Source organism: Pan paniscus, chromosome 5 (genome assembly GCF_029289425.2).
Source record: "Pan paniscus chromosome 5, NHGRI_mPanPan1-v2.0_pri, whole genome shotgun sequence".
Taxonomy (NCBI): Eukaryota; Metazoa; Chordata; class Mammalia; order Primates; family Hominidae; genus Pan; species Pan paniscus.
In genome coordinates this window covers 51471332-51542004 of record NC_073254.2, presented here as the reverse complement: position 1 = coordinate 51542004, position 70673 = coordinate 51471332, and the positions used below count along the sequence as shown (strand labels likewise).

The following is a 70673-nucleotide window of genomic DNA, read 5'->3' as shown; positions in this document are numbered from 1 at the left end:
AAAAAAAAAAAATGGCACACAAAATTTGAATTATGTTAATTTTTTGCTATAATACATTATAATTTTACATGTGCCTATGTAGTAGATAAGGCCCTATGGGCTGCCCCTGGCAGTCTGATAGAACATGAGAGCCTTTTTCATGTGTGTTTTTGGTGAGGGCCGTGTGTATGTGAGGTGCATCCACTCTTCCTCCCAGGCTCGGCAATTCAAGTAGGGCCGGGGGATGGGGTAACTCTAGGATGCCCTCTTCCTGTTTGTTTGCAAGCCTGACAAATCTGTTGCTCTCTGTCTTTGATTAGGTCATACTCCTGTTCAGACCCTAGCCTTGGTGACTTCCTACTGTTCGTGTGGCAGGTTCCCTCCTGTCTCAAAGGCCTCTCTCTGATGGCCTGCCTGCCTTCCTGCCTGCCTGCCTTCCTTCCTTCCTTCCTTCCCTTTTTTTTCAGACTGAGTTTTGCTCTTATTGCCCAGGCTGGAGTACAATGGCGTGATCTTGGTCACTGCAACCTCTGACTCCTGGGTTTAAGCGATTCTCCTGCCTCAGCCCAGTAGCTGGGATTACAGGCATTTGCCACCATGCCTGGCTAATTTTATATTTTTAGTAGAGATGGGGTTTCTCCATGTTGGTCAGGCTGGTCTCGAACTCCCGACCTCAGGTGATCTGCCCGCCTTGGCCTCCCAAAGTGCTGGGATTACAGGCGTGAGCCACCGCGCCTGGCCTGCTGATGGCATGCTTTCTGCCCCCTCCTTCTGCATGTGGACTTGCCCCTGCAGGCAAACCACTCAGCCCTTCCTGCATCCCCTGCCAAGCTTGGTGGGATCTCCTTACCATCCCCATCGAAGGCTGCCCCTCCTCCTTTGTCATTCAGCTTCACACTCCCTAATCTGCAATTCTAAAAACCAAAAGCTCTAAAAAAGCAGACTTCTTTTCCCCCCTACAAGTTTGATATAAACTCATTTGGCCACAAACCTGACCTGACCTGGTGTGAGGTTATTTAAAAATCTTTACGTTGTCTCTCACTGCTCAGGCATTTTCCTGCAGAAATTTGCTGTGTTTAATTAAGGGCACTGCCCAGACCCTGCTGGAGTGTTATGTAGTGTCAGCACATGCATCGGGTGAACTTTCTGAAACCGCAAAGCTCTGGCCCCAGGGCTTTGGGTGAGGGTGTGAGCCTGCCACTGTGACAGCCTGAGGGCCCTTCCTGTGCTGTGCCTTCTGTACTTATCTCCCCTCCTATTCAGAGCTCTGCAAGGTGGGCATGAGCCACTCCATTGCACCAATGAGGACACTGAATCCCAAGGAATCCAGCTGGGAAAGTGGCTGAGCCAATTCCTTCTGAGTGCTCAGCCTCCCGCACTTTCTCTTTTCTTTATATCAAGCTCCTCTCCTTCCCTCAAGGGCCAGCCCTCTGCTCCCACACCCTTCTCTATCCTGTTGATGCTCCTGGGACTTTCATGTATTAGAATGCCCAATTTCATTCATCTAACATTATTTATTGCGGGCTTCTCACACTCCAATGTGCACATAAACATCTTACAGTAATGATCCTAATTCACCTGCTCTGGGTCTGACATTCTGCCTCCCTAATAAGCTTCCAGGTCCTGTTGGACCCCACTTTGGGGAATAAGGGGTAAGGGAACAGGTAAGCATACAGAGTTTTTGTTTTGTTTTTGTTTTTGTTTTTGTTTTTTTGAGACGGAGTCTCTCTCTGTCGCCCAGGCTGTTGTACAGTGGCGCAACCTCCACTCACTGCAACCTCCGCCTCCCGGGTTCAAGCGATTCTCCTGCCCCAGCCTCCCGAGTAGCTGGGATTGCAGGCGAGTGCCTCCACACCCGGCTAATTTTTGCATTTTTAGTAGAGACGGGGTTTCACCATGTTGGTCAAGCTGGTCTTGAACTTCTGACCTCGTGATCCACCCACCTCGGCCTCCCAAAGTGCTGGGATTACAGGCGTGAGTCACCGTGCCCGGCCTTGTTTTTGTTTTGAGTCAGGGTCTCACTCTGTTGCCCAGGCTGGAGGGCAGTGGTGCGGTCATGGCTCAGTGCAGCCTTGACCTCCCAGGCTCAAGTGATCCTCCCACCTCAGCTTCCTGAGAAGCTGGGACTACAGGCACGTGCCATCATGGCTGGCTAATTGTTATATTTTTTTGTAGAGACGGGGTCTCACTATGTTGCCTAGGGTAGTCTCAAACTCCTGGCCTCCAACAGTCCTCCCACCCCAGCCTCCCAAAGTGCTGGGATTACAGATGTGAACCACCACACCCTGATAGCATACAGAATTGAATAATAAACACAACTCAGTGGTGGCAGAGCCAGGCTTTGAACCCAGAAAGCCTGGCTTCAAAATCTGTGCTGTTAACTACTATGCAGCCCACAAGTTGGAGGGTTGGACCCTGTCCGTGGAGTGTGATGAAGCAATCACTGCAAGCACAGCTGGCGATGCCAGAGCACTGAGGGGAAGTCTGGGCTCCTTTTGACAACACGGTTAATTTTCTTTTTTTCTTTTTGACATGGAGCCTTGCTCTGTCACCTGGGCTGGAGTGCAGTGGCGCCATCTCAGCTCACTGCAACCTCCGCTTCCCAGGTTCAAGCGATTCTTGTGCCTCGGCCTCCCAAGTAGCTGGGATTACAGGCACGTGCCACTACACCCAGCTAATTTTTGTGTTTTTAGTAGAGACAAGGTTTCACCATGTTGGCCAGGCTGGTCTTGAACTCCTGAACTCAGGTAATCCACCCACCTCGGCCTCCCAAAGTGCTGGGATTACAGGTGTGAGCCACCGTGCCCGGCCTCAGCTTGCAGTTTCTCATAGCTATTCCTAAGCACACTTCCAGTGAACTGTGGACTAAGAAACCAACTGCCCAAGCTCCTTAGAATTACATATAAAGTAAAGGTTTATAGGTACAGAGAGAGGGAACAGCAGTTTCTTGAAGACTCGGATGCTTCAGCTTTTATGCATGGAATTTATGAGGTTCAGTTTGGTTGCTCGTTTACATATCTTTGCTAATTTCCTGGTTCATGGCTATGTTTTTGAGAGTTGAGGGGGCTGGATAAGCATCCTTTCTCTCTGTGATTTTCAAACTGGAATGTGATCAGACTCCTAGGGGAGCTCTTCGAATCTGCAGAGAATCCTAATCCATACTCGGAGGGTGGGATTTGGACCTCTACATTTTGCGAAACTGCATTTGGAACCGTCAGCACTTATTGAGCACCTACCGTATGCTCACAAGTGCTGGACACTATGGACAGAAAACCTATGCAGCCATCATGCATTATGTTACTACCAAGCTCTCATGCATTACAACATTTGAGTTGCAGTAGACAAGTTGAAACACATGAAGCAACTAAGGCCAGTTCACCTTCAAACAGAGAAGGCTAGCGGCAGTGGTAGCACAGCACAGTGAAGGCCTCTTCTGGGAGGAAAGGGAGACCACTCAGTGTGATGAAAACAGCCTGGACATGAGGTCAGCAAACCTGGTTCTGAGTTTCTCCTCTCTAATCTACCTGCCAACGGACTCGTATCCTCTCTGAACATCAGTTTCTTCATCTATTACATGGGGATAAGGTGTTCTCCCTCCCACGTTTGTTGTGATGAGAGAATGCCTGGGAAAGCACCATGTAAACTGTGAAGTGCTGTTTGCACATGTGCAGTGAGGGTCCTGCAGGCTACAGGGAGCACAGACCCACTCTGGTTGCTCCAGTGATGAGGCTTTATTGTAAAGCTAAGCAGCAGGGTGGGAAGCCAGGGAGGGCCTCAGCAGACAAAGAGCAGCCCTCCTGGAGGAGAAGAACCTCTTTCTGGAGTCCTTGGAGGCTCAGGCCAAGGCCAATTATGGATCCTTTCTGCCTGATGTCTTCTGCTACCTCCTGGCTTCCACCTCCTGGCCCCTGCCCACTACCTTCTCCTATGTAGCCCTTGCCTGTGGCCCACTTTGTGGTCCTCTGGTTTTCAGGCAGTCCCGTGAGAGACAGTCTGATGGGCTTGGTAAGTCACTGTCTAGTGTAGAAGGTCTCCACTGGGCAGTCTTTTTGCTGGGCTACCTCTCCCGCATATCCAGTCCATAAATGTCTGCCCTCGTGTCAGGCCAAACTTTGCCCTGGCAGTTGTGGCCAGGGTGTGGGCTTTTATGTCCCAGCGGTGCACAGGAGCGCCCGTGGGGGCTGTGGGCACAGCTCACTCTCAGAGACAGCAGTGCAGGCTGTCGATCCGTCACAGAATGTGAGCGATTTTTATAGAGGGAAGATGGCACTAACGCAGTTAATCTACCCAGCAAACAGCACCTGCCTGTCACATCTCACGTGCCACTCAGTGAGGGCCAGCTGCAGGCCACATTGTACAATCCCGGAAGGTTGTGGTGCCCTCGGTCTCCACGTTCTTCGGGTTTCCCTGGTGGATGACACTGTCTTCTCACTGCCCCTCTGCCCCCAGGCACTGGCATTCCTGTGTGTGCTCCCCAGTCCCGTGACTAAAACCTGCCCTTAGCATTTCTATAGAGGATGTTCACCGCAGCATTGGACACAGTAGAGAAAGATTAGGACCAGCTTACGTGTCCAGAGTGAGGGGAGTGGTTACCTATATTATGTATATTTCTATGACTGTGCATGTATGAGGGGACTTCATAAAGTTTGTGAAAAAATGGGATTAAAAGATACAAATAAAAAACATAAACTTATTTCTTAACATAAGCTCCATCGAGTTCAAAATACTTCTGTAGGTGATGATACCAGCCATGTAGTCCATCCCTAAAGAACTGAGCGTCCTGGGAATTTAAGTGTGTCAATGCAGTCTTTTTAATATTATTAACTGAAGAAAAATGGCTCCCCTTTAAATATTTTAAAATTTATTTTATTTATTTATTTGAGATAGAGTCTCACTCTGTTGCCCAGGCTGGAGTGCAGTGGAGTGATCTCCGCTCACTGCAACCTCAGCCTCCCAGGTTCAAGCTCGTGCCTCAGCCTCCCGAGTAGCTGGGATTACAGGAAGCTGCCACCATGCCCGGCTAATTTTTGTATTTTTAGTGGAGATGGAGTTTCATCATGTAGGCCAGGCTGGTCTCAAACTCCTAACCTCAAGTGATCTGCCTGCCTCAGCCTCCCAAAGTACTGGTATTACAGGTGTGAGCACTTTGGGAGGCTGAGGCCGGCAGATCACCTGAGGCCAGGAGTTCGAGACCAGGCTGGTCAACATGAAACGCAGTCCCAGTCTCTACTAAAAATACAAAAAATTAGCTGGGTGTAATGGAGGGTGCCTGTAATCCTAGCTACTCGGGAGGCTGAGGCAGGAGAATTGTTTGAACCCAGGAGGCGGAGGTTGCAGTGAGCTGAGATTGTGCCGCTACACTCCAACCTGGGCTACAGAGCGAAACTGTCTCCAAAAAAAAAAAAAAAAAAAGGAAACAGAAGTTATAGGAGCCACACTGAGATGTCTAATGCTTTCCGATTGAAACGCTTGCAAAATTGCCCTTGTATGTTGAGAGGAATGAGCAGGAGCATGGTTGTGGTGGAGAAGGACTCCTTGGTGAAGCTTTCCCAGGTATTTGCCTGCAAAAGCTTTGGTGAACTTTTTCAAAACACTCTCATAATTAGCATATATTATTGTGATTTGGCCCTCCAGAAAGTCAACAGGCAAAATGCCTGCAGCATCTCAGAAAACAGTTGCCATGATCTTTGCTCTTTTTTTTTTTTATTTATTTGTTTTTTGAGACGAAGTCTTGCTCTTGTCACCCAGGCTGAAGTGCACTGGTGCGATCTCGGCTCACTGCAAACTCCACCTCCCAGGTTCAAGAGATTCTCCTGCCTCAGCCTCCCGAGTAGCTGGGATTACAGGCGCCTGCCACCGTGCCTGGCTAATTTTTGTATTTTTAGTAGAGACGGGGGTTTCAATGTGTTGACCAGGCTGGTCTCGAGCTCCTGACCTCAGGTGATCCGCCCGCCTCGGCCTCCCAAAGTGCTGGGATTACAGGCGTGAGCCAACGCACCTGACTGCTCTTTTATTTTTATTTTTTGAGACAATGTCTCACTTTGTCACCCAGGCTGGAGTGCAGTGGTACGAACATGGTTCACTGTAGCCTTGACTTCCCAGGCTCAAGTGATCCTCCCACCTCAGCCTCCCGAGTAGCTGGGACTACAGGCGCATGCCACCATGCCTGGCTAATTTTTGTATTCTTTGTAGAGATGGGATTTCGCCATGTTGCCCAGGCTGGTCTTGAACCCCCGAGCTCAAGCGATCCACCCACCTTGGCCTCCCAGAGTGCTGGGATTACAGGCATGAGCCACTGCCCCCAGCTGATCTTCACTCTTGACTGGTCCACTTTTGCTCTGACTTTCACCTCTTGGTAGCCATTGCTTTAATTGTGCTTTGTCTTCAGGATCGCACTGGTAAAAGCCCTGTTTCATCTCCTGTTCCCGTTACAGTTATTTGAAGAAATGCTTCAGGATCTTTTTTTTTTTGAGATGGAGTCTCGCTGTGTCACCCAGGCTGGAATGCAGTAGCATGAGCTCAGCTCACTGCAACATCCGCCTCCCTTGTTCAAGTGATTCTCTTGCCTCAGCTTCCCAAGTAACTGGGATTACAGGCATGCACCACCAAGCCCAGCTAATTTTTGTACTTTTAGTAGAGACGGGGTTTCACCATGTTGGCCAGGTTGGTCTCAAACTCCTGACCTCAAGTGATCTGCCCGCCTCCGCCTCCCAAAGTGCTGGGATTACAGGCATGAGCCACCATGTCTGAGACGCTTCAGGATCTTGATCCCACTTGTTTGAAATTTCCATTGAAAGCCCTGCTGTTGTCTGCAGCTGATCTGGGCACAATGGCTTCTGGGCACAAACTTCGGAGTAGGAAGTTTGCTCAACTTTGATTTTTTAGTCAGAACTGTGTAAGGTGAACCAGTTGAGATGTCTATGGTGTTGGTTGTTGTTTCTGCTGTAAATCATTGGTTCTTTTCAATTAGGGCGTGCACAAGATTAATTCTTCACAAATTGCTCTAGATGGGCTGCTGCTGCAGGTTCCATCAATCTTGTTTTGTTCCTTATTAAAATGAGTTGGCCAGGCACGGTGGCTCATACCTGTAATCCCGGCACTTTGGGAGGCCGAGGTGGGCGGATCTCGAGGTCAGGAGTTCAAGACCAACCTGGCGAACATGGTGAAACCCCCTCTCTACTAAAAATACAAAAATTAGCCAGATGTCCTGGTGCGTTCCTGTAGCCCCAGCTACTTGGGAGGCTGAGGCAGGAGAATCGCTTGAACCCGGGAAGTGGAGGTTGCAGTGAGCCGAAATCGCACCATTGCACTCCAGCCTGGGCGACAGAGCAAGACTCCGTCTCAAAAAAAAAAAAAGTCCAGGTGTGGTGGCTCACACCTGTAATCCCAGCACTTTGGGAGGCCCAGGCGGGCGGATCACAAGGTCAGGAGATCGAGACCAGCCTGGCTAACACGGTGAAACCCCATCTCATCTAATTCTTTAAAATACAAAAAATTAGCCGGGTGTGGTGACGTGCGCCTGTAGTCCCAGCTACTCGGGAGGCTGAGGCAGGAGAATGGCGTGAACCCGGGAGGCGGAGTTTGCAGTGAGCCGAGATCACGCCACTGCACTCCAGCCTGGGTGACAGAGTGAGACTCCGTCTCAAAAAAAAAAAAAGAAAAAGAAATCCCGTCTCTATTAAAAATACAAAAATTAGATGGGCGTGGTTGTGGGCGCCTGTAATCCCAGCTACTCGGGAGGCTGAGGCAGGAGAATCACTTGAACCTGGGAGGCAGAGGTTGTGGTGAGCCGAGATCATGCCCTTGCACTCCAGCCTGGGTGACAGAGCGAGACTCCATCTCAAAAAAAGAAAAAAAGAAAGAAAAATAAATTATCCACTTGTATAATAAACTGCTGATTTGGGGGGGCATTTTCCCCATATACTTATTGTAAAGCATCAGTGATTTCACCATTCTTCCACCCAAGCTTTACCATAAATGTGACATGTGTTCTTGCTTCAATTTTAGCCGAATTCTTGTTGCTCTGAAAGGAGCTCTTTTCAAACTGAGATCTTATTTTTCTTAGTGCCTAAAACCAGTTTTTTGTTTTTGTTTCTGTTTTTCTGTTTTTGAGACAGGGCCTCACTTTGTCACCCAGGCTGTAGTGCAGTGGCACGATCATGGCTCACTGCAGCCTCGACCTCCTGGACTCAAGTGATCCTCCTACCTCAGCCTTCCAAGTAGCTGGGACCACAGGTGAACACCACCATGCTTGGCTAATTTTTAAATTTTATGAAGAAATGTGGGTCTCCTTATATTGCCCAGACTGGTCTCGAACTCCTGGGCTTAAGTGACCCACCCTCCTTGACCTCCCAAAGTGTTGGGATTATGGGTGTAAGCCACTGTGCCCTGCTGCCTAAAACTAGATCTTCTTTGGCCATGTTATAACTTTAGTATGACTTTATTTTGGTGCAAAAGAAAAATTGAAATTCATGCAGGTTTTTTCATAATACACATTTTTTATTAACTTTTTGAAGACCTCTTGTATACATTAAAACTATATGAGCAAAGAACATTTAATGACATGGTACAATAATAAAGGAAAGCGTCATTTCGGCATCATTAATATGTGTAAATAGGAATGTGTCTGTGTACCTACATTTATACACTGTACATAATTTACATAGAAAAAGACTGGAAAATTTTATATCAATATGATAGTTGTGGTTATCTCTGGGTGATTTTTTTTTTTTTTTGAGACGGAGTCTCTCTCTGTCACCCAGGCTAGAGTGCAGTGGCGTGATCTCAGCTCACTGCAAGCTCTGCCTCCTGGGTTCACGCCATTCTCCTGCCTCAGCCTCCCGAGTAGCTGGGACTACAGGTGCCCGCCACCATGCCCGGCTAATTTTTTGTATTTTTTGGTAGAAACGGGGTTTCACCGTGTTAGCCAGGATGGTCTGGATCTCCTGACCTCGTGATCCACCCACCTAAGCCTCCCAAAGTGCTGGGATGACAGGCGTGAGCCACCGCACCCAGCCGATTTTTTTTTTAATTAAAAAATTTTTGGGGGCCAGATGTGGTGGCTCATGCCTATAATCCCAGCATTTTGGGAGGCCGAGGGGGGTGGATCACCTGAGGTTGGGAGTTTGAGACCAGCCTGACCAACATGGAGAAACCCCATCTCTACTAAAAGTACTAAATTAGCGGGCACGGTGACACAGGCCTGTAATCCCAGCTACTCGGGAGGCTGAGGCAGGAGAATCACTTGAACCCGGGAGTCAGAGGTTGCGGTGAGCTGAGATTGCACCATTGTACTCCAGCCTGGGCAACAAGAGTGAAACTCCATCTCAAAATAAATAAATAAATAAAATAAAACATTTTTTTGGCTAGGTGTGGTGGCACACGCCTATAATCCCAGCACTTTGGGTGGTTGAGGTGGGAGGATTGTTTGAGGCTAGGAGTTTGAGACCAGCCTGGGCAACATAGTGAGACCTTGTCTCTACTAAAAATTAATGAATATATTTTTAACACTTTTTTTTTGTAGAGATAATGTCTTGCTATATTGCCCAGGCTGGCCTCGAACTCTTGGGCTCAAGTGATCCTGCTTCAGCCTCCTGAGTAGTTGGGACTATAGGTGTGCACCACCATACCTGTCTTCTGGGTGATATTTTATAAGCAAGTATTATTTTTGTTTTTTTATTTATGCTTTTCTCTTTTTTCCACATTTTCTACATGAAATGTGTTACTTTTATAATCAGGAAAACAACACCCATAAATATCATAATCTTTTAAAAAATCCAAACCATGTCCTCTGGAAAGAAAATTACAATGTATTTTTTTACTATCCCATACTCTTTTTTTTTTTCTTGAGACGGAGTTTTGTTCTTGTCACCCAGGCTGGAGTGCAATGGCATGATCTTGGCTCACTGCAACCTCTGCCTCCTAGATTCAAGGGATTCTCCTGCCTCAGCCTCCTGAGTAGCTGCGATTACAGGTGCACACCACCATGCTCAGCTAATTTTTGTATTTTTAGTAGAGATGGGGTTTTGCCATGTTGGCCAGGCTGGTATCCAACTCCCGACCTCAGGTGTTCTGCCCACCTCAGCCTCCCAAAGTGCTGGGATTACAGATGTGAGCCACTGTACCTGACTTCCCATAATCTTAAAGGATTCACAATTTCCATGTATTTTCAGGGAAAACAAAGTTTTCTGTTGAAGGAATGATGTCTAATGGTGGAATTTTGGGTATCGGTGATCTGATGAAAAGGCGGCTGGAGGGCGGCAAAGCCTCCTGGTTGCTTTGAAATCAAACCCCAGAGGCCTCCTTCTCTGGTCCTGCTGAAGGGAGATTGTAAGGGTGGCCAGAGTGGAGCCAGTAAAAGTGTCCCGAGTGGGTGGAGCCAGGAAACTCCCCAGAGTGCCTTGTTACCAACATGTTTCATACTTAAAAAGAATGAGAGTGAAATGGACATTTATGTTTTTGATCAAAACAGTGACTGAGTTTTGTTTCCCCTCTTGGGAAAACCCTGCACCACTCCTTCCAAAGGGAAGAGAAGAAGAGAGACGGCATCTTAGTAACTGCTACCGTTATGACCTCGGATGGAGAGGGAAGAGATGAGAGGGAGGAGACAGGAGCATTTACTTTTCAACTTTTGTACTTTATACAGTTAAAAAGAGACAGCCCTAGGCCGGGCGCAGTGGCTCACGCCTGTAATCCCAGCACTTTGGGAGGCCAAGGCGGGCAGATCCTGAGGTCAGGGGTTCGAGACCAGCCTGGCCAACATGGTGAAACCCCCTCCATCTCTACTAAAAATACAAAAATTAGCCAGGCGTGGTGGTGCACGTCTGTAATCTCAGCTACTCAGGAGGCTGAGGCAGGAGAATTGCTTGAACCCAGGAGGCAGAGGTTACAGTGAGCCGAGATCAAGCTATTGCACTCCAGCCCAGGCGACAGTGTGAAACTTCATCTCGGGGGCAGAAAATAAAAAAAGACAGCACTATGGGTGATTTCTATTTCGTGCATATGTGGGGTTTTTTGGTAGTCCTCAGTTTGTCTATTGTGAACACAAGATACTTTTGCAATCGGGGTAAAAATGTCATAATGAAAGGGCCAAAGAGATGTGGTTGGGCCATCCTGCTGCGCTGTCTGCAGGCCACTGACCACCTTCACTCTAGGCCAGAATCTTCAGGCCCACTTGGGCAAGGGTGAGTAACAGGGCAGAGAGCAATCAGCCTTGGTCCCCTGCCTGGCCCACTCCAGCCCCTCTGGCCTAATGTATCTCTAACCACTTGGACAGCAGACCTGGTCGGCTCCTGTAGACAGCATGGCCCTGTGTCCCCCAGCCTGACCCTGTCTGTGCCTCCCTGCGTGGTGCCAGCTGCCAGGCCTTTCTGCTTAGCTGGACTCTGGCCTGACCCTCCTGACCAGCCCTTTCCTGGGGCTGGAAATGCCCCCACGTGACACTCACTGGCACATGGTGTTTGGCTGAGTATTCATTGCAGCAACTGCAATCTCAAGAAAGGCGCCTGCAGCCTTCAGGACCGTCTGGAGTTTATTTGGCTGCGATGATCGAGACTTGCCGTCTCAGCAGCAGGTGAACACAGCACAAGATTAACAGAGAACCAAGAGTGAGATAGGGTGCCCAGCCCCAATTTACCAGGCCACCTGCAAAGGCAACACAGACTTTGGTGTCCTGAGACACCTGTTAAGTCGTGCCTGCAGGAATTGTAATCCCAGCTGCATGACCTTAAACACATCCCCTGTGCTGCGCTTCCTCATCTGTAAAATAGATATGATAATGATCTTTTTTTTTTTTGAGATGGAGTTTCATTCTTGTTGCCCAGGCTGCAGTCTAACTGGCTCACTGCAGACTCTGCCTCCCGGGTTCCAGCGGTTCTCCTGCCTCAGCCTCCTGAGTAGCTGGGATTACAGGCACGCGCCACCACGCCTGGCTGTTTTTTTATTTTTAGTAGAGAAGGGGTTTCTCCATGTTGGTCAGGCTGGTTTCAAACTCCCAACCTCAGGTAATCCGCCTGCCTCGGCCTCCCAAAGTGCTAGGATTACAGGCGTGAGCCACTGCACCCGGCCGATAATGATCTCTTTTATCCAGTTACTCCATCAGGAGCACATAGGCTAATGTATGTGGAAATGCTTTATGAGCTGAAAGTGCTTAAATGATATTTTCTGTGAAAATTCATCATGGTTATTTGAAAAGTTGTTTTATTTATTTATTTTAAATTAATATTTATTTATTTATTTATTTATTTATTTGAGACAGAATTTCGCTCTTGTTGCCGAGGCTGGAGCGCAATGGCGTGATCTTGGCTCACTGCAACCTCCGACTCTCAGGTTCAAGCAATTCTCCCGAGTAGCTGGGACTACAGGCACCTGCTAACTCGCCCGGCTAATTTTTTGTATTTTTAGTAGAGACAGGATTTCACCATGTTGGCTAGGCTGGTCTTGAACTCCTGACCTCAGGAGGTCTGCCTGCCTTGGCCTCCCAAAGTGCTGGGATTACAGGCGTGAGCCACCTCGCCTGGCCTATTTATGGCCTATTTATTTACTTCAAATCAACTAGTTCTTAAGTGTTTGATACCCACTAACTGCATGTGCCCAGCATTGTGCTTAATGCTTCCAGCAAGTCAAGAAATGTAAGATGAGTATGGCTTGTTGCCAAGGAACTTATGCTCAATTTGAGGAAATGGAGCACTCACGTTGAAAGCCCATTTCCTTTCTGTCAATGAGAGGGAGCACTCCGATTCTTGTAAATCAGTTTCTATTACTGGGCCTAGTTTCCTCAGCTGTGAAAAGGAAATGGAGATGCCCGCCTATAATCCCAGCACTTGGGGAGGCCAAGGCAGGAGGAATGTTTGAGCCCAGAAGTTTGAGATCAGCTTGGCCCACATGGTGAAACCCCTTCTCTACAAAAATTACAAAAATTTACCAGGCGTGGCCATGTGCACCTGTGGTCCCGGCTACTCGGGAGGCTGAGGTGGGAGGGTCACTTGAGCCTGGGAGGTCGAGGGTGCCCCTGTCACCAGGCCCTGGTGTGTGAGCCTGACAGGGTGGGGGTAGCCAAGACGGTCCCCTGTCAATGCAGACAGCAGCAGGAGAGAATAAGAGCTGTGCTGAGGGTCCTGGCTGAGCCCGAAGAAGCGCAGGAGCCGGGAAGTGTTGCTTCCCCCAGTAGCTGGGCCTAGGGGTGCCTTCCTGGGCCAAGTCTTCTCCACAGGGAGCAGGAGGCTCTGCGAGTCAGCCGCCCTGTCTCTCCTCCTCCTCCGGGCCTGCCACCCTCTCCGCACACAGCAGGGTCTGTGGGGGTGGAAGCTTTTTCCAGACATGTATTTAAGTGAGGAGAGAAAACAAGGCGAGTCGCCTAGGATTTGCCAAGTCAGTAGGCAGGAACACAACCCAGGAGGCCAGAAATAAGACGCTGGTGAGGGTCACCCTGCTCTCCGGAGCTGGGGACGGTTTATAGCCCGTGCGGAACGCGTTATAATCACACTTTTGTTTGAGGATGGCCCTTGATCCCCGGGTGTTGTTGCTCTCCTGGTTGGAAGGTAGCAGAGCCCTGATTGTGGGCAGTGAGTAATGGTGACTCAGGGAAATTCACAAGGACACAGGGAACACCCCCAAAGTCATCCAGGGACATGCCCTGGTTCCCCCTGCCGGTCAGGGAGCCAGAAGTTCTGGTCCCCTTTGTAAAGGAGGAATTTCTAAAGTTTTCTCTGGAACTTTGGCAGAATTCTATAGGACCTTTCAGGGGAAGCATTAGGCTTTGGGAATTTTTTGGGGGGAGATTACTAAAAATTTTAAGGCTTTGTATCTATTTATGAATTAGCTTCTTTTCTCTCTCTTTTTAAAATTTTTAATTAATTAATTAATTAATTTATTTATTTATTTTGAGACCAGGTTATGAGACTGGCTAATTTTTTTTATTTTTGGTAGAGACACGGTTTCACCATGTTGCCCAGGCTGGTCTCAAACTCCTGGCCTCAAGTGATCAACCCACCTTGGCTTCCCAAAGTGCTGGGATTATAGGCGTGAGCCACCGCACCCGGCTTTCTTTTCTCTTTTAGCTCCTAATTATATTTGTCTCTTAATCTGATTGGGCATTTGTTACCTTGTATGCAAACAATTCTCCAGAAAACAAATTATGACAATAATAATAACAGCTAATGTTTATTCACCCCTTACGACATGCCAGGTACTGGTCTCTCCGTGTATTTTTGTGTTTCATCAAATCTACAGTTCCATCAATCATTAGACATCGCGTTATTTGTGTACCACTAAACGATGCTGCCGATTAATCCTTGACATGCCATTGATTTTCAGACTCACCCTGATTTCAGAAATGTTAAAATGCAGATCAATTTTAATCATCTTAGAATCCATGAAATGCAGTAATTAAATCTCAGTTACCATCCTTGCCTTACAGACGGGTAAACTGAGGGACAGAGAGGTTGAGTAAATCTGTCCCAATCTTACCCAGCAAGTATGTAGTGGAGAGGAGAGCCGAACCCAGAGTTGGGCTCCAAAGCCTGTGCTCATAACCGCTGCACTATATTGTGCCTTAGGAAGTCGTATCTGTTCACCGGCAAGACAGGAGGAAGGACACGAAATAACAGAGGGAAAGCTGGACCCACCCTCCACTCCCTTCTCACTATCCCCAGGGCCAGTGGTCACCAGGTCCTGTTGATGTCTCTTCCGAAAACTTCTCCCAGATCGTGCTCCTCCTCTTGCTCCCAGCAGCTGACTCGCTGGTTCTATCCTTCCTTGCATCTGCTTGGACTATTGCAATAGCCTCTAAGCTGTTGCCCATCTCCAGCCCCGCCCACTCCCCAACATAGACACTGGAGTCAGAGTCATCTTTCTAAAATGTGAGTCTGATCTTGTTACTCTGCTTGGAAGCATCTGAGGGATCCAAATCCTAGTGCGTGTTTGCTCGCACCTGTGGCAGCCTCTGTTCTAGGCAAACCCCAACATGGTCCAAGCCCTTGTGGAGGCCATGGTCTCACAGAGAAGCAAGACCCCACGGTGGGCAGTTATGATACGATGTGAAACATGCTTCAGTGGGGGGCGTTCTGGGCCCATGGGAGGAGCCCTTGCTCTGGGACCTAAGGGACCACTTCGTAATATCTAAGCCAAGACCGCCAGGATGCATGGGAATTTACCAGGCAAAGGACAGTGAGGATTTCCAGGCAGAAGGAAGAGCAGTGCAAAGACCCAGACTAAAGAGAGAGGTTGGAGCATGGAGTGTCAGCTGGGGCACAATCCCAGCTGAGGCTGGAAGGACAGTTGAGTGAGGCTGGCTCCTACAGAACGGGCCTCACCTTTCTCTTTCAGCTTAGCTCCTTTCTGCTCCTCTTCCCACCAAATCCCCCTGCAGCAAGTACTTGTGTCCTGAACAGTCTTCCTCCTCTTCACATGTGCTCCACGGGCACCTCACCCCTGCCCAGCAAACTTATCCACCCAGACCCTGCTAGAAGGTAGCCTCCCAGTGAAAACACCCCTGACCCTTGAGTTATCTCTCCAAGCTCCAAGCCGGGCGGAAGAAGACTGAGGCGCTGGTCTCAGGTTCAACTGGGGGATTTGGGAGCATTTTGACAGAAATCAACTGAGAAAAAGCCAAAGTTCCTACAAAGGCCTATAAGACCCCACAAGTCTGCACCACCTCCACCTCTCTGACCCCGTCTTCCGCTATCTGCCCTGTTGCCAGCTTGTTTCAGCTACGTGTCTCCTGGCTGTTCCTGAAACCACCCTGACTCCCACTCCCACCCCAGGGCCTTTGCACTCGCTGTTTCCTGGTACAGTTTATTTCTCCCTTATTTGCACAGCTCACTTCTTTACCTCCACCTTCATCAGATTTTGCTCAAATACCACATTCTCAGAAAGGCCCACCCTGAACACCCTATTTAAAGGCATGGCCCCCATCTCACACTCTTCCTGCCTTTATTTTTCTCCACAGCACTCACCATCTTCTGCAGCTTATGTGATTCACTTATTTATTTGTTTACTGTCTGACTTTTCCCACAAGAATGTGAGTTCCAAGAGGGCAGGGATTTGGGTCTGCCTGGTTCACTCTGTAGCCCCAGCACCTCGCCCAGTGTCTGGCATACAGTAGGTGCTCAGTAAATATTTGTTAGTCAAATGAATGAATTGTGAGCTCTGACTGTGTGCCTGGTACACTCTGCCCTGGACACCATGGAGGACGGGGAGCTGAGGGAACGAGGTCTCTGCCCCTCAGAGGGTGCCGGCTGAGCTGGTTCCAGCGGGCAGTGGGACAGGTCCCTGACAGCCAGGTGAGTCCGGGTGAATCACCACTAATGAGATGGGGAGGGCCACGCCAAGCGGCTTCCCACACAGGCAGCCGACAGGTCACTGCCTGTCGCCAGGAAACTCCTCAATAAGGATTGAACAGGACCCTGGGCTGGGGCGGAGGAAGTGCCCGCCTCTCCTGGAGACCCCACCCATTCCTGAGGACTGAGTCGGCTCACCTGGGCTCCCCCACCCCCTAGGCCTTGGCAAGACGCTGGTTTCTCAACCTGGCCGAGATTTCCTTCCTAAAAGGAGTTTCGCTCGCTCAGCCCCACGCCCGTCCCGGGCAGGACCTGTTTGTCAGCCAGCCCTGTCTGGGTCCCTGAGACTGCAGAGGGAGGACAGCTGAATCTGGAAAACCCTGGGACCTCCCCTGCCCCAGCAGCCCATAGGAGGGTCGGTAGACCAGAGCTTATTCAGGGTATGGACAGACCAATGGGGCTCATTAAACCCAACAAGACAGCGTGGGGTGGCCTCCGTGACCACATTCCACTCACCCCGCCGGAGCCTGGGGCCCACTAGAGTGCCCTGAGCCCAGGCCAAATGACCATCCCAGGGCAGGGCATGGCTGTCTCATCTGCACAATGGGGCAAAGCCTCCTGCCCTGTGGGTGGCTGAGGGCCGGGATGAGATCATGGGTACGCAGAGTGAGGAATGCAGGTGGGCAGCCAGGCCTCCACCCCGCAGCTCAGAAGATGTGGCCGATGTGGCCCATGTCTGGGGAGGAAGCTGTCCAGCCCTTGGCCTACAGTGAACTTGGCCAGTCCAGCACCACCCCCCTCCCTTCCTCTCGGCGGGGGGGCCGGGGGGGCACTTGAGGCCCCACCTGGCCCTCCTGCCCCAGAACCCAAATAGCCCCTTGCTGAATTGCCTCACCCCAGCCATCTGTGCAGGCCTAAAGTCGCCACCTGTAGTTACTCACATCATACTCATACATCCGTAGCTTTCAACAAATGTACTTGGCCAGTCATCAGATGTCCCAGGAGCACTCCTAGCTGCCAGGCACAGGGTAAGACCAACGGACGCAAAGATGGTGGGGCAGGGCCCCATCTCAAGGGGTGCACAGTTTGGGGAGGGTAGTCATAAAAATATAGCTTCCATAAAAGCACCAGCAGGGCCCACACACACACACACACACACACACACACACACACACACACACAATCTATGAGGCGCTGGAGGGGGCTCCTCGGGGGCTCAGAGAAAGGACTGGTTGGCCTGGCAAGGTGAGGTGTCAGGTGGAGCCTCATGGGAGAGCTGCAGCTTGAGCAGGGCTGTCCCTGTGCCTTGCTTTGTCTTTGTCATGTAATCCTCACAACAGCCCTGTGAGGCCAACAGCACAGGGGTCACCATGCCCATGTTATGGGTGAAAAACTAAGGTTCAAAGAGGTGAAGTGACTTGCCCAAGGCCTAATGATGGTGAGTGGCAGGGGTTTATCTGGAATTCCAGTTTCCTGACCCCCATGCAGTGGTCTCTCCTGCCTTGCTGTGAGTTCCTTCCTCTCTTCATGTGTCCATTTGTACAGCGAATCCAACCTGGCTACTTACTAAATGCCAGGCAGTATCTGCGAGCTGGGGACCTTAGAGACAGTAAGGTATCACCCAGGCAGGGGAAGCCACACGCACATACCCAGACAGTGCAATCTCCCATTCAAGTCAACATTCAGCAGATGTACAGTGGAACACCAACTGGGAGCCAGGCGGCACAGCAGGTGCCAGGGTTGCAGCAGTGAACGAGACAGACAGAGTGCAGCCCTGTGGAGGCTTTCTACTACTAGAGAGGGCAGAGAATAATCGCAGAGTAAGGGAGCACGATGCAGGGTGAGGGAAGAGAGAGGGGCCAGGGCGCTTCTTCAGATGGGCTGATCAGGGAGGGCCTTCCCAAAGCAGATCCTGTTTGCTTATGATTGTTTTGAGATGACAGTTGAGGAGAGGAGCCCTGTGGGTACCTGAGGAAATATGCCAGGCAGGAGTAACGGCAAGTGCAAAGGCCCTGAGGCAGGAATGCACTTGGAGGTGTTCTGAGGAGCACCAGGGAGCTGAGTGGGTGCAGGGGAGTGGCAGGATGTTAGGTGAGGGAGGTGATGGGAGTGCGGGAGGCACAGGTCCTAAAGGCTTTGCGGGTCATAGTGAGGGCTTTGCTTTTACCCCACGTGAACGAGCCACTGGAGGGTTGTGAGCTCATGGCTGAGCTGATGTAACCTAGGTTTTGAAAGGATCTCTCTGGCTGCTATGGAGAACAGACTCTAAGGGGGCAAGTGACGGGGAGGCAGAGAGTCAAAGAGGGGGCTACTGAGGTAACCAGGTGAGAGGTGGGCCAGGGTAGTGGTGGAGAGAGGAGCTGTGGTCACATTCAGGATGTGGAGTTTTTTAAATTAATTCATTTTTTACAGGTGAAGTCTCACTCCGTTGCCCAGGTTGGAGTGCAGTGCATGATCATAGCTCACTGCAGCCTTGAACTCCTGGGTTCAAGCGATCCTCCCTCCTCAGCCTCCTGAGTAGCTGGGACTACAGGTGTGCACCACCATGCCCAGCTGGGGATGTTTTGAAGGTAGCCCCAAATGTACTTGCAGACATCCTGGACATGAGGTATGAAAGAAAGTGAGGGCTGAAGAACAATCCTGGCTCCAAGAGCGGGAGGGCAGCTCTGCCCAGGTCATGCTTGGCCTGAGGTGCCACATCTTCTACCTGGAGTGTGACGTGGGACATGGCACTCTGCAGGTTGACCAATGTGGAGTTTGGACAGAGTTGGGCCCTTCTTCCCTGCTGGGGGGCTTGGGCCACCTCGTTTAATCTCAGATGTCAGGAATTGGGCTAAGCAGGGTTTTATGTGAGTTGAGCTGAGCAGGCTGTCATCTCCCTCCCACCCTAGGTGGGACCGTCAGCCGGCATATTTTTGGAAAGTATTTTGTCCATATGTATCAGGACTTTTAAACTCTCATGCCCTTTGACCCAGTGAATCCCTTTCAAGGAAGTTCTGCTGGGGAAGCCATCTGAAATGCAGGCAGCACTGATGGATCAAACCCTTCACAGGGGATTATTTAGAATCACCAAATAAATAAATACACAGCCTGCATGTCCAACAGTAGGGAGTGTTTAAGTCAAGCAGATATAGTCTGGCACCTTGTTGTACTGGATTGTTGTGCTGTCCTTAAATTCACGTTTCTGAGAGTTTTTTTTTTTTTTTTTTTTTTTTTTGAGACGGAGTCTCACTCCGTCGCCCAGGCTGGAGTGCAGTGGATCTTGGCTCACTGCAAGCTCTGCCTCCCGGGTTCAAGCCATTCTCCTGCCTCAGCCTCCCGAGTAGCGGGGACTACAGGCGCCCGCCACCACGCCTGGCTAGTTTTTTTGTATTTTTTTAGTAGAGATGGGGTTTCACCGTGGTAGTCAGGATGGTCTCCATCTCCTGACCTCGTGATCCACCCGCCTCGGCCTCCCAAAGTTCTGGGATTACAGGTGTGAGCCACCGCGCCCGGCTGTTTCTGAGAGTTTTAACATCAAAGGACAACGCTTATGCTACGATGTCAAGTGGATACCACGGTATGCACGAGGCAGACACATAGACAAGAAAAAGAAATAGACTCATACTGATTAGCTCTGATTGACTGAAGTTTGGATTACTATTTTCATTTTCCTCTTTACAGTTTTCTGCATTGTACTAATGTTCTAAGATGGACATGCATTACCTTTCTGACTTAAAACTAATATTTAAAAAAGGGGCCAGGCGTGGTGGCTCACACCCTTAATCCCAGTACTTTGGGAGGCCAAGATGGGAGGATTGATTGAGTCCAGGAGTTCGAGACCAGCCTGGGCAACAGAGTGAGACCCCTGTCTCTGCAAAAAATTAAAGAATTAGCCGGTTGCGCTGGGGCACACCTGTGGTTCCAGCTACTTGGGAAGCTGAGGCGGGAGAATTGCTTGAGTCAGGGAGGTTTAGACTGCAGTGAGCTATGATCGAGCCACTGCACTCCAGCCTGGGTAACAAAGTGAGATCCTGTCTCAAAAAAAAAAAAAAAAAGGAGAAAGAAAACGTGAGTTCCCAGAAGCTGGAGCACAGTGTTGGCCAAGCCAGGAACTGACAGCCAACTAACCCATCCTTTCCAGGGCTCCAGGGTCCACTTCCTCCGGGCAGGGCCGGCAGGTGCAGTCAGGACAGGGATTATGTTGATAATTGTGGTGGGGAGAGACAGGTCCAGAGGCTCCTCCTTCTGCCCCTCCGGCCACCCCCATCATGGGGGTGTGTCCCCCCTTGGGCCCCCTGCAGCCCTTGGAGTTTGCCCCTCTATGTCTTCGCTGGAGGCTGATGCTTCCTGCCTTGTGTGTAACCCTGTGGGTCTCTCCTGACTGACACCAAGCATCCCGTATACACTGGTCCTCACGGTGTAGTCCCCAGGCCCGAAGCATCAGCACCACCTGGGAACTCTTTAGAAATGCAGAGTCACAGGCCTCTCCCCAGACCTAGTGAATCTGCCACTCTGGAGGCGGGGCCTCTGTGTTTTCAAAAGCCCTCCAGACCTAAAGTGTGAGAACTGCTGCCTTATGGTAGGGCCCCACTGTGGCCCATGTTTTACACTGACTAATTCATTTTACAGATTGCCATGATTCCTGCTTAACAGACACGGAAACGAGCTCAGAGAGGTTAAGGAACTTGCCCGAGGTCACACAGCCAGCAGAGACAGGGCTGGGAGTGCGAGCCCATGCCTTTACTTCCCCACTCCACAGCTGTGCAGCTGCCTGGACGCCAGTCCCTCCTGCGGGGTCAGGGTCCAGCTCCGTGCTGGGCACACAGATGGCCCCACTCACATGGGTTGGACTAGGGTTTTGGCTCCTGGGTCGGAAGACCAGGCTGATTCCCCACAAGACCCAAGCAGCCCTGACCCCCTGTGGGAGGAAGGAGGTGGGCTCCATGTGCCTGCTGAGGCCCCTTCAGTCTTGACAGCTGCCGGCGGTTTGGACCAACGAACCCGCAGAGGAGGGGCGCACCGCCACCTGCTGGCTGGCATCATGGGTGATGCTGGGGACAAACGCAGGGATCCACAGACACACGTCTCAGGGACACCATGGCAGGCGTGCACGTGTCTCCTCCTGCCGCACGCGGGTGCACTTGCCCACACGTGGATGTCTGAGCATGTGGGCACGTGGGGCTCTCAGCCACAAGGCCTGGTAGATAGCACTAAATTCACCCATTTACTTATTACCTCATCAAATGTTCATCCAGAGATGCCAAGCCCACTGTTGCTGTTATCCGGGAGCCTATAGGCCAGCTGGGTGTTGCTCAGAGCAACCACCAAGTGATGTGGACAAGGGTCCCTGGGGGATATACTCAGTGAGGTCATGCAGGCAGCCCCTACCCATCTGGACTGAGGCTCAGTCTCACAGGGTGGGCAGGAGAGGGCTGGGTGAAGGAGGCAGAGGCTCGTCACAGCAAAGCCTGGAGGAGGAGCTGGAATGGAGCACAGGGGTCCCTGGCACAGGTCTTGTGCAAGGCCGTGCAGGCTGGACCCTGTCCCCACAGTGGTGGCCGGGCTCTGGTGCCACACCATCCTGACACGTTTATATTAAAGCTTAGTACAAATAAGCTTATACAAATAAGCTTTGGGACCCTTTAGGACCCAAGGATCTCTCGGCCCCTTTGGGGCTGGCCTGAGATGTGATTTGTACCTGTGCACTGTCCCCCTTGCCACAGCAGCTGCCCTTGGATATATCAGGGATGAGGAGAGGCATCCCCAGTCCCAGAGAGAAGCCTGTTTCTGATCTCCGAATGGACGCAGCAGATAGCAGTCACCGTTAAGTCAAGCATTCCTGCGTGCCCAGCAAAAGACCATTTTTCTTAATCTACAAGGCCATCCGAAGCAGCTCACAGGGTGTGACCTATTCCAAAGCACAGCTCCGCGTGCCCGTGAGGTCCCCCAGGACCCCACGGGAGAGTCAGTGCCTCTGTGGGGGATGGGAGCTGGATGGATGAGCTTTGCTGGGTGGTGGGCATAGCTGGGGGTCCAGAACGCAGACACAGAACGATCCTGGTTGGAGGGCTGGTGGGAGTGGGGAGGGACCCATTGGCAGAGCTGAGGGGTTGGTGGCTCCCAAACAGGAGTTGGCAGGCGGTGCTGGAAGAGGAAATGTTGGCAGCTCCCCAGTTCTGCCGATGGGCTTAGATGGAGCCTGTGACTTTATCAATGGCCAGTCCTCACTAGCCTGGCCCCCGGCCTGGCCCCTGACCTGTGGTTTTGCTCAGCAGTGCAGCGGTGGCGGCTTCCGAGAAGCCCCACCAAGACTTTCCTGTCAGGGCAACGCCAAGTTCCTCTTACCGAGGAAGGGGAAGTGGCAGAGTTTCTCCTAAGGCCTTTCAGTTTCTTTCTAAGAAGGTGGGTGTTCCAACCCCAGGGCCCTCAGCAGAGCCAAATGTTAAAGGAAGAGAAGTTGATCTTCAGGGGCTTCCTCACCCCAGTTCCAACCGAAGTTCCTTTGCTGGGGCCCACAGCAGACATTCCGAAAGAGGAAATGAGACACGTGAGTTCCACAGGCCCCTTCCCATGCCCGCTCCTTTCTCCCTTCTCCAGGGACAAACTCCTTGATACCCCCCCTCCCCACCAACACACACACTTAGGAAGTATGGCCTGCTACCCTTGGGGGCATCCCAGGTAGAAAACTTGCTTTTTCCACCTTCAAAGCGGAACTCTTCTGAGTCCGGCTTCCTCAGGACCCTGCTGAGTGACTAAAAATCTAACCCAGGGCTGGCCACGGCGGCTCACGTCTATAATCCCAGCACTTTAAGAAGCCAAGGCGGGAGGATCACTTGAGCCCAGGAGTTCAAGACCAGCCTGGACAACACAGTGAGACCTTGTCTCTTAAAAAAAAATTTTTTTTAATTAGCCGGGGGTAGTGGTGTGCGCCTATAGTCCCAGCTACTAGGGTGTGGTGGGAGAATTGCTAGAACCCGGCAAGTCGACGCTGCAGTGAGCTGTGATCGCACCACTGCACTCCAGCCTGGGCAACAGAGCAAGACTCTGTCTCAAACAAAACAAAACAAAAAAACGACTAACCCAAACAAAGGGCTGACAGATGACACTGGCTTAATGCAGATTCCAGTCCAGGGGATATGCCCATATTAGAGGCCCACAGCTTTCTGAGGGGCAACAAACCATGGGCACCCAGAGAATTCCAAGCTCACCCTCTTCAGAAGACCCACTGGCTTGATGGCCAAGTGTATGTCCTGACGTTCTTATAACAATAGCCACCATTGATTGTAAGTGCTTATTGTGCACCAGGTACTGGGCCAAGCATTTTACATTAATTTCCTCCTATAATCCCCACAGTGATGCCATGACAAAGACACAATCATGATCCCACAGTCAAGTAACCTGCTCGGCTCACTTAGCCCATGAGCCCATTCTTCCTCGTAGGCCTCTTCTCAGAAAGGTGGGGAAGGACAAGTATCAGACCTTGACAGGAGTTGGCTGGGAAGGTCTGGTCTCCAATTTCCCACGATTGTCAAAGCCAGCTGTGCCTCTCCCAGAGGTGAAGAGCCAGCCATCTAGTCGTGGCCATCTTGGCTGCACTAATGTGGCCGTGGCTGGGGCCTTCCCCGAGTCATTGGGAACTCTTGGTGCCTTCTTTATTTTCCTCCCAGAGATGTTGTTTTAAGGTTTTTGCTTTGCTGAAGCATGTGTTATGGGGACAGCGAGGGGATTCCCCTAAACCGTGATGCTGTTCTGTTCAAAAACATTTGCCTGGAGGTCCACAGCTGTGTGACTCACACTGTTGGGTGGCAGGAAAACTCACAGCTGCAGCGGGGAGGCGCCTGGCCCAAACGAAATGGGATACTTACAGGGTGGCCAGGTTTAGTAAATAAAAATGCAGGATGCCCAGTTACATTTGAATTTCAGATAAACAGCAACATTTAGGACACCTTCATGCTAAACAACTTATTTGTTATTTATCTAAAATTCAATTGTAACTGGGCATCCTGCATTTTATCTGATAACCCTAGATACTCAGCACCTAGGACAAATCTCCAGCCTTCCCCCTGGCTTCAGCAGGGTGTTGCCGAGAGAAGACAACAAAACCTGGGAGAAGTCCACTGACCTGGGATGAAGACAAACCTGAGGGTCTCAGTGGTCTGAGGAGGGTGGATGCACTCTGCTTCCAGGGTTTCCCTTGAGCAACTGCAAAATCTCAACCTCAGCCCAGGGCAGAGTTCCACATTCAAATTCCACAAAATGCAAGGATGCACCTGAAGGTCACCGCTTCATTCTCGGGGCCTCAGTTTTCTTATCTCTGTAATGGGAAGGACTTTTGGATTCTATGATGTCAAGTGACCCTCTTAGCCCTTAGCTTTTCTTGCATAGTGGAAAATCTGCTGGAAGCAAGTGAAGGTATGAGTGAGCTAGCCAAGGAGCAAGTGTAGAGAGGAGGAGGAGGCCATCTTGGCTTGGAAATGGGCCGCCCCTCTTGCCCTACAGCACTGCACGGAGACTGGGCCATTGTACCTGGATGTTGGGTGGTTTGGAGGGCTCCCCTAGGTCAGGCACACCAGTGCATGCCTGGACTTCCTTAGAAGGGGACCCTGGGCATGGACCACAGCTAGGTCCATGACTGAGGTGCCCCAGCCATGAGCAGTGGCAAAGGCCCATGGCAACACCTGAGCCACAGCAGGGAGGGGACCATCATTAGCTTCAAAAGTAGGGAAGTAAACTGTTAAGAGTGAAATTACTAAATGACTACAAAATGTTAACTAGACATTTGCAACTTAACTCCTATGGTTTATGTAAATTATATGTGATGCATGTGGGTGCATTTGAATATGTTTGACACGTGGAAGCATGTGGCCTCAAGAATAAGGATGCCTGGGCCTCTAGCGCACTTGGAAGACAGGCTGGGGATATGGAGACAGTGAATTTCCGCAGGCCAGAAACCACATCCCTGGGTCTAGTAGCAGCAGGGTGGTGGTGAGGGAGTGAGCTAGAACCTCTAGGGTTAGAGATGGGGTCCGGTCTGGGAGGCAGGAAGACCCCTCTGATAGGAGTGTCAGACAGACAAAAGCAGGTCCCAAAAGGTCCCTGCAGACGTGACTGGTGAGACCAGACAGAGCCTCAGAGCCAGGCTGCAGCTCTGCACGGGGACCTGGGGCCCCACAAGGAGCTGAGACCCAGGCTCTCCAGGCTCGTGGGATGGTGGGATTGCTTCTAGACCTCTGCCTGCTGGGAAGGCCAGGGTGCAAACCTGCAGCCTGCAGTGGAGGTGCCTGGGGGCTGGAGGTGCCCAAAGTCCCCATAACTGCCATCAGCTCTATACCTCAGAGGCACCACCAGAAAATGTCTTTGTTTTGGACAATGGACATTTTCTCAGTCTTATATGAAGTATACATTAAAAAGTGTCTTCAGGGCCAGGCATGGTGGCTCACACCTGTAATCCTAGCACTTTGGGAGGCCAAGGTGCGCGGATTGCCTGAGCTCAGGAGTTCGAGACCAGCCTGGGCAACAGGGTGAAACCCTGTCTCTACTAAAATACAAAAAATTAGCTGGGCGTGGAAGCGAAGTGAATCCCAGCTACTCAGGAGGCTAAGGCAGGAAAATTGCTTGAATCCGGGAGTTGGAGGTTGCAGTGAGCCGAGATCGCGCCACTGCACTCCACCCTGGGTAAAAGAGCGAGACTCCGTCTCAAAAAAAAAAAAAAGTCTTTAGTAAACATGATGTCTTCATAACAAAGCATCATAGACTGCGTGGTTTAAACACAGAAGTTTATTTTCTCACAGTTCTGAAAGCTGGAAGTCCAGGAGCACAGTGTCATCAGGGCAGGTTTCTGAAGCCTCTCTTTTTGGCTGGGAGCCGTCTTCTCTCTTTCTCTTCACGTGGTCTTTCCTCTGCACATGTCTCTCCTCATTTCCTCTTCTGATTGGATCAGGGCCCATCCTCATGACCTTATTTTACCTGAATTACCTTTTTAAACATCCTGTCTTTAAATGCAATCACATTCTGAGGTACTTGGGGTTAGGACTTCAATATAGGAGTTTTGGGGGCATAGAATTAAACTTGTAACACTTATGATTTTTTTTTTTTTGAGATGGGGTCTTGCTCTGTTGTCCAGGCTGCAGTGCAGTGGCACCATCATAGCTCACTGCAGCCTCAAACTCCTGGGCTCAAACCATCCTCCCACCTCAGCCTCCAGAGTAGTTGAGAGTACAGGCACAAGCCACCACACCTGGCTAGCTTAAAAAGAATGTTTTAGAGAGGGGGTCTCACTATATTGCCCAGGCTGATCTCGAATTCCTAACCTCAAGTAATCCTCCTGCCCTCAAGTGATCCTCCTGCCTCAGCCTTCCAAAGTGCTGAGATTATAGGTGTGAGCCACTGCACCCAGCTGGCCCCAGCCCACTTTTTAAGCTATGATGTAAGTACAAACAGTGGGCTGGCTTTGGAAGTGCAGATTGTATACTGGTCCCAAGATCATCGTATGGAAATTCTGGCGCCTCCCATGCCTACTAGTTTTGATTAGAGGTAGTTTAGGGACACAGCCTGCACTCAGGATGTCCCCTCTGGACATGGCCACCACTGGCCAGCTGGACTGGGAGGGGGTCAGTGTTGTCACCAACATGATAGGACTTCTTAGAACAGGCCTGGCAGCTCTCTCTAACCAACGATGTATGTCTGGTAATCTTTGACTTTGAAAACTCTGTTCTCTTTAAAAACAAAGTTTCAAATTCTGTATCTGGAGCTGCTATTTATAGAATCATCTAGGAATCCTTCATAAAAAAAGGAGACAAATTTGTGGCATTTGTGTTTTTACAAAGTAGCACATTTATTGTTGAAAAACACAGGTGAAAAAGAAGAAAACAAAATCAACAGTAATTGGACCTCCCAGAGATCAGTGTTAACATTTTGGTTTCTGTATCTATCTTCATCTCTCCCTGTGTTTTAATCTACATCTCAATCTACACTTATATAATTAAATTGACTTGAAAGATAAGATTACACGGTGCCATGTCATAACTTCTTATCAATTAGTATATCATGATCACTTCCCAGGGCATGGGATCATTTTCTAAGAGGCCATTTAAGACGGTGGCCGAGTACGAGAATGGCATAAGCTATTCAACAAATTTCCTATTGTTGAATAATTGGGTTGTTTTACCTTTTTCACAATATCAAATGAAGCTGTGATAACATCCTTTAAGCTAAATCTTTGCCATGATCATTTACTAAGGATAAATTCGTAGAAGCGAAACTTCTGAGTTAAAGACAAAGCATTATTTTATTTTATTTTTTTAAGTTTAAGTTATTTATTTAAGCCATCTCCTGCCACAAGCAAAGGGATGGGAGACCAGTATACCAGTCATCATTTGATACAAGTAAAGAAGGTGAGCTTAAGGTCCCATATACTTTTTCTGGTCCATGTGCAGAGTAATGGTCCAAACCAGTGCTGTGGTCCCTGGTGCCCGGGTAGTGGTCCAGATTCTCTTTATTCATCTTCGTAGCCAGTTGGAAGTGGATTCACATGAGGGTTATGGAATAGAGTATGGTTACCATCTCCCCAGGGAAACGGCTTGGTCCTGATGCGGAGATGGGGGTAGGCGATGAACTCGGGTCTCTGGTGCTCTCCGTGGTGCGACTTCAGGTACACATTCAGCATGCTGACTGCCACTCCGGGGAGCGCGACGAAGAAGGTGAGGGTCTTCCACATGCGAGCTGAGCCCTCTTCGCCATGGGCGCCACTCGACATAGGCCGCCCCAGCTGTGGGCGGGACCGACCCAGCAGCCGAGAAACCGAGGACACACCAACTGCCGCCATTTTTGATCTGGACTGCCGCAGCGCCGCAAAGCATTATTTTAAAATGTTCAACTTTATTTACTTTTGAATAGATAATATATATGGTGTATATATACACATTACAAAATATATGTGTATTATCTCTATGCATATGTACATATATCTCTCTATGTGTGTATATATATAAAATATATAAATATATAATATATAAATATATATAATATATATAAAATATATAAATATATAATATATAAATATATATAAAATATATATAAAATATATAAATATATAATATATAATATATATAAAATATATAATATATAATATATATAAAATATATATATTATATATAATATATAAAATATATATATTATATATAAATATATAATATATATATATAATATATATATTATATATAAATATATAATATATATATAAAATATATATATTATATATAAATATATTATATATACATAAAATATATATATATTATATATAAATATATTATATATACATAAAATATATATAAATATATATAATATATATACATAAAATATATATAAATATATATAATATATATACATAAAATATATATAAATATATATAATATATATACATAAAATATATATAAATATATATAATATATACATAAATATATATAAATATATAATATATATATATTATATATATATATATATATATATTCAGAGACAGGGTCTTGTTCTGTCACCCAGGCTGGAGTGCAGTGGTGCAATTGTAGCTCACTGCAATTCAAACTCCTGGGCTTCAGTGATCCCCCTGCCTCAGTCTCCCAAGTAGCTGGGACTATAGGCATGTGCCACTATGACAGGCTGCTTTGTTTATTTTGTTTTGGTTTAATTTTTATTAGAAACGAGTTCTCTCTATGTTGCCCAGGCTGGAGTGCAGTGATGTTATCATAGCTCACTGCAACCTTGAACTCCTGGGGTCCAGTGATTCTCCTGCCTCAGCCTCCCCAGCAGCTGTGACTACAGGCACACATGCCACAACATCCAGTTAATTTTTGTATTTTTCATAGAGATGAGGTCTTGCTATGTTTCCCAGGCTGATTTCGAACTCTTGGCCTCAAGTGATCCTCCTGCTTCAGCCTCCCCAAATGCTGGGATTACAGGCATAAGCCACTGTGCCTAGCTATTTTTTTTTTTTTTCCACAAATGGTAGTTGCTATGGTTTGAATGTGTCCACCAAAGTTCATGTGTTGGAAACTCAATCTCCAATGCAACAGTGTTGGGAAGCGAGGCCTAATGAGAGGTGATTAGATCATGAGGGCAGAGCCAGGATAATGCAATTACTGTGGGAATGGGTTAGTTATTTTAAGAATGGGCATATTATAAAAGTGAGTCTGGGGCCGGGCGCAGTGGATCATGCCTGTAATCCTAGCACTTTGGGAGGCCGAGGTGGGCGGATCACGAGGTCAGGAGATCAAGACCATCCTGGCTAACACAGTGAAACCCCATCTCTACTAAAAATACAAAAAAAAATTAGCCGGGCGTGGTGGCACGTGCATGTAATCCCAGCTACTCAGGAGGCTGAGGCAGGAGAATTGCTAGAACCCGGGAGGTGGAGGTTGCAGTGAGCTGAGATTGCACCACTGCACTCCAGCCTGGGTGACAGAGCGAGACTCTGTCCCAAAAAAGAAAGAAAAAAAGTGAGTCTGGCCCCCTTTTGCTCTCTTGCTCTTGCCCTCTCTTGCCCTTCCACTTTCTGCCATGGGATGATGCAGCACAAAGGCTGTCACCAGATGCCACCATCATGCTCTTGGATTTCCCAGCCTCCAGAACTATGAGCCAAATACATGTATTTTCTTTATAAATTACCCAGTCTGTGGTATTCTGTTATAGCAACACAAAATGAACTAAGACAGCAGTATCCTCTATACTATTCTGCGCTTTGCATTTTTTCACTTAAGAAATTATCTTGTAGAGTTTTCCAAGTCAGTACTACATAATATTTTATTATATGCATTTACCATAATATATTTAAGTAGTCCCCTGTTGGATAGACGTAGTCCCTTATTGATGGTTACATATTAGTTATATATGACTGTATAACATATTATCCAGAAGTTCAGTGGCTTAGAAAAACAATAAAAAATTATTTTCTCATACAGTTTTTTGCTGGTCAGAAATTTGAGAAGGATTCATCTGGGCAGTGCTCACTTGGGGTCTTTCATGTGGCTGTAGTCAGATGCAAATTGAGGCTGAAGGTATCTGAAGGCTCAACTGGGACTAGAAGATCTACTTCTTTCTTTCTAAAAAAATTTATTATTACTGTTTTTGGAGATGAGGTCTTAGTATGTTGCTCAGGCTAGTCTCGAACTGGGCTCAAGCGATCCTCCCACCTCAGCCTCCTGAGTAGCTGGGACCACAGGTGTGTGCCACCAGGCCTAGCTAATTTTTCAATTTTTTGTAGCAATAGGAGTCTCACTGTTTTTCTCAGGCTGGTTTCAAACTCCTAGGCTCAAGCAATCCCCTACCTTGGCCTCTCAAAGTGCTGGGATTACAGGCATGAGCCACCATACTGGGCTCAAGAAAATCTATGTCTAGAGTTACTCACTCATACAGCTGGAAAGCTGGTGCTGGCTGTAGGTGGGGGCCTCAGTTCCTCTCTACATGGATCTCTCCACAGAGCTGCTTGAGTGTCCTCTGGAAGCTGTCCAGGAAGCTGAGGCAGAAGCTGTGATGCCTTTTATAACCGAGCCTTGGAAGCCACACACCTTTGCTTCCACTACATTCTATTGGTTATGGCAACTACAAAGGTTTGCCCAGGTTCAAGCAGAGGGAACTGACCCCACCTCTCAAAGGAGGATGCTAACATCGCATTATAAGAAGAGCATGGGAAATGGGATATATCAGTGCTTCCATCTTTAGAAAATACAGTCTGCCATAGGTTATTTCCAATATTTTGCTATTACCATATGTTAGTAAGTAGATTTTAAAGACTTTCTATATGTATTGCCAAATCTCCTTTAGAAAGTTGTACTAATTTAGATTCCAACCCCTGGTGATTGAGAAAGTCAATTTCTCTGTATCCTTACTAGCACTAAGTTTATCTTTTAATTAAAAATCTCTGCCAATTTGATATGCAAGAAATGGTATGTCATTGTTTTAAGAAAATTCATTCTAAGAAAGCATAAGAGCTAAATTTGAGTAGCGGTATCTATATTAGTTTGCTAGTTTAGTTGCTATATTAGTTTCTGCCATAAGAAAATACCACAAACTGGGTCGCTTAAACAACAGAAATTTATTGTCTCATAGTTCTGGAGGCTGCAAGTCTAAGATCAAAGTATCACAGGTTTTTTTCTCCTGAGGCCTCTTTCCTTGACTTGCAGACGGCGCCTTCTCACTGCTGCCTTTCCTCTGCACACGCATCCCTGATGTCTCTTCTTTTTCTTTTTTTTTCTTTTTTTAAGACAGAGTTTCACTCTTGTTGCCCAGGCTGGAGTGCAGTGGCACGATCTCAGCTCACTGCAACCTCCACTTCCTGGGTTCAAGTGATTCTCCTGCCTCAGCCTCCTGAGTAGCTGGGATTACAGGCGCCCACAACCACGCCCAGCTAATTTTTGTATTTTTAGTAGAGACAGGGTTTCACCATGTTGGCCAGTCTGGTCACAAACTCCTGACCTCAGGCGATCCTCCCGCCTTAGCCTCCCAAATTGCTGGGATTACAGGCGTGAGCCACCATACCCGGCCTGTCTCTTCTTTTACTTATGATACCAGTCATGTTGGATTAAGGCCCTTATGACCTCCTTTAATCTTAATTACCTCTTTAAAGGTCCTATCTCCAAATATAATCACATTGGGGACTAGGGCTTCATCATATAAATTTTGGGGGAACACAGTTCAGTCTATAACAGCACCTTTACTGATTTGCTGAGTAATCTTGGGACAGCCACATATCTCTCTGAGCCTCAGTTTTCTTATCCGTTTAATGGAGAGATACCACATTTCCTTTTCCTCTTTCTCAATGGGTTGTCATGACAAATTAGATAGAACCTGTGGAGCTGAGTGTGGTGGCTCATGCCTGTAATCCTAGCACTTTTCAAGGCCGAGGCAGGCGGATTGCTTGAGCCCAGGAATTTGAGAACAGCCTGGGCAACATGGTGCAATCCCATCTCTACAAAAAATTTAAAAAATTAGCCAGTCATGGCTGGGCGTGGTGGCTCACGCCTGTAATCCCAGCACTTTGGGAGGCCGAGGCAGGTGGATCACTAGATAAGGAGATCGAGACCATCCTGGCTAACACGGTGAAACCCCGTCTCTACTAAAAAAATACAAAAAAAAAAAATTAGCCAGGCGCAGTGGTGGGCGCCTGTAGTCCCAGCTACTCGGGAGGTTGAGGCAGGAGAAAGACGTGAACCCGGGAGGCGGAGCTTTCAGTGAGCCGAGATTGTGCCACTGCACTCCAGCCTGGGCGAAAGAGAGAGACTCCATCTCAAAACAAACAAACAAACAAAAATTACCCACGCATGGTGGCATGTTTCTGTGGTCCCAGCTACTCAGGAGACTGAGGTGGAAGGATTACTTGATCCCAGAGGGTCAAGGCTTCAGTGAGCCACGATCATGCCAGTATACTCCAGCCTGGGCTGCAGAGCAAGACCCTGCCTCAGAAAAATAAAAGGAACATGCGAAAGGGTTCTGGAGAATATAATTATTAACACATAAAATGCTTACAATTTAGGTCTCAATTCTGAGTTTGCACAACATGAGATACCCTTTGTTGACCTGAGTGGTACGCTGATAGTGTAGATGAATGTATCAGTTATGTAATGCTGTGTAACAAACCATCCCTAAACTTAGTGACTTAGAACAGCTGTTTATTATTCTTGCAATTCTGTGGGTTGGCTAGATGGTTCCTCTGCTGTTTTCATTCACACAGCAACAGTCTGCTAATGGCTTCGCTGGGTTAGGTGGTCTAGACTGGCTGGGGTGCCTGGGCCTCTCTCTTCCTGTGGTCTTTCAGGCCAGGTTCCTCACGTAATTATGAAAGCACTCCAAAAGCACGAAAGCAGAAGCCCAGCCTCAGAAGCTGCCCAGCATCACTTTTTTTTTTTTTTTGAGATGGAGTCTCACTCTGTCACCAAGGCTGGAGTGCAATGGCGTGATCATAGCTTACTGCAACCTTGGCCCCCTGGGCTCAAGTGATCCTCCCACCTCAGCCTCCAGAGTAGCTGGGACTACAGGTGCATACCACCACGCCTGGCTAAATTAAAAAAAAATTTTTTTGTAGAGACTGGGTTTTACCATTGCCCAGGCTGATCTCAAACTCTTGGCCTCAAGCGATCCACCCACCTCTGCCTCCCAAAGTGCTGGGATTTCAGGCATTAGCCACCATGCCCGGCCTGCTCAGCATCACTTCTGCCACATCCTATTGGTCACAGCAAGTCACAAGACCAACTCAGATTCAAGGGGTGGTGAAATAGATTCCACCTTGTGGTAGTGAAAGCAACAAAGTTACATTGCAAAAGAGCATGGACACAGAGAACTTGATTCTGTTTGGGGCTATTACTGTTACAATTCTCCATGTGGACCCTTTGCAAAGCCCATATGTATCTGTTCCCATACTGAGTCAGCGTGCCCCACACACTCTCCCAGAGACTAGTGGACTTTTCCCTGCCCTTATTCTTTTTTTTTTTTTTTTGAGATGGAGTCTCGCTCTGTCACCCAGGCTGGGGTGCAGTGGTGCAGTCTCGGCTCCCTGCAACCTCCGCCTCCTGGGTTCAAGCAATTCTACTGCCTCAGCCTCCTGAGTAGCTGGGACTACAGGCACGTGCCACCACGCCCGGCTAATTTTTGTATTTTTAGTAGAGACGAGGTTTCACCATATTGGCCAGGCTGGTCTCGAACTCCTGCCCTCATGATCTGCCCGCCTTGGCCTCCCAAAGTGCTAGGATTACAGGTGTGAGCCACCGCGCTCAGCCAGACTTTGCCCTTATTCTTGGCGATGATCCAGTGTCTCCCAACTTGCACCTAAGCCCATTCTCAGCCAGTCCAGCTCCAGAGCCCTGCCCACTGCCTGTGGCTCTGGTTTGGGGCTCTGTTTATACCCTCTGGCCTTGCTGATGTACCTGGGGATTTGAATTTGCATCATCCTGCTAGCCTTCCCACTCCTAACTAGCCCCTACTCTGTTTCCTGGAACTCAGCCCAGCCCAACTCTCTCAGCTGCCTTCTGGCAGGGCCAGACCTGCTCTTTCCGAGAAGTTCACACAACACCAGTGGGTTCTCTTGACCAATTTCCCAGGAAAACTGCTTAATACATCTAAAAGGGCAAAATAGTTCTTTCCACTTTGATTCACCTCAACCTAATAAGCTCCAATAATTCAGGCCTTTGAGAAATTCCACAATTTATGCTTCAAATTTCAGTCACATTTTTGTGTGTGTCTTACACATGTTCTTTAGAGCTCATGAGTTATTGCTAATATAAATCCGTGTGGTTATTATTGATAACAGCTATAAAGGAAGAGGTAATACCAAGACGGCAGAATCTCACAGCACGGTTTATTGGGAGGGCTGCCGAAAAGTTAACATGAATCACGTCTTCCTAATTGAATTGCATTTTCTGATGTAGCAGCAGGGCTTGCTGCCTAAGGACCTTCAGAGGGCTGTAAAGCCAAGCATCACTGAAGTGTTTGGTAATGAAGGTTTGAATTTTAATAAACCAACTCTTTTGTAAGGGGCACTTTTTGGTAAATATATTAATTTGCTAATTATTGAAATGATTCTAGCATTGTAAGTTGTTAAGTAAAAAGTACCCAATTGACTAGTTATGTATCTTTAGTGTAAAAAGGTGAGAAAATTAATATAGTATAATATGATATGATATAATATATAAAGTGTGTGTATCTCCTTTCTTTGGAAGCGTCTGCAAGAAACCAGTAATATTTTCTCATGGGAGAAAAAATGCGTGTCTGAGGCTGGACGCAGTGGCTCACACCTGTAATCTCAACACTTCGGGAGGCTGAGTTGAGCAGATGGGTTGAGCCCAGGAGTTCAAGACCAGCCTGGACAACATGGTGAGACTCTGTATCTACAAAAAATACAAACAATTAGCCAGGTACAGCCGAGTGCGCCTGTAGTCCCAGCTATTCAGGAGGTTGAGGTGGGAGGATCACTTGAGCCGGGGAGGTTAAGGCTGTAGTGAGCCGTGATTGTGTCACTGCACTCCAGCTTGGGTGACAGAGCAAGACCCTGTCTCTCCTCCACCCCTCCAAAAAATGGGTCTCTGGCAGCAGGATGGGAGGGAGATTTTCTAGTTTACCTTTTGTACTTTTTGAATTGTACCATGTGAATGTATTGCCTATCCAAAATTAAATCACTACTGCGGGGTGGGTACTGACTGGGAGGGGGCACAAGGTTGCTCTCCGGGGCCCTGGACATCTTCTGAGCCTTCATTCTGGATCTTGATGGTTACGTGGGTGAACACATGTGAAAAGTCATCAATCCATACACTTAAGTTCTATGCACTTTATTTTAAATTATGCTTCAAAAAAAGTGATGTATTCTAATGACATGATAAAATACAGTCAGCCCTCCATATCTGTGGGTTCCATATCCACAGATTTAACCAACCATGAATCAAAAATATTTTTTAAAATGGGTGTTTGCATCTGTACTGAATACATATAGACTTTAAAAAGAATCATTATTCTTCCAGCCTGAGGAACATGGCAAAACCCCATCTCTACCAAAAATACAAAATAATTAGCTGAATGTGGTGGCATGTGCCTGTAGTCCCAGCTACTCAGGAGACCGAGGTGGGAGGATTACTTGAGCCTGGGAGATGGAGACTGCAGTCAGCCGAGATTAGGCCACTGCACTTCAACCTGGGTGATGGTGTGAGACCCTGTCTCAAAAAAAAAAAAATCATTGTTCTCTAAACAATATAGCCTAACAACTATTTACGTATACATATACTTTTTTTTTTTTTTTTTTTCTGAGACAGTCTCACTATTGTCACCCAGGCTGGAGTGCAATGGCGTGATCTTGGCTCACTGCAACTTCTGCCTCCTGGGTTCAAGTGATTCTCCTACCTCAGCCTCTTGAGTAGCTGTGATTACAGGTAGGTGCCTGCCACCACACCCGGCTATTTTTTTTTTTTTTTTTTTTTTTGAGATGGAGTCTTGCTCTGTCACCCAGCCTGGAGTGCAGTGGCGTGATCTTGGCTCACTGCAACCTCCCCCTCTTGGGTTCAAGCCATTCTCCTGCCTCAGCTTCCCCAGTAGCTGGGATTACAGGAGTGCACCACCACACCGAGCTAATTTTTGTATTTTTAGTAGAGACGGGGTTTCGCCATGTTGGCCAGGCTGGTCTCAAACTCCTGACCTCAGGTGGTCCGCCCACCTCGGCCTCCCAAAATGCTAGGATTACAGGTGTAAGCCACCATGCCCAGCCTATTTACATATTTTTTTACAGTATATTAGACATTATAAATAATCTAGAGATGATTTAAAGCAGCAATCTCCAAACTTTTTGACACCAGGGACTGGTTTTGTGGAAGACAATTTTTCCATTGACAGGGGCATAAAACTGTTCCACCTCAGATCATCAGGCGTTGTAGTCTCATAAAGAGCGCGCAGCCTAGACCCCTCGAATGCTCAGTTTGCAGTACGGTTTGCGCGCCTCTGAGAATCTAATGCCGCTGCTGATCTGACAGGAGGGGGAGCTCATACGGTCATGCTAGCTTGCCAGATGCTCGCCTCCTGCTGTGTGGCTCTGTTCCTGACAGGTATAGGCTGGTACTGGTCCACGGTCTGGGATTTGGGGACCCACCCCAATTTAAAGTATGTGGAAGGATGGGCATAGGTTACATGCAAATATGGTACCATTTTATATCAGGGACTTGAGCATCTGAAGATTTTGGTATCTGCGGTGGAGGGGGGGCGGTTCCCAGAACCAATCTCCCATGGATAGCAAGGGATTATTGTATATTAAAAATAATTTTATGTATTTATGTATTTATGTGTTTATTTATTTTACTTTAAGTTCCGGGATACATATGCAGAGTGTGCAGGTTTGTTACATAGGTATGCATGTGCCATGGTGGTTTGCTGCACCTATCAACCCGTCATCTAGGTTTTAAGCCCTGTATGCATTAGCTATTTGTCCTAATGCTCTCCCTCCCCTTACCCCCACGCCCCCCAAAATAATTTTAAAAATAAAGTCAGACCAGGATATATTGCCTTGCTCCACAAAAATTAATATGTTTCTAAAAAGTTTACTCAAGCCTGTTTCTAGAAAGTGAAGCATAACTTCCAACTGGCTTTCATTAAAACGTCTAAGATGTATTCATGTACTGACTCCATTCAAGGAGTGGCAGTACTGGTGTTGGTCTGAGCACTAGGAGCCTGCTGGGGTGAACCCACCCACTCTCTGAGTCTGGGCTTGATGATGGAAAGAGAAAAGGAGAGGTGAATTGAGTCTCCTTGAAAGACTTGAGAAATTAGAGCCAGGCACGGTGGCTCACGCTTGTAATCCCAGCACTTTGGGAGGCCAAGGCGGGAGGATCACCTGAGGTCAGGAGTTCAAGACCAGCCTGGCCAACATGGTGAGACCCCCGTCTCTACAAAAATAAAAAAATTAGCTGGGCGTGGTGGCATGCACCTGTAATCCCAGCTACTTGGGAGGCTGAGGTGGAAGAATCACTTGAACCTGGGAGGCAGAGGTTGCAGTGAGCCGAGACTGTGCCATTGCACTCCAGCCTGGGCGACAGAGCGAGACTCCATCTCAAAAAAAAAAAAAAAAAAAAAAATCAGAGAAATTAGAGCCCAGCAGAGAACACAGGAAGAGAAGTCAACACTGCCTGATCTCCTCTGCATCTGGGAGCTTGCTGGGCACTGTGCATGCTGGTACAACAGAAGCAGACAAAGAATTCTTCTGAGAGGCAAGAGAGGAAATCAAAATTGGAAAACAGAACCATATACTAATAATCCACTCATTTGCTGAGCAATTTACCATTTTCTTTTCTTTCTTTCTTTTTTTCTTTTCTTTTCTTTTTTTTTTTTTTTTTTAATTTTAGAGATGGAGTCTTGCTCTGTCGCCCAGGCTGGAGTGCAGTGGCATGATCTTGGCTCACTGCAAACTCTGCCTCCCCAGTTCAAGTGATTCTCCTGCCTCAGACTCCTAAATAGCTGGGATTACAGGCATGCACCAGCCTGGCTAATTTTTGTATATTTAGTAGAGAAGGGGTTTCGCCATGTTAGCCGGGCTGGTCTCAAATTTCTGGCCTCAAGTGATCTGCCTGCCTCAGCCTCCCAAAGTGCTGAGATTACAGGCATGAGCCACCGCGTCCAGCCCACTTTCCCATTTTCAATATCCTTTTACGCCTGTTACATAATTTGACTTTGAAATCACCCTATGAATGGATGGGGTGCATGTTCATCGTCCCACCTTGTGAATGAGGAAGGAAGCTGAGACCTAGACAGCAAAGTCACAGGAGGTGACAGAGCCTGTATTCAAACCCATGTTTTACAATTCTATGTCTGATGTGCTCACTGCTGCTTTCCAGAGAGGTCTCGGATCATCTAGACTGAGCTGTGGCTTCCCTATTTACCAGCTGTGTGATTTTGGGCAAGTTGCTGAACCTCTCTGTGCCTCTCTGTTCTCATTCTGTACAATGGAGCTGGTATAAGGATTACATGAGCCAATAAAAAGAAAGCACATGGTAGGTGCTCATCAAAAATTAACTTTTGTTTTTATTCCTAGAAAAAAAGAAAGTGAGACATGATAATGGCAAAGATGAGAAATCTGAGAATCATAGAGAGAAGAGGGTGAGAAGAACAGTTCAGAGGTGGAAATGGCTCTAGCATGTCAGTGCTGAGCTCCCCCAGGCAGTAAGAACAGGAATACGGTGGCCAGGCAGAGGCCAGGGCAGGCCAGCAGTACCAGTAGGAAGATGCCCTCACCCCTACCTTGGCCTTCAACCTGAAGAAGCTCAGTGTTTCCCTAGGCCCAAATCTAGCTGGCAGCAAGCCCAGGACAGAGAGTGAGGACAGGAGTGGGGAAAAGAGATGGATAAGGCATCTTGGCCACCCTCGAGGGGCTTGTGGTCTGGTTGTAAGATCGAGACAGGGCTATGTGAGCTAAGATGGCTTCCCTCAGTCTCCCCAGAATGCCAGGCTCCCTGTCCAGTGAGGTGCTGGTAAAAATGGAACAACTAGCTCTTTGTTGGGGGATGACAGGTCAGAGGGGCTGATATGCCAATTTTCATGTTTGCCAATTTCCATGGTGTAAATACTCTTATTGTGGCCATCTTCAAAAAGAAGCAGGTCCTGGCATCAAGCCATGAGGGCGGGACAGGCAGTAAGGTGAGGACAAAGGTGTGGGGTCACGGTCAGAGGTTGGAGACCTGCGTCCCGGTCCCTGAGAGAGTGCACAGGAATGCTACGTGCCTTGGACACATCATTTTACCTCTTTGACCTCCAGTCACCTCAAGGAAGAAAATGAAAATGTACCGTGTTGGAGGGTGGGCAGAGCTGGCGTGAATCCAGGCCAGAGGGTATTTTTCAAGCACTTGCTACGTGCTAAGCCCTGGGATACAGAGACGAATAACAGAGCGTCGTGCTGGGGAAGTGGGCAGATGTGAAAGTCCCATGACCTCATGGACATAGTGGTGGCGATGATTAGTAAGTACGAGGTGATGGCCTTGTCGTGTCTGAGTCACACAATTCATTCTGTCAGTCCCCAGATCTTTTGTTTTGTTTTGTTTGAGACAGAGTCTCACTCTGTCACTGAGGCTGGAGTGCAGTGGTGCCATCTCGGCTCACTGCAACCTCCGCCTCCCAGGTTCAAGCGATTCTCCTGCCTCAGCCTCCCAAGTAGCTGGTACTACAGGCGCGTGCCACCATGTCCAGCTAATTTTTGTATTTTCTGGTAGTGACAGGGTTTCACCATGTTGCCCAGGATGGTCTCAAACTCCTGATCTCATGTGATCTGCCCGCCTCAGCCTCCCAAAGTGCTGGGATTACAGTTGTGAGCCACCACTCCCAGCCAGTCCCCAGATTTTTATTGAGGACTGGCTGTGGGCCAGGCACTGGGAAACAGCAGTGAACAAAAGACCAACTCTCTGCCCTCCAAAAATGGAGACAGGACACTAATCTAAGAAACATAAAATAGAAGCCGGGTGCGGTGGCTCACGCCTGTAATCCCAGCACTTTGGGAGGCCGAGGCGTGTGGATTACGAGGTCAGGAGATCGAGACCACGGTGAAACCCTGTCTCTACTAAAAATACAAAAAAATTAGCCCAGCGCAGTGGCGGGCGCCTGTAGTCTCAGCTACTCAGGAGGCTGAGGCAGGAGAATGGCATGGACCCGGGAGGCGGAGCTTGCCACTCGCACCACTGCACTCCAGCCTGGGTGACAGAGCGAGACTCCGTCTAAAAAAAAAAGAAACAAAATAGATAAAACGATTTTCATTATGTGAAGCAGAGTCAGGGGCAGAGTTGCCAGGAGCACTACGTGAGGCAGATGGACAAGGACGCCTGTCCGAGGGCCAATGAGGCAGAGACTGGAGAGAAGTGAGGGAGTGCATCGGGCGGATTTCTGGAGGAACAGCATCCAGGCTGAACGAGCAGCAGGTGCAAGAGTCCTGAGGTGGAAGTGTGCTGAGGGAGGGAGGTGAGATGGGGCAAGGGAAGGGGGAATTCTGAGAGGCAGCCAGGGGTCATCCCAAAGGGCCTGGTGGAGCACAAGGAGGGAGACATTAGATGGGCTTCTAACCCCATGCTACTGGAGGGCTGGGAGCTGAAAACTAGCTCAGCTTTCAGATTTGAAAGAATCTGTGTGAAGACGCCAGAGGACAAGTGTGGGAGCAGGAAGGGCAGGTGGGAAGCTCTAGCAATCACCCCCAGAGATATCACAGTGGCCGGGCCAAGTGACAGCATGTGAGGGGTATGAGGTGTGAGGACGGGCTCTGTTCGCAGTATATCCTGAAGGTAGAAGCAACCAGGCTTGCGGCCAGAACAAATGGTCCCAGGAAAGCAGAAACGTCCATGAAGAGCATAGCTAGTAACAACTCCCAGCCAGCGAGCTCCGTCTGTGGGCTAGGAGCTTTCCCTGAATTATCTCACTTGGTTTTCACACCAAATCCTGCAAGGAGGCACTGCTCATCAAGTTACAATGAATACATGGAGGCTCAAGAGGTTGGGTGATATCCCCAAGACCCTATGTCAAGCCTTCAACAGAACTGGAATTTGAGCTTTTCAGGCTATCAAGGGGGTGCCCTTTGCATGATATCAGCTGCCCCTGAGATTTGGAAAGTAGTAGTATATTACCTTGCCAGGCATGGTGGCTCACACCTGTAATCCCAGCACTTTGGGAGGCCAAGGCAGGTGGGTCACCTGAGGTCAGGAGTTTGAGACCAGCCTGGCCAACATGGTGAAACCCCGTCTCTACTAAAAATACAAAATTAGCCGGGCGTGGTGGTGCATACCTGTAATGTCAGCTACTTGGGAGGCTGAGGCAGGAGACTCGCTTGAACCTGGGAGGCAGAGGTTGCAGTGAGCAGAGATCGTGCCACTGCACTTCAGTCTGGACAGCAAGAGCAAAACTCCATCTCAAAAAAAAAAAAAAGAAAAAAGAAAAGAAAAAGTAGTATAAGTAGTATACTACCTGGCACGTATTAGGTACACATAGTAGGTAATAATCATTTGCAAAATACCTACTTTTTTTTCATTTTGAGACAGGGTCTCAGTCTGTCACCCATGCTGGAGTGCAATGGCACAATCATAGCTCATTACAGCCTCAAACTCCTGGGCTCAAGTGATCCTCCTGCCTTGACCTCCCAAAGTGCTGGGATTACAGATGTGAGCCTGTATGCATTTCTTTGTATCATAAACATTTAAAAGGTCATGAGCCCTATACACTCACCAGAATGTCTAAAATTATTAATTTTAAAAAAACAAACTTCAAACCTGACTATACCAAATGCATGAGCAGGGGAAATGTCATACATTGCTGGTAGGAATGTAGAATGGTACAACCAATATGGAAAACAGCTTGGTAGTTTCTGATAAAGTTAGACACTTACTCAGTAACCCAATTTTAGGTATTTACCTAAGAGAAAAGAAAACATGTGCTCACACAAACACTGAACATGAACGTTTATAGTTCATAGGAGTATTATTCATAATTGCCCCAAACTGGAAATAACCCAAGTATACTTAACCTGGTAAACAGATGAACAACTGTGGTATGCCCATGCAATGGACTACTACTCAGCAATGAAAAAGGAATGAACTACTGACACAGAGAACAAAATGGATGAATCTCAAATATATAATGCTGAGTAAAGGAAGCCAGGCTTAAAAAGCTGTGGTTCCATTTAAATGACATCTGGAAAAGGCAAAATTATCAGTCAGAAACAGATCGATGGTTACCAGAGGCAAGGAGTAGGGGTTTAGGTTGACTACAAAGGGTGGCATGGGGACACTTATGGGGGGATTGTGGTGGTAGCTGTATGACTGTACTCTTCTGCCAAAACTTAGAAAATATACCAATAAGGGTGGATTTTACAGTCTGTAAATTACACCTCAGTAAACCTAACAATGACAGCACAAAGGTTGTGTGCCCTCGCTTCCCTCTTCTAATGGCTACCTCATTTTGCTCCACAGTGAAGCCACTCTCCATACTCCCACTCAGATTAACCCCATGGAAAAGCTTAGGTACCAGTGCTGCAGAATCGACTCTGCTGTCACCGAGCCAGCTGCCTTCAGCATCATTGGTGAGTTTTAAAATGCTGATGCGGGCCAGGTGCAGTGGCTTATGCCTGTAATCCCAGTACTTTGGGAGGCTGAGATGGGTGGATCACTTGAGTTCAGGAGTTTGAGACCAGCCTGGCCAATATGGTGAAACCCTGTCTCTACTAAAAATACAAAAATTAGCCGGGCATGGTGGCACACGCCTGTAATCCCAGCTACTTGGAAGGTTGAGGTAGGAGAATCACTTGAACCTGGGAGGCAGAGGTTGCAGTGAGCCAAGATGGCGTCACTGCACTCCAGCCTGGGTGACAGAGTGACAGACTCCATCTCAAAAATAAAAATAAAAATAAAAAATAAATAAAATGCTGATGCTGTCAGGGCATGGTGGCTCATGCCTATAATCCCAACACTTTAGGAGGCCAAGGCAGGAGGATTGCTTGAGCTCAGGAGTTTGAGGTCAGTCTGGGCAATATAGTGAGACCCCATCTCTACAAAAATTTTAAAAATTAGCTGGATGTGGTGGTGTGCACCTGTGTTTCTAGATACTCAGGAGGCTGAGGAAGGAGGATAGCTTAAACCCAGAAGGTCAAGGTTCCAGTGGGCTCTGATCACACCACTGCACTCCAGCCTGGATGACAGAGCAAAACCCTGTCTCAAATAAACAAACAAACACCCTACAGTAGGGAAGTGGCCCCAGGTTGGAGGCAGGCAAAGCTGCTGGGCCTGTGATGGGACAAAAACCTGTGACTCATCCATGCTTCCTCCTTTCAGGGCAGAGCCCAGCAATGGCTGGACCTGCTGAGAGCAGCTGAGGGTGTTCTGGCCACTGCTGGGGCCACTCCATGTGGCCTGCTGACCACTGCCACCCCCTGGTGGTCTCTTATGAAAAAGCATCCTCACCCACCAGCGAGGTGGGGATGAGGGGACAGGGATGCTCCTCCCGTCCCCCTTCCTCCCACCATTCACCTTTCTCTCTTGTCTTCCCAGCTTCTTCACTCTCTTTCCCTCTCTTTTGCTTCTCCTCACTCTCTTTCCCTCTCTTTTGCTTCTCCTCACTCTCCTCCCCTCTCTGCTTGTCTTATTGTTCTGCTCCATGATAGAAAGAGCTTTGACCTTAGTTCACCGGGTTAAAACCTGGCTCTGGCATCTACGAGCTACATGACCAATTGAGCCAATTACTAAATCTCTCTGAGTTGGTGTCTTCATCTGGAAATGGGGATAACTCTGGATGGTAAAATGACATAATCCACATAAAACACCTTGCACAGAGCCTGGCCCAATAGATGTTTATTATTATTATTACTACTATCATGACTGGCACTTGACAGGGGCTCAACCATTGGTTGTGGTAGTTTGCTCTCTTTATTCTTCATCCCAGGTAACCCAGGCTATATATTAGACTCCAGTGGGTACTCTTAAAAAATATGCATGCGCCAGGTATGGTGGCTCACGCCTGTAATCCCAGCACTTTGGGAGGTGGAGGTGGGAGCATCGCTTGAGACTGGGAGTTTGAGACCAGCCTGAGTAACATGGTGAAATCCCATCTCTACAAAAAATAAAAAAATTAGCTTGGCACAGTGGCACACACCTATAATCCCAGCTACTTGGGAGGCTGAGGCGGGAGGATCACTGGAGCCCAGGAGAGCGAGGCTGTAGTGAGCCATGTTTGTGCACTCCAGCCTGGGAAACAGAGTAAGACTGTCTCAAAAAAAAAAAAAAAAAAAAAGACCCCATGCCTCCCCCAACTCAGACCATTTAAATCGTTGGTGGTACTTCAGTACAGGCATTGTTTTTTACATTTTTAAAATTAATTTACTATGTGTTTTTCACCAGTACTCTTTAAAAGCTCCCCAGGAGATACAAATGAAAAACCACACTATGGTGACCACCAGTCCGGGGTTACCTGGGGCTTTCCTAGTTTTAGCACTGGAAGTCCCATGGCCCAGGAGCCCCCTCCCCGCAAGGCAAACTGAGACACTTGGTTGTCCCCTTTCTAGAAAGGAATGGACCCATATTTTCTAATCCCAGATCGGGACACGTGGCCTGGGCGCAGATGGCTGAATCAATTCTCTGAAAGCACCACTTGGGGCAGTGGGTCACTGAGGCCAGAGGGTCAGTCTGTGGCAGGAGCTGGGTTCAGGGTGGGGAGAGGTGGGCAGGAGAGCGGCTGGCAGTGGCTCAGTCGGACAGGTCCCCGTCGTTGGGCCAGCTGGGGCTCCAGCCACTGGCCGCCCGCTCCATGGCCTTCACCCAGCGGCCCTTCAGCTCCTCCGTCTCGGCCTTGAAGGTGTAGAGCTGGCCTGACTGCTGTAACTGGAAGACCCGAGGGTCCCCCTGGGGCCCAACAGTCACCTGGTAGCCCAGCAGGGGGATGGAGGTGTGAGCCCTCATGTCCTGGGGGGAGGAGAGAGCAGTGGGCCACTGTCCCCTCTCAGTCCTACTGCCCCAGATAGCCATCGTGAAGGCAACAGCCACGCACGCACAGCTCACACCCTAAATCCCCATGGGTTGGGGGTGGGCTGGTGAAGGCCATCGAGGAAGAGGAGAGAAGAACTGGCTGCCTCTGAGGGCAAAGCAGTGGTGACCTAGAGTCAGGGCCCAATTCTGAAACCTACCAACCTTGAGACTCCAGGATACCACATCCTCATTGGGCCTCAGTTTCCCTATCTGACATATGGCGCTAGCAATACTCACCCCTGATCCCCTTCACACACACGCTGTGGGAAGGCCAGGGCCTGACGGGGGGCGGGCAGGTGGTGGCCTTACCTGAGGGGCAGCGTAGACATAGAGCACGAGGGGGTCATCCCGAGGGATCACACACCAGCCCCGGGGGCCGCTCTTGCCCCACTTGTCCCCGATGAGCTGCAGGAAGCTGCACATCAGGCTCTGGTCAGGCGTGGCTGAGGACCCTTTCTAAAACCAGAAGGAGGGACTGTCAGGGAGCAGAGCAGCCGCAAGTGCCAGATGTTGGTCTGGGGGCTTGACAATCACTATCTCCAATCCTTACAGCAGTACTGAATGGAGGGGTCCTTGGTCCTTGAGGCTCAGAGAGGTCCCATCAAGTGCCTGTGGTCACACAGCTAGCTGGCCAGTGGCAGAGCTGCAGTCAAACCCCAGCCTGCCTGAACCTGTCGCGTGTGTGCCCACAAGGGGCAGGTGCCGGGAGGGTGCCTGGAGCTGCTCCAGGAAACAGAATTGGGCCCTGAGAAGGGGCTGAGCATCTCCAGGGGCAGGCTGTGTTGCCTAGTGGTCAGGGGGTCCTGGGCCTGGAAGGATGGGGAGGATTGGAAACGGGGTGGACGCCCGTGGAAAAAGGCCAACTTTTTTTTTTTTTTTCAGACAGTTTCTCTCTCGTTGCTCAGGCTGGAGTGCAATGGTGCAATCTCAACTCATTGCAACCTCCACCTCCCGGGTTCAAGAGATTCTCCTGCCTCAGCATCCCGAGTAGCTGGGATTACAGGCATGCACCACCATGCCCGGCTGATTTTTTTTTTTTTTTTGGATTTTTAGTAGAGACGGGACTTCACCATGTGGGCCAGGCTGATCTCGAACTCCTGACCGCACGTGATCCATCCACCTCGGCCTCCCAAAGTGCTGGGATTACAGGCATGAGCCTTCCCGCCTGGCCAAAAGAGGCCAACTTGAACCTGGGAGTGAATCTCAGCTGGCACAGGCTGGGACCTTCTCCCACCTCCCAGGGACGGTGGGATGTCAACCTGGCCTTCGTGAGGGAGGGGCAGTGGACAGTGGTATTGATGCTGAGCTGGTTGACATTGTATTTGTGCTGCCTAGCTGAGCACAGTTGTACCCCCACAGGGGAGCACCTGTGGGGGCAAGTGTGGCTCAGTGAGGCCCCCAGGGCAACAGAAAGAACATCTGTGACTGAGATCAGAGAGCTGGCTCCTAACTTGCTGTGTGATCTTGGGCAAGTCACTCCTCCAGCCCTGGGTCTCCATGGGATAAGACCGACTGGCCCCTGGAGTCCCTTCCAGTTAGAATGGAGTCTCCAATCTGTCTGACCTGGAGCGTCAGTGTTCCCATCTGTAAAATGGAACCGGTGACACCAGCTCTTGGCACCCTGGGACTGTTGGGGCAGGACATGGGGACGTGAACATGAGCTGTCCAGAGGGGCCGTACTATTGGATGGGGACATAGAGGAAGTGCAGAAGAATGTGGACGACAGCCTGCAGCCAAAGGGTGCCTCCATTTGGTGACAGGCTCCACACTGCCTGGGCTGTGGCGAGAGGCCTGGGGTCTGTGGGCAGAGAGAGGAAGAGGGAGAGGGGGGAGGGTGTGACCATGGCTGGCTTGTTCCTCAGCACTGGACAGTGTCAGCCCAGCGTGGTTGCCGGGCACACATTCCCTGAACAGAGGACGGATGGTGAGCGCGGGGACAGTGGCCCTCACCTCCAGGATGCCCCGCCTCTTGTCCTCCTTGGCCTCAGGCAGCACATTTCCAGTGAGGAATGCGTAGCAGTGGAGGCAGACTCGGTTGGGCCTGTTGTCGTCGTATTTCAGTTCGGCCCGGTAGTCGGAGCACCTGGCACACACCACCTGAGGAGGACACACAGGGGGGCATGGGGCTGAGACCAGGCACCGGAGGGCTGGGCTCCTGCCTTGTTGGGCAGGTGGGGGCATGAGAGCAACCAGGGACTGGGGGAGGAAAAGAAAGCTTCGAGGGAGGAATAGAGGCAGAGCGGGGATGCTCCCCGATGCTGGTGAGGCCCAACTGCCTGGAGGCTGCGATACATGGGGGAGCTCGGGCTCGGGGCTCTTAGGCTGAGGGTTCAAGACCCGGCCCCCACCGCGAGGGCCGTAACTTCTCTCCCCTCCAGGTTCCCTCCGAGTGAGGGCTGCTGTGAACCCAAGGGGCTTGCCCCAGACAGGCCACTGGCATCTGATTCACTTTTCCAAATGCTGTCCTCTCCGCCATCTCAGCTGACTCTCCCAAAGACCCCACCAGGCAAGCAGGGCCCAGCTTTTGTCCTCTCCTGATCCTGAGAGCCAGCCACACTGTTACCTGGCAGACAGGCCCTCCACACACAGGGTGTGTCTTTCAAGTCCCACAGTTTAGCTTTAAGATTCAGGCAGACTTTGTATTCTGCGCCATCATGGAGTCAAGTGTGTTTTCACCTAAACATGATAGGCTGGTTGTTTTTACATGGGTACTCTGTGGAGGGGGGCCCACTCTCAGCTCACCACAAAGACACCCCCCAAAGGCTGACATGGATCATGCCTGGAGGCTGGGTAAAAGGGGCCTGGGAAGACTCAGAGAGGAACACTGGGTGCCGCAAGGTGTGACTGCGAGGAAGACTTGGCTTTATGGGGAGCCCAGATGTGGGCGTGGTGATGGAGGGCAGGAGAAAGGGGCAGAGGGAGTGTAGTTCATCAGGCGGCACCAGCCCTCAGGGAGCTCCTCTGTGTGCCCAGCACAGAGTGTGGCCTGGCAGAGACCTGGAGAAGAAGGCCTGGCCCTGCCCCACCCTCACAAGGATTCCCGTCTGGCAGGCAGGGGAGACAGAAACTGGCACCCAAACCACCGAAAGGATGACTCACTGGCTCAGCAGGCACGAAGATGTGCACAGGCAAGAGAAACCCACGGTCAGGGCACAGCCCCACACGGGGGCTTCAGCTACCTTAGCAGCATTTTTTTTTTATTGAGCGATTTCAATGTTTAAATATAATTAGTAAATATTTTTTCCTCTACCAACGTTTAATTTTGAAAAATTTCCTACCGACAGACAAATTGAACAAATAATACAATGATACCACCCACTAGATTTACTAATTATTAACATTTGTGCCACATTTGCTCTCTGTCTCTCTCTATATGTGTGTATTTTATTTTTTTTGGAACCATTTGAGGATAAATTACAGTCATCATGACACCTCACCCTTAAATATGTAGCTGGTGGTCTCCTAAGAACAAGGGCGTCCTTCTACCTATCCACGGTGTCATAGTCACGCTCAGGAAATTTATTGATACAATATTATTTTTTTTATTTTTTTGAGATGGAGTTTTGCTCTTGTTGCCTGGGCTGGAGTACAGTGGCACGAACTGGGCTCACTGCAACCTCCACCTCCTGGGTTCAAGCGATTCTCCCTCCTCAGCCTCCCGAGTAGCTGGGATTACAGGTGTACACCACCACACCCGGCTAATTTTGTATTTTTAGTAGAGACAGGGTTTCACCATGTTGGCCAGGCTGTTCTCGAACTCTGACCTCAGGTGATCCACTCACCTCGGCCTCCCAAAGTGCTGGGATTACAGGTGTGAGCCGCTGCACCCAGCCAATACAATATTATTATCTAGATATGTTGCATCATCCAATTTCTCCCAATGGTCCCAAGAGCAACCTTGATAGCTTTATTTTACCCCAGAAAGAATCCAAGCAAGGATCATACATTTAATTTAGTTGTCAGAATATTTTCTATCTTAAGCTGGAAGGCAGCTACACGGGTGTTGTTATTCTTTGTGCCTCTTTGTATTTCACTATTTTAAGTAATTTTTAAAGAACTACTTTCACTCACAAGTGTGAATCAATTCAACTCTTATTTACAGAAGTGAATCACCAGGAACAGTAGCCAATCCCCACATCCTTTCTACCTGGCTTCGGGATGTAACTCATCACTGACATCTGAAGGCAGGTGTGTTCCCAGGTCCTAGAAACTGACTCTGTCCTGATTGCAGTTGAACACATTTTGGGGACACCTCCCTGACTGGCCCCAACCTGTCCAGCTGGACTCCTCCTGTCCTCTGGAGGTCATCAAAGACTGAGGTTGCAAAGGGCTTCTCTGTTTGCAGAGTAAACAGAGGGGGTTGTGATGTCAACAGAGAACAGCTCAAGTACAGGAGTGCTTAAAAAGCAAAGCGAGATCTACCTCTGGTAACTGGGCCTGGATTGATAAGAGGAGAAACTGTAGTGGACACAGTTCCCTCCTCAAGAAGCTGGTAGCTCAACCGCACTGGATGCCCTGCCTGAGCTATGGAGGAGGGGGAAAGAAAAAGAGGAGAGGGAAGGGAAAGAATGTTTTTTGGTGGAATCCTCACTGCCACACTGGAGGTAGGTTTCACGATCCCCATGGCGGAGTTAAGGAGACTGAGGCCTGAACCAGTAGGCAGAGTTAACAACAGAATCCATCAGGTGCCAGGGTGCTGAGGGCTTGCAGAGAAGAGAGGACAGTTAGCCGAAGCGGGTAAAGAGAGGATGACGGGGTGGGTGAGTGCATAGTGGGCATGGGCCTGGTGAGGTGGTGGGGCAAGGCCTGAGGGGGTGCGGGGCTAGATGCCCCTCCACTGGAAGTAGGGACCATTTCCTAGCTCTGGGTCTCAGGGTCGTGGAAAATGATGATAAGAATGCAGGTAAATTCATAGGATCAGCTTCAGGGGTGCCTTCAGCAAGTAATTTAACCTCAATGGGTCTCATTTTCCCATCTAAAAAATGGGAAACAGCAGCCTCCTGAGGTGTGCTGTGAGGGCCAGATGAGGTAGTAATACACACACCTGGCTCAGAGCTAGTGCCCAACACCACTGGGCTGCATTGGTTGAAGCCAGCAGATTTGGCCAGGATGGGGACAGCAGGACCTGAGCTGGGTGGGTAGAGGCCCAGGTAGGGCAGGTAGAGGCCTAAGTGGGACAGGTAGAGGCCTGGGTGACACTGGTGGAAGCCAAGGTGGGGCAGGTGGAGGCCGAGGTGGGACACGTAGAGGCCAAGGTGGGGCAGGTGGAGGCTTAGGTGACACAGGTGGAGGCCGAGGTGGGACAGGTGGAGGCCGAGGTGACACAGGTGGAGGCCATAGTGGGACAGGTGGAGGCCGAGGTGGGACAGGTGGAGGCCTAGGTGGATCAAGTGGAAGCCTAGGTAGGAAAGGTAGAGGCCTGGGTGACACAAGTGGAGGCCTAGGTGGGACAGGTGGAGGCCGAGGTGGGACAGGTGGAGGCCGAGGTGGGACAGGTGGAGGTGACACAGATGGAGGCCGAGGTGGGGCAGGTGGAGGCCTAGGTGGATCAAGTGGAGGCCTAGGTAGGAAAGGTGGAGGCCTGGGTGATGCAGGTGGAGGCCTGGGTGACGCAGGTGGAGGCAGGAGTGCTGGCAGGAGTACTCACATAGCCGCAGGCCCGGCAGTGGTGGCGACGGCGCGTCAGAGCGTTGAAGGGCTCCTGGCAGCGCATGCACATGGTCACCATCTTGTCCCGGACCCACTGCGGTGCCCGGAGGCCCAGCTCCTCAGACTGCAGCTGTGGGTTAAGGGGAGTTGGGCAGGAATGGGCCCTTGGTGACCTTCTTCCGCCCATCCTCCCAGGGCCTGGGGCCCTGTGCCCACCTGCTGTGGCAGGGATTCTTTGTGTTGGGCTTCCCTGGGGCTTCTACAGCAAGCTGACTGACCTGATCGAGACCTTATGATAGGTTAGTTACCATTATTCCTATTGTATAAGTGAGGAAACTGAGGCCCAGAGAGGTCAAATGACTCAGCAGTCACTCAGCAAGCCAGAGTTCAGCTCAAATCTGAACTCAAACCACAGATATCCTCCCCAGCCCCCACCTCACTCACCTTCCATCTTCCCTGAGACTTTGTATTTCTCAGATACTTTCAAACCCAAAACCCTACTGCCCCCTGCAGCTGGAGCTGCAGAGACGTGAAACACTTCCCCAAGACAGCTGTGCAGAGAGGCTCTCAAAGGAAGCTTTGCTAAAGGGGAATGCTCAGGCACTGAGTCGGGAGATGCGCTGGGAGGGCTTCCCCTGGTCCCTTCAGTCTCTCCTGGCAGATGACACTCCCTCTCCCTCCGAGCTGGTATAGGCAGAACAGAGAGGGAACAAGCTCTGTTTGGGTTGGTGGCTCCAGCAAGGGATGAAAAAGGCTTCATTTACCTCCTGCTCCTGGGTGTCTCCCTCAGGCCCCTGGGCCGCAGCCTTGAAGGTTTCATTCCGCTTCTCGATTTGGTCAATGGCTGCTTGGAAGGCCTGGGGTGCAGGGACGGGGAGGGTCGGGGCTTGAGGTGTGGAAGGGAGGGATTGCTCCTCTGTCCATCCTTCCATGCATGCAACAGACAGGGCTGAAAGCCCACTGGGTACCAGGCGCTGGATTCTGCACACACGTGGGCTGCCTTATCGGAGGAGAAACTACCAGCCCCAGGTTACAGATGTAAAAACTGAGGCTCAGAGAGGGTAAGTGACTGGCCCTGGACTGCCCAGCTAGGCAATGAGAAGCAGCAAGATAGGAACCCAGATCGGTCTCCAAACTACCACGGAGCAGCTCCTTAGGAAGAGCAGGGAGCAGCTGAGCACACGCAGGTGTGGGAGCATGCACACACACACATGCACGCACACACAAACACAGACACACAAAGACACATACACACAAGCACGTACATACACATGCATACACACACACACATACACACAAACACATGCACACACATGCATGCACACAAACACACATATACACATACACACACATACATGTACACACGCACACACATGCATGCACACAGACACACAAACACACACAAACACACACAAACACACAGACACAGACATGCACACACAGATGCACACACATGCATACACACATGCACACACACACACACATGCATACATACACCACTCCCTCCCCTTCAGCCCAAATAGGCTAGGGAGAATCCCAGGAGCTTCATCAAGATAGTCCAGTACCGTGAAAGAAAAAAAGAAAAAAGAAAGAGAGGAAAAAGACTCCCAGAAGCCTCGGAGCGTTCCCATACCTGCATCCAGGAAATCATTTCCTCCTGGGACCTGCTCAGAAAGTGAACACAGGTGTTGAGATCAGCCCTTCCCAGTTTTCCCGCCTGACCCTGGGCCGCCACCCCAGCTCCTTTACCGGGCTTGCAGCTCCAGGGTGCGCTGCTTCCCGGACACCAGGAAGGAGTGGGGAAACTCAGCATCCATCAGCTCCCGCACCTGCCAAGAGGAGGGAGGTAACCAGTTCAGACTCGTCATAGCCCGGGTCCCAGGCACAGCACTGTGGAGGGGAGGGAGGTGGATTGTGCCCAAGGGACAATTCAAATTCGAGAGACAGGGATGCAGAGCTTGTTCGCCACCTCTCTAATCCTGTTGAGCCAAGCAAATGCCCCTGCAACTGGGCCTTGCTCCAAGCAAATGGAACCTACGGCTCCTGGAATTTTAGCAGCAGCTAAGTTGACCCAGTGTGACGTGGAGATGACAATTTTTGACAATGGATTCAACAAAAAAGGAAATTAGATCTCAAAACTGGATGAGTATATGAGGTTCATTATACCATTTTCTTGGCTTTAAAATTTTCATAATAAAACATTAAAGAAAATAACCTTGGCTGGGTGTAGTGGCTCATGCCTGTAATCCCAGCATTTTGGGAGGTCAAGGTGGGTAGATCACTAGAGGCCAGGAGTTTGAGAACAGCCTGGGCAATATGGTGAAACCCATCTCTTCTAAAAATACAAAAATTAGCTGGACATGGTGGCGCATGCCTGTCATCCCAACTACTCGGGAGGCTGAGGCACAATAATCTCTTGAACCTAGGAGGTGGAGGTTGCAGTGAGCTGAGATTGTGCCACTGCACTCCAGCCTGGGTGACAGAGGGAGACTCTGTCTCAAAAAAAAAAAAAAAAAAAAGAAAAGAAGAAAATAATCTTAACAGCAATCTTGGGAAGCAGATACTATCATCCTCATTTAGCAGATGAGGAAATGGATGCTCAGAGAGGGCAAGAGAGCTGCCTGAGGTCACACAGCACCTAAGGGGCAAAAGAAGGATTCCACCCCAGGTTTTCAGCCCCCAAGGGTGAGATGGAAGAACATCTATTTCCATCCTACCCCCAGAGTCCTGTAAGCACACTTCCTTCAGACGGTGTGGAGAGAGATTTGCAAAGAGAACCTAAGACACAGGCTGAGAGCACAAGAGCTTCTGTGTGGGGGAACTTTGTTGCCATTAAATTCCTCAAACACTTGAGCTCCTCTGCTGCCTCCCATGTGGTGGCCAGGCCTTTGCACACTTCCAGGGCAGCTCACCATAACCCAGACAGCACTGAGTACAAGCACATCTTTCTTCAGGTTAGGCCTAGTCTGCAGCCTCACTCCCCAGTCTTTGCCTTAGAAGGGGCTGATGTGATTTGGATTCGATGCCCTTGGCAATGGGGAGGCGGTCATGTGGAAAGAGGTATTTGGGAAAGAGCCAAATACCTCTTTGTGTGCAAGGGATGACAGGCTGGATCTGGGCCAAATGGGACAAACCTGTAGCCCAAAGGCCAGTTAGGAAGCAACATCATAAATGGTCCTGGCCTGCCCAGGTGCACTGGAGAGACAGAAGAGGTTTCTAATTGGGTCAGGGAGAGGGGAAAGGGAAAAGAAGGGAGAAATCCAAGGTTTGCAGTCCAGAAGCAGGAAGAAATATCATGCTTTTGACAGAAAAAAGGGAACTGGGGGCTCCTGACCTGAGGGTCCAGGCTGCCCCTGGGATGTTCATACAGAGGCTTCCAGCTCCCCAGCAGGTTTCAAGAGGAGTTTCCAGAACTGTGCTGAGCTGAGCCTCAACCACTTTCCCCAGGGCTGGGTCAATTCAGTCCCCTGCTAGTCCATACAGTACGTTTGTAGTAATTAGAAAAGGACAGCCTTCCTCAAAACACTTTACTGACATCTGTTGGCAAACTGGCATAATACCTAGATATTGTTGGAACAAGACATTTGACTGCCATCTGCCGGACAATTCTCACTATAAATATACCATCTATGATATTCTATCATAGTCTGCTAATCTGCAGTTGGCTGCAGAAGACATCCTCTGAGATGAGGTATCCTTGTGCAGTGTACAACCTGCACAACTGTACGTGGAGCCCCTAGGTATGTGTGTCCACACCCCTTCCTTCTTCCCAGGCTGGCCCTGTGGGGGATGGCAAAATACTAAGACCAAGTCAGACCTTGGAGAGAATCAGCTGCTGTGAACTAGGCCTCCCTGACACCTACGAAGGAGGAGGCCAGGGAGTCATAGGCCAATAGGAACCATCATGATGGTCAAAGGCAAGATTTGCCTCCAAATCACAGACTCAGAAAATGGTTCCTGCACAGAAGTAGGGTGAGTGGACAGCTCTGCACTTGCCAAGCCCATGCCGTCCAGGAGAGGGTGCTGTGCGGCTGCTGGAGTATCAGACATGTTAGCCGAGACTAGCAGACTCCAGAGACCCAGCACACACAGGGCTGGTGAGCTCTCAACACACACCCAAAGCATCTGATGCTCTCAGGCTCGGCTCTCTCTGTTTTCTCTCTATGACTCTGTTTTGGTTTCTATATTTCTTAGCCTTCCTATCTGTCGATCTCTATTTTTCTATGCCTGGGTCTCTGACAGTCCTTTGGCAGGGCCACCCGTCTCCATTTCTCTGTCTGTAGCTCTCTATAAGCCTGCCTTTCTCAGCCTCACTCACCAAGGACTCCAGACATACAAGCCTGCACACGCCCTGGTCTATGTGACATTCTGGCCCCTTCAGGATGGAAAGCTAGATGCCAGGGCCGGGGCTGCACTCCTAAAAGACTTCAGTCAGCTCAGGTGTCGGGGTGAGCTGGGAACCCATGTTCCCTCATCAGCCTTCATCATTCCCAGGCTGCACCCCACCCCCAGGCCCTGGATTGCTCCAGATGCCAGGCAACCCCAGTCAGGAGCAGGGGCGGGGCTCTTTTGCTGGGGTCTCTGGAGGCCCCAGGGGCTCTAGAGGGTAGAGCATTCTGGTTCAACTCCTGCCTGCAGCTCCCTTCTGGGGCTGAAGGGGGTAGGGGTGATGCTGAATAGGAGAGTGACAGGATGGGCCAGACCAGACCTCTGCTTCTTCCAGTCCCAGCCCTCAGGACACACCAGGACTCAGGAGCCAGCAGAGAGGAGTGGTCAGGAAGCTTCTCTGGCTGTGTCCTCCACGATGCCAGAAATTCCACCATAGGCTTGAACCCTCTGGATTGAAGCCTTAATAGGCGACAGCAGAGCGTGGTGGTTAGACGCAGAAGCGCCAGCCTTTGTTACACCTGCATCTGAATCCTGGCTTGGTCACTCGAACTAGCATTTGCGATATGACCTTCAAGCAAGTTATTTAAGTTAGAAAGGTTTTCTAGGGCCTTGGTTTTCTCATGTTTAAAAATGGGATTAACTGCAGATACATTCACACACGGGCAGGCTGTACCAGGCTATTCACTGCAGCCTCATTTGCAGCTGCTGACAACTGAAAACAATCTAAGTGTCTCTCAGCAGAAGACTGGTTGAAGAAATTCCGGTGCATCTGCACAGTGGGACGCAATGCAGCTGGGCAGAAGGATGAGGAAGCTCTCAAGTACAGGGACACCTCAGTCTCCAGCATTTGCAGTTAGTTAAAAAAAAAAAAAGCAAAGTGCAGAAAAATGTGTAGAGTATACCACTGCTTCTTGTATAAATGAGGAAACAATCCTATTATATGTTATTGGTTTGCTAGGCGAAGACCACCTCTGGAAGGCCTCACAAGAAGCAAGGGTTGCCTTCAGGAAGGGGAACTAGGGGATAGAGTCGGGGGGAGACTTTCATTGTATATATTTTTTATATTGTTTGACTTTAGAATGTGTATAATCTGTATTTTTTAAGTAGTAAAATTAAAATATTTTTAAAAGATAAAAAACAGGCTGGGTGTGGTGGCTCATGCCTGTAATCCCAGCACTTTAGGAGGCCAAGCCAGGTGAATCACTTGAGGTCAGGAGTTTGAGACCAGCCTGGGCAACATGGTGAAACCCCATCTCTCCTACCAAAAATACAAAAATTGGCCGGGCATGGGGGCTCGCGCCTGTAGTCCCAGCTACTTGGGAGGCTGAGGCAGGAGAATTGCTCGAACCCAGGAGGTGGAGGTTGCAGTGAGCCGAGATTTTGCTGTTGCACTCCAGCCTGGGCAACAGAGTGAGACTCGGTCTCAAAAAAAAAAACAAAATTTCAGAAGATTCTAACAGCCCCTGCATCATGGGGCTGTTAGGAGGATCTGGTGGTCCCCCCATGGGGACACCCAGTCAATGGGCTCCATGATGGACTACTGACCCTGCTCATTTGCCATAATCTCTGGATGAGGTAGATGGGGACACACACAAGCCAGCCGCTGAGCTGACACTGGAGACCTTTCCTACTCAAAACGTGTTCTGTGCTCCTACAGTATCAGCACACACTGCCCAGGATATGTCTCATTTCATTTTAATTCTCACAATCCTGCAGGTGGGGTCAGTTGTCAGCCCATCTTAACTGGGAGCTGGTTAGAAATGCAGGATCTCAGGCACCCCCCCACCCAGACCTCCTGATTCAGAACCTGCATTTTTACAAGATGCCCAGAGGATTCGCGCACACATGAAAGTTTTTGAAGCAGTGGTATAAACAGTAGGGAAAGCACAGAAAGGCCAAGCTGGCTCATGCACTGCCGCGAAGGGAGGGCCAGACCTGTGGGAAGCTGGGAAGGACAGGGCGGGAGGGCTAGGAGCCCAGAGGGGAGAGCCCCACACTCTTCCATCTCCATGTTTGCCCAGGCCCTGCAAGGGTTTGGTTCTGTGATTGAGAACCTGGTTGGCCCCTCCTCTTACTCCCTGTACTCAGTCCTACCCTTGAGGTGGAGCCCAGTGGTGTTTAGGGGGCCTCTTACCTTCATCCCGGCCACATCGATGCGGGTCCTCACCTGGAACTGGGCGCCCACCTGGATCACCCTGGGCACACAGTAGAGCAGCATGTTGTTGAACTGCAGGAGACACAGGCGTGAGTGGCCCGTGGCAGGGGCAGGGAGGACGGCTAGGTGGGGCTTCCCCGAGGGTGGGCCGAGCATGGGCTGAGCACCAGTGGACCCCCTCCCCTTTGAACACACTCTGGCCAGCCTGCTCACAGGACATCACAGGTGATGATGTAGGTGATGAGGAAGGGGCTGTCAAGCTCCCAATTCCCCTAGGATGGTTACTGAAGGATCACCCTACAAGGGACCATAGCAGACCTCAGAAACCTACAAGGCCTTTCTCAACAGGGGCTCAGGATGGCAGGGGTTTACAAGAGGTTATATCTCTGTTCCCCAGACCTCCAGGCAGGACCACCTTTCCAGATGTCAGGAGATCCCCCGGCTTCTTCCGTGCAAACCCAGGGCAGTTCTTCCTAGTAGCTAACCTTACTCCTTCCTGCTGTGCACTCTCTAGAGCACAGATTAATATCACAGGCTTTGCAGTCAGATTGGGTTCAAACTCTGACTCTGTTGCTTCCTAGGACATGTCTGGGAAACCTGTGGGTTGGAAATCTCTGAGGCTTGGAGGCAGCAGGTGACCTGTCCAAAGTCATCTGGGTGCCAAAGCAGAAAAAGACAGAGAAGCGTTCTCTTCCCTGTCCCCCTGCAGTGCCAGGTAGAGGCCAGGCAGTATGACTCGGGCCAGAGTGGCCCATGGACTTCCCTCCCCAGTGTGGAGAGGAGCTCCCAGCACCCTCTTACCAAGAAAAGGTAGCGCTCCATGGGGTCGTTGCGGCGGAAGGAGATCTTGAGGACCGGGCCCTCACGGAGCAGGGTGTTAGAGGGGTCTACTATGTCGTCCTCGAGGCCCAGGCGCTGGTACACCTCCCACAGGTCCTGCAGCCGCTCCTAGGGGGTTGGGGTGCATCCTCAGCCAAGTCTGGGCAGGGCTCACCTGCTTCTGGAAGGCTTGCCTTGTGGGGACGGGGACTGGGGTGTAACAGTGAGGGCAGCAGTGGGATAGGTGTCATGGGTGGGACCAGGCTGAGACCTGCAGGGAGGGGGACAGGGCTCCAGGAGAGGGCGGGCTGCTTACCATCTCAGTGATGGCTGCATTGGAGTGCTGGGCAGCTGAGAAGATCATGTCCAGGGCTTCTGAAAGGGGCAGGGCTGGAGTTTATTCCCTGAGAATCTAGGGCTGGTGGCTGGGGCAGGAGGTCCTTGAAGTTCAACAAAGGGCCCTCAGGACCTGCCATGACAGCCCCCAGGAGAAGCCCTGCCTGTGCAGCCCAGCCATGGGGTGTCTGAATGGCGGGAGCCCCCCAGGGCTGAGAGACTGGAAGCCACTGAACGTTAGCCATTAGGTGTTTGGCTTTGGTGACTCTCACTGCTTCCCAAAACAAGCCAGACCTAGAGGGTATAATGGAAGGAGCATGGGCTTTGGTATCACATAGGCATGGGTTCAAATCCCAGTTCTGCTACTCTCTGGCTGCGTGACCTTGAGCAAGTCACTAAACCTCTCTGGGCCTTAGTGTCCTCATCTGTGAAAAATGGCTAATGGTATGGATAATGTCTATGAAGTGCCAGTGGTTGATGTTGATGACTGATGGTCGTCAAAACCATTTTAGCAGGAGCTCAGTAAGTATATGGGAATGGCTTAGGCCTCCTTAGCCCCCTGGGACCCCTGGGGGTGTCCTCACTCTGGGCATCGGCCTGGTCTGGGGCCTGGGCTGGCAGCTTCTGGATGTACTCCTTGAGCAGCAGCTCGTAACGTGGAATTCTCTGCACTGGTTCCAGCATGTGGTGCTGCAGGGTCAGGCTGCCCGAAGCCTCGCTGCTCTTGGGGAGGGATGGGGGAGCAACACGGAGAGGGTGAGAGAAGGGAGGTGGGTCAGGCTGCTCCTGAGGGCCAGACGAGTAGGCAGGGGCCTATGGAAGCAGCTGAGCCTGGGAGATGCCCGGAATCACTCAAGGCAACCTGAGCCACTGCATGCTGGGAGTGCAATGCTAACTCCAGCCCTCCCCCAGCCTCACCTGGATGCGAGTGAGAACCTCCTGGAAGAGTGGAGACTTGTCGGTCCAGGTGGCCAGCAGCTCAGCCGCTCGCTCAAAGTTCTTGACATACTCACTGTACATCTTCAGGAAGGGGGCCAGCTTCTGGATCACGTCACCGATGCGGGGGTTAGCTGTCCTGCAGGAGGGGCACAGGGATTGCCCTCAGCCTAGAGACCTCCTCTCAACTCTAGATAGGGCCAGGTGAGGCCAGGCTCCCTGAATCCCCCAAAGCAAACTTTCCACGGCAATTCTGGGTGTGGGTGGGGTACGGGGGTGTCATCCTCACATGTGCCCCTCTACTCCTTAGACTGTGAGCCTCCTGAGGCCAAAGGCTGTTCTGGTCCCAGGTTGGCCTCATCCACAAGGCCCAGCACAGTGTTGGGCCCACAGCAGGTGTTCAGTAACTGCTCAATGCTTCATTATGTAACAATAACGAGGGCTACCTGCCAAGCACTACCCAGGACATGATGCATGTCTCATTCCATGTAATTCTCACAACCCTGCAGGTGGGGGCAGCCACTAGCCCATCATAGAGGTGAGGAAGTGGAGGCTCAGAGGGGTAAGAACTTCTCCAGGATTGGCCAGCCACAGTGGCTTACACCTGTACTCGCAGCACTCTGCAAGGCCTGAGGCAGGCAGGCAGGTTGAGCCCAGGAGTTCAAGACCAGCCTGAGCAGCATGGTGAAACCTCATTCCATGCCCCTCACACTGAAAAAAAAAAAATATATATATATATATATACACATACATATATATATACACATATATATGTATATATACGTATATATATGTATACACACACACACACACACACACAGAACTTTTCCAGGATCATCCCATGGCAGGGCCTGCTAGAGCAGAGCAGCAAGGAGCCATGGCCATGGCCTGGGAGTGAGGCTTCCTGAGCCTGACTCCCGGGATGCACAAATCATGCTAGCTGTGTTCCCAGGTAAGTCACTTAGCATCTTTGTACCCTAATTTTCTCATTGAAAAAAATTGGAATGATGGCAGGCGATCTCATAGGGTTATATCCTTCTCTTTTCTTTTCTTTCTTTTTTTTTTTTTTTTAAGTCAGGGTCTCTCTCTGTCACCCAGGCTGGAGTGCAGTGGCACAATCATGGCTCACTGCAGCCTCGACTTTCCGGGCTCCAGCAATCCTCCAACCTCAGTCTCCTGAGTAGCTGGGACTACAGGTGCCTGCTACCACGCCCGGCTAAGTTTTGTATTTTTGGTAGAGATGGGGTTTTACCATGTTGCCCAGAGTGGTCTCAAACTCTTAAGCTCAAGTGATCCACCCCCCTTGGCCTCCCAAAGTGCTGGGATTACAGGCATGAGCCACCGAACCTGGCTATTATTATCTTAAAAAAAAACAACAGTTTATTATAAATGTTTTAAGCAATCAATACATCACTAGGTTTAACAATTACTAACATTCTTCTTTGCCAAAGATCTTAAAGGACATCCTAGACTTCGTGGCAAACTATATAAGGCAAGTAACTTCACTGTTAAATGCTTTAGTGGCCATCTCTGAAAACAAGAGGGTTTCTTGCATAACCATGATGCCGTCATCACACAGCAGGCTGATGTGAAGATTGAGGGAGTTAATAGAGGGAAAGCCCAAGGCCAGGCGTGTAGGAAGCCCTCAGTTGGCACTGGCTATTTTCACTGTCCCAAAGTCACTTGGTCACTTGGCTTGGCCAGGACCTGATCCACCCCTTTCCCCAGGAAGCAGTCTGCACACACACAGCCTCTCAGAGCTCATTCACCCAAGCCCTTCACTGTGCAGACAGACCGAGCCCCAGGGAGGCATGGCCACACAATAAGGGCCTGGGCCTAGGAGGCTTAACCTAGCGCCCTGGGGTCTCCCCACCTCCACCTGGCCAGGGCTGTGGTCTGAGGCCTCAGGGGCTCCTGGTGGACCTCACCAGTCGTCCAGGCGCCGCTGCAGCTCTGGGAGGAAGAACTGAGAATGGAACTGATAGATGGAGGAGATGTTGGAGAAGATGACCCTGACCACATCCTCTGGGAAGGCCTTGCTGCTGCGGGCTGTCTTCAGCAGCTCCTGGAAAAACACCTGTAGCCGCCACGACAGGTCACTCACTGCAGTGACAGGGAGCCACCCACACATCAGCCTGGGGGAACTAGGGTCCCACCAAGCCTACTGCATGCTTCCACCTCCCTGATCTCCTGGCATCCTCACAGCAACCCCGGGAAAAGAAGACAGGGGAGGTTGTGTTCTGGCCACTTTAAAGATGAGCAAGGCAAAGCCTAGAGATGCAGGGACTTGGCCAAAGGCTGGCAGCTGATGAATGCCATAAACAGGCCCAAATTGTGGAGGTCTTGGACTTCCTCAGACTAGAGCTCCCTGCGGTGATGAATAACCCTCTAGCCTTAGGGCTCCTTAAAAACTATGAAAGGTAAGATCGTTGTGAGGTTGTGGGCATTGAGATGACAGATGAAGATACTGTGTAGGCCAGCAAGGGCCAGCTGGTGTGTGCTCTGCTATACAGGGGCCAGCCTGGGCACCACAGGCAGAATGGGGAGTGCGGCTAACAAGACCTCCTGATTCTACCCCAACCCCAGCCATTGAGGTTAAAGGGCTAAGGCTTCCTGGAGTCAAAGCCAGGGCTCCTGACTCAGCTCTGGTGAGCAGGGTGGGAAGGCTGAGAAGGGGTGGGGTGAGGAGACCCAGGGCTGGGGCTCTAGAGGGGGGTGTCCTGGCCACTGGCCTGGTCTAGCAGGTGGAGGCGCGCCACATAGGCCTGCTCTGTCTCCAGCAGCTCCTGGACGATCTTCTTCTCTGGCTCCTGCGGAGGATTGGAGGGGAGAGAAGGAGAAAAAGGGGGAAGACAGCTTTGGTCTCCTCTGATGGGGACCTCGGTTCAGTCTCCAAAGTTGCTGCAGTGAAGCATACCTCCCGGGATTCATGGCCTCCTGCAGTGCATCTGGGCCGGCCCTGGGGTGGCTTTCACAGAATGCAGCTGAGTAAGGCTGTGCCAGTTCTCAGCCTTAGCCTTAAGAGGCCTGGAAACTTCCACCTGTGCTGTCTTGGGAGCTGTGAACCACTACATCAAGGGGTCTGGCAGCTCTGATAGGGAGACCTCATGGACAGGCCACGTGGAGAGGAGAGGCCTGGAGAATACACGGAGAAAGAGCCCAGCCCTGCCAGCATCCCAGCTGAGCCCAGTCTTCTGGCTGTCCCTGCCCAGATGCCAGACTTGTGAGCTGAGCTGTCTTGGGCATTCCAGCCCCAGCCATCCTCTGACTGCAGCTACTTGAGAGATCCTGCTGGGAACTAAACTGTGTCCGCCAACCAAATTCCTGTGTTGAAGCCCTAACCCCCAATGTAAGTGTATTTGGAGATGAGGCCTTGGAGGAGGTAATTGAGGTTAAATGCGATGATAAGAGTAGGGCACTAAACTGGTAGGATTAATGTCAGAAGAGGAAGACACACCAGGGATGACAAAGAAATGGCCATGTAAGGACACACTGAAAAAGTGGCTGTCTTCAAGCCAAGAACAGAGACCTCCCCAGAAACCAAACCTGCTGGCACCTTGAACTTGGCCTTCCAGCCTCCAGCACTGTGAGAAAATAAATGTCTGGTGTTGAAGTCTGGGGCATTTTGTTACGGCAGCCCAAGCAGAATCACACAGACCCCCCAGTGAGGCCAGTAGAAAAACCTCCCGGCAGCATCCCAGTCAACTCACAAAATGTGAGAAACAATAAACAGTTACATTCAGCCCCTACATTTTTTTTTTTTTTTTTTTTTTGAGACGGAGTCTCACTCTGTCACCCAGGCTAGAGTGGAGTGGCGCAATCTCGGCTCACTGCAACCTCCTCCTCCTGGATTCAAGTGATTCTCCTGTCTCAGCCTCCTGAGTAGCTGGGATTACAGGCGCCCACCACCACGCCCGACTAATTTTTGTATTTTTAGTTGAGACAGTGTTTTCCTATGTTGGCCAGGCTGGTCTTGAACTCCTGACCTCAGGTGATCTGCCCACCTCGGCCTCCCAAAGTGCTGGGATTACAGGCGTGAGTTACTGCACCCGGCCAGCCGCTACATTTTTGATAGGTTTGTTCAGCAGCGATTGAAAACCAGGACGCATTACTATAACCACTATCCCCATTTTACAAATGAGGAAACTGGCACAAAGAGACTCAAGTGACTTGCCCAAGGACACACAGTTAGTAAGCAGACGTGCTGGGATGTGACTCCAGGGAATTTGGGTGCACAGTATCTGCATGCCAACCCTTGAACTCTGCAGATGAGAAAACTGCAAGCCACAGAAGAGATCAGACTGGGCTTTAGTCTAAGGGCAGGACAGTTCACACTCAGACCTCTATTTCTAGGTTGAGATTGTTGTCTCCTCCAGTGGGTAAACTGAGGCCCCACCTGAGAAGAGTATTAGGTTCACAAGATGGAGACTGTTCCAAGCTGTGTGGCCTTGAATAAGTTCCTTAAAACTGTGTTTCAACTTCCTTGTCCAAAAAACTCCTACACGAGGGACTCACGAAGTAATCCAGCACGGTGCGTAGCAGGCAGTTAGTGAATCAAAGGCCATTAAGCATGGGGAAATCTAGCTCCCAGCTGACTTCTGATCACACAATACCCCCACCTGGGGAACTGCTGGCTCTGGCTAGGAAAGCATGTGTGGAGGGGAGGTCAGGGAGAGCTCCCCACCCCAGCACCCCACACCTCTACCCCAGCCCTCAGGCACCTGCGTCCCCGATCCTGAGAGGGTCACAGGCTGGCAAGATTTCCTCCAGGCTTCGCTGGACAGCTTGTTCTTCAGGGAGTTCAGGTACTTCCTGCTGACTGTCCTGGGCTCAGACCCCACGGCCTCCCCGACATTCGTCTTCTCCCGTGGTCCTGGGGACTCGGGAGGCCTGCACTCAGGGCGGTGATGCACGTCCTCTAGCCTGTGGCCTCTGGGTGCTGCTTCTGGGGTCCTGAGGAGAAGAGACAGACCTGAGGGCTTCCTCCCTGGAGAACAGGGAAAACAGCAGCAAGTCCCTGGTGTGGATTTGGGTTGCCTGGTGCAAATCCCCAGTGCAGGGGCCCCTGGGTGCCTGGCTTTCTTTGGGAACATGCTAAGTAAGACTTTCACTTCTCTCCCAACACATTCTTGTTCAAATGAGAATTTGAACACTCCCAACACAGTGTTCAAAATGAGTCAGGGTGGACTATATTTTATTTTCTGGGGAACTGCATACTTCCTTGTTTAAAATGAAGCCACAGTGTCCAGGAATCCTTTCTGTATATAGGGGTTTTTGAGTGGTACCCCCTGGATTATCCTCACCTTTGGACCTCACCTCTGTTTTCAGTTTCCACATCAGTAACCTATACATCAAGGGAAGGTAGGAGCCACAGAACAATATAAAGTGAGAGCAGGCCTGCAAAAGCTGGGGCTTCTCAATGGGATCGACATCCTCCACACATCCAGAAGCAGGGAGAGCCAGCCCAGCAGCAGATTCTCTGTTCTCCCAGGGACGGGCCTTCGTAGGTCACCTTTATTACCCTGTGTACTGGGTTCTGCAAGCCAGTCCAATTCCTTAGATAACAGGGCCCACCCTTGATGAATACACCCAACGTTGCCCTTGGTGTGGAAGGGCTTGTGATGACAGAACAGGGCAGGCATCCTTATGAGAAAGACAGGCCAGGAAATGGAAGGCCAAATAAATACGAAATCTCCAAAACTCCGTGAGAAAGGTTTTCATTACCCATATTTTGCACTCAAGGAAACTGAGGTCTGGACAGGATGAGTAACATGCGGCTCGGAAGTGGCAGAGGTGGGATTCAAATCAGGCGACTGCTTCCTGAGCCTTCACCCTAACCTGCCCCTCCCCATTTGAGTAAAGGAGAAACAGGTCCGCAGAGTCAAAGTGACTTGCCCCAAGTGACACAATTGGGTTTGTGGCAGCGAAAGCATTGGGACCTAGTGCTGTGTGGCTACTCCCAGGCTCTCCCACCCCTCCCTGGCACCCCAGTCCCTGGTTTCTCAGCCCATGGGTCTGCAGCTCATGGGCTTAGCTGGTTCTCAGGCTTTCTGTTCTACATTTGGTTTCAGGTTCTGCATTTCTGTTCTAGGGCCCCTGGCCAGCTTCTGTTTCCTCTTTGCCCCTCAGTTTCAGATCAGCTGAGGTGCTGGAGACCTCATAAGGAAGCCCAGGCCAAGGCAGTTGGTATGGGTCCCCTCACTCAGTAAGGAGTGGCTCTCACCCTCTTGACGCCTGCTGGGACCTAACTCCCATCTAAGGGCTGCCCACTCCTGCCAGGGTTATTGCCTGGGCAGAGCACAGCATGCTGAGGGGCTCCACCCAGGTGTGCCTAGTCCACGTCAAGCATGTTGAGTGAGGTGGTGCCATCCACCCACACCCAAGGGGGTGGTGGGCCAGGAAGGCGGCACCCAAGAGCTGTCTTTGGTGCTGAACAGGACGAGCTTGGCAAAGATCCCGGGAGAGGCAGGGGAGAATCACCCAGCTCAGGAAGTTGAAGACTTCTAGGTCTACATCTATGCCATCTCCACCCTGAAGCCTACAGGAAACGTTGCCTGCCATGAGTGCCCTCAATACAGCATCCGGGCCATTCCTAGGACATCTACTGTCTATGACCTTGCATCATGGTTATTCGATGAGCTCAGCATCCAAATACTGAAACCCTTCTTCATCCTCTACAGTTCCTGTAGGATGCTGTGCTGTGCCACCCATGTCCCTCCTTCAGGAATGAGGCCTCCCCACACCATCCCCACCAGCTGCTGGTAGTACTGGGGGCTGCTGTGTAATTTATTGGCTGAGTCCCTCTCTGGGAATCACTCTCTGGAAGAGAGAGCTGCCTCACCCAGAGTCTCTTGTCCAGTCCACATGGAGATACAAATACCCAGCCCTCTTCCTCAGCTGGAACAACCGAGAGGCATCCCAGCTCCAGAGCTCCCTGGGACAGGCTGAGGCCTCTGTGGCAGGTGCACTGCAGTTCAGCATCTCCCCCTGCCCGGCCCTGCTTCCCTCACACCCACAGCTGTTGTTCCCAAAAGCTCTCCCTGATAAATCACCTGAGGCAAACCTCTGTCTGAGTCTATTTCCAGAAAACCCTACCTGGGACAGCCCCTAACACAGTCCTGAGCTTAAGAAATGCCTGCAGAATGGATTGATGCCACACATAACACACAACACACACATACACACACGCACACACACACAAACACACATGCTCCCAGGGCTACCAATGACTCCACGCATCTGGCCCAGCCTTTTCCCTCCAGACAGACGCCCCAGCATTGCCCCAGATACTTAAAGCACTTGGCATCCTCACCTCTCTGTGTCTCCATTTCCTCATCTATAAGATGGGAACAGAAACAGAATCTACCCCTGTTAGGCTGTTCGATGATTAAATTAAATAAGTAAGGACATGAACTTAGAGTAGGGAGTACCCAGCTTTACCTGTAATGCCTCCCCCCCAACCACCACATTTTATTTGGCATTTACTTTCAGTTTCAATTGTGTGCTGAGTGATAAATTATATGGTTATCCTAATCATAGGGCGTAAATTCTTGGTGAGTATCAGCTACCTTTTCTGAGAGGTGCTGGCAGGCACTGCGTGGGGTCCTGTGCCCACACACAGGCTTTGGTCTGCCCATGCTTGCTCGTAACCACACCTGTCTGGACTCTCCCAACACACACTGGCACTCTCACCCCTGCCTGGCTCCTGGTGTCCCACCGACACTCTCCCATGCTCCAAGGAATCCGTGACCGAGGAACGCGGGGCTGCCCCTGCAGGAGGAGGGTCCGGGGCAGGGCCCAGGGAGAGAGCTGCCAGAAAGGCTGGAGGGGGGCTGCCAGCCCACCATGGTGACCCTCCCACCCCAGCTGCCCATACCTGCTATTCTCAAACACAGTGACCAGGTTGGACACAGATGCCAGCTTCTCCTCACTTGCCCCCTTCATCCTGCCGGTTTCCGGGGTGGATCTCAGCTACCCTCGAAGCAGAGAGAGAGGCCTCCAGCCAGCACACTCAGCCGCCCTGGCCTGGGACAGATAGGCTAAATCACCCATGAATCTGTTCTGATCTTTCTTGAGGGCTCAGCAGGTCGGCTCTTGGCTTCAGAGTGAAGAAAGAGGAAGTGGTCCCAGAGCCACAGCCCTGCGGGGGAAAGGCCAGCACTCCCGCAGTGGGAGGAGCCTGCTCGGGCCCCACCTCTCCCTCAGGGGGGCTGACCTTTCACACCTGTAGACCCCCATTCCAGAAGCCACCTAAGAGGTGGCAACAGGGCCCAGAGGTAGCTTCTGGAGCCCAGTCTGGGCTGGTGCAGTGGTTTGCACCTGTAATTCCAGTGCTTTGGGAGGCCGAAGCAGGAGGATTGCTTGAGCCCAGGAGTTCAAGACCAACCTGGGCAACATAGTGAGACACCGTCTCTTAAAAAAAAAAAAAAAAAGGCCACCCGGAGCCAGACCCTTGGCTGGTTTCTTGGCCTAGTGGTTCCAGCCAACCACACTTTCTCCTTCAGAAGGTCCAGTGGCTTTTACTTGGCCTCTTTCTCAGCACCTTCTTTTCTGCATCTGCCCCTGCTCACAGCTGTAAGGAAATAATGTCTTTTTTATTCTTTAGAGACAGAGTGTGGTGGTGGGATCTCGGCTCACTGCACCCTCTGCCTCCCGGTTCAAGCGATTCTCCTGCCTCAGCCTCCTGAGTAGCCGGGATTACAGGGCCTGCCACCACGCCCCGCTAATTATTTGTATTTTTAGTAGAGATGGGGTTTCACCATGTTGCTCAGGCTGGTCTTGAACTCCTGGCCTCAGGTGATCCTCCTGCCTCGGCCTCCCAAAATTCTGGGATTACAGATGTGAGCCACTGTGCCTGGCCAGGAAACAGCATGTTTTATTTAAAATAATCACAAACCTGGTAAGGGTGGCAGGGAGTACTGTGATGTTTCCACCTCCCCACTGGGGTTCTCTCATTTTAGTTGTTGCTGTCATCACCTCATTGCCCCAAGGGAGGGCAGTTTCCTCCCTGAAACTCAGAGGATAATAATAGCTAACATGCACTCTTTTTCATGCTTATGAGTATTTTCTTATTAATCCTATAACAACCTCATGAGGTAGGTACTATTCCTATCCCCACTTTACATAGGAAGAAACAGAATCAGAGAGGTTAAGTAACTTGCCCAAGGTCACCCAGGAAGAACACAAGAGAAGTTGGATTTCCAAAGCAAAAGTGGGTGTCCTACAGTTCCAGCAAAGGTTCATTGGGAGCCTGGATGACCATGTTCTTGCTGCTCCATCCCCAGGCCTCCCTGTTCCCAGGACACTGGGTTGTCTTTGCCTGAGGCCTCCTTTACCACCTGGTCTCCCGGCCCTTACAGAACAAATGGACGCTGCCTCTGTTCCCCTCCTTCAAGCCCCACAGGCTGTTCAGGGCCCTCCCACTGGGCTCTGGTCCCACCAGGGCTCTCCACTGAACCTGGTCTTTGTCCTGGAGTGCAGCGCCTGAGCCTCGGTGCTCTTGGTACGTGAAGTGCCTGGAACAGCTTCACGCTCCAGCAACTGTGAACCCCTGGGGCCTCACACGCCCAACAGCTGCCCTCACCCCAAGCCTCGTCTGAGTGGTTTCTCCCACCAGATGCCGGGCCCCCTGCCCCAAACCCTAAGTCTCACAAACCTCCATTTTTGTTTTTTACTTTTTATTATGGAGAATTTAGAACATATGCAAAACTAGACAGAATCATATAATGCATCCCATGAACCCCTAATCCAGACCATAACAAACCTCAGCTCACAGCCAGTCCCCTGTCCCTGCGGCAACCACATCGACTCTGCTTTCTCATGTCATTTTGAAGAAAATCCCAGATGTCAGATGACATTACCCATAAACATTTTAGTGTGTATCTAAAATATAAGAACTCTCTTCTCTTTTTTTTTTTTTTTTGAGACTGAGCCTTATTCTGTCGCCCAGGCTGGAGTGCAGTGGCGCGATCTCGGATCACTGCAATCTTCGCCCCACTGGGTTCAAGCAATTCTCCTGCCTCAGCCTCCTGAGTAGCTGGGACTACAGGTGTGTGCCACCACACCCAGCTAATTTTTGTATTTTTAGTAGAGACGGAGTTTCACCGTGTTGGCCAGGCTGGTCTCGAACTCCCAACCTCAGATGATCCACCTGCCTCCGCCTCCCAAAGTAGTGGGATTACAGGCATGAGCCACCGCGCCCAGCCAAGAACCCTTTAAATAACTAAATATACACACACATAAATGTATATGCATATATACACATGTATAATAGTAATATTGTTTTATATAGACATACATGTTTTATATGTTATATCCATGTGTATATACATATGAAATAATATTACCGTTATCATACCCCAAGAGATATTTAGCAATAATTCCTCAATATAATTAAATATCCAGAAAACATTCCAAGTGCCAATTCCTTATAAATGTTAAATTAAAAAAAAAATCAGAATCCAAATAAGGTCCACACATTCCCTGAGCTGTCGCATGGATGAATTCACTTTCCATCCACACGTTCCCCTGGTTCTTTCCGTTTTCCCACACAGCATAGTGGAGGGGACACTGGGTCGTCGGTCCTATAGGTCCCACAGCCTATAGGCTTAGCCCATCGCAGCGCCGTACCCTGGATTTCCTGTCGATGGTGGTTAGGTCTAGAGGCTCGATCAGAATCACCTTTAAATGCCACTTCTTCCCGATGCCCTCCCTGGCCTGGGGGCGCCTCCCTCCCTGGTGTTCCTCTCCTGGATTTCCTCCTCTGCCTCCCACCAGTCTGTCTGCTCACTGGCTGGCTTGCTCCCTCCACGCGGGGCACACCTGAGTACGTGCACTTCCTGGTGGGTCCCCAACCCCAGCGCCCTTCCCGCATACAGTGGGGCCTCAGAAGGCATGTGGAATGGACAGACATCACACCCCCAGCCTCAGAGGATTGTCTTACCCCTCAGCTGCCAGTGCTTTGAGCATCCAAGCCTGAACAATGGGACCTGCCCCTCCCATGGGGGCTGCAGGGTGGGTAGGTGGGCCTTCAAGAGGCCTCCAATACCCTAACCCTGAAGATGGCACAGGCACCATCAGAGCTGCTTCCCTCCAGGAAAAAGAGGCCAAGATGTCTACACCCCCAAAACAACCTTCCCTCATCATCCAAGGCTCTGCCTC

The 70673-nt window shown here is 50.1% G+C and overlaps 2 protein-coding genes across 3 annotated transcripts; both read right to left on the bottom strand.

Annotated features, from left to right (window-relative positions):
• Nucleotides 1-27520: 27520 nt before the first annotated feature.
• Nucleotides 27521-28101, bottom strand: LOC100975216 (cytochrome c oxidase subunit 6A1, mitochondrial). Its single transcript, XM_034962005.3, has one exon. It carries the CDS (start codon nucleotides 28060-28062, stop codon nucleotides 27733-27735), a length of 330 nt encoding a protein of 109 aa, XP_034817896.1. The 5' UTR covers nucleotides 28063-28101; the 3' UTR covers nucleotides 27521-27732.
• Nucleotides 28102-44032: 15931 nt separating this feature from the next.
• Nucleotides 44033-68154, bottom strand: FGD2 (FYVE, RhoGEF and PH domain containing 2). 2 transcript variants are annotated; one of them, XM_034962001.3, is made up of 16 exons: nucleotides 67390-68154; nucleotides 64235-64466; nucleotides 62246-62323; nucleotides 61442-61590; nucleotides 59496-59652; nucleotides 59162-59300; nucleotides 58558-58616; nucleotides 58224-58370; nucleotides 57402-57494; nucleotides 52628-52707; nucleotides 52512-52542; nucleotides 51643-51735; nucleotides 50877-51008; nucleotides 47180-47326; nucleotides 45539-45685; nucleotides 44033-45166 (listed from the first exon to the last, which is right to left on the bottom strand). In XM_034962001.3, the coding sequence occupies exons 1-16, from the start codon at nucleotides 67455-67457 to the stop codon at nucleotides 44951-44953; spliced, it is 1968 nt and encodes a 655-aa protein (XP_034817892.2). In that variant the 5' UTR covers nucleotides 67458-68154; the 3' UTR covers nucleotides 44033-44950. The 2 variants fall into 2 exon arrangements, with proteins under 2 accessions (XP_034817892.2, XP_054969530.1); XM_055113555.2 differs by lacking the exons at nucleotides 64235-64466; nucleotides 67390-68154 and adding an exon at nucleotides 62431-62470.
• Between the last annotated feature and the right edge of the window lie 2519 nt (nucleotides 68155-70673).

What these genes read in the sequence shown, in the direction of transcription:
- FGD2 (XM_034962001.3), bottom strand. Translation starts at nt 67,457, where the DNA reads ATGAAGGGGGCAAGTGAGGAGAAGCTGGCATCTGTGTCCAACCTGGTC. An exon ending in ACTGTGTTTGAGAATAGCAG is followed by an intron (nt 64,467 to 67,389) that starts GTATGGGCAGCT and finishes TCTTCTCCTCAG; the next exon opens with GACCCCAGAAGCAGCACCCA. An exon ending in TCTCAGGATCGGGGACGCAG is followed by an intron (nt 62,324 to 64,234) that starts GTGCCTGAGGGC and finishes AATCCTCCGCAG; the next exon opens with GAGCCAGAGAAGAAGATCGT.
- LOC100975216 (XM_034962005.3), bottom strand. Translation starts at nt 28,062, where the DNA reads ATGGCGGCAGTTGGTGTGTCCTCGGTTTCTCGGCTGCTGGGTCGGTCC.